At 40.7% G+C, this 71,941-nt stretch overlaps 2 protein-coding genes across 3 annotated transcripts in view; one reads left to right on the forward strand and one right to left on the reverse strand.

The window, feature by feature from the left end:
• The window catches only part of CABCOCO1 (ciliary associated calcium binding coiled-coil 1), a 227,785-nt gene extending 221,303 nt beyond the window's left edge, over positions 1-6,482 (reverse strand). The window contains exons 1-2 of the mRNA XM_018085428.1: positions 6,113-6,482; positions 4,522-4,599 (exon numbers count right to left, since the gene is read on the reverse strand). Of these exons, the coding sequence (XP_017940917.1) occupies positions 4,522-4,578 (57 nt within the window). The 5' untranslated portion in view covers positions 4,579-4,599; positions 6,113-6,482. The remainder of the gene's footprint in view (positions 1-4,521; positions 4,600-6,112) is intronic.
• Positions 6,483-11,747: 5,265 nt separating this feature from the next.
• RHOBTB1 (Rho related BTB domain containing 1) lies at positions 11,748-60,383 on the forward strand. Of its 2 annotated transcripts, none has more exons than XM_008933649.3 (10): positions 11,748-11,806; positions 36,450-36,651; positions 36,997-37,100; positions 50,356-50,541; positions 52,289-53,256; positions 53,672-53,790; positions 56,199-56,349; positions 57,848-57,936; positions 59,355-59,460; positions 59,983-60,383. In XM_008933649.3, exons 2-10 carry the CDS (start codon positions 36,460-36,462, stop codon positions 60,150-60,152), a joined length of 2,085 nt encoding a protein of 694 aa, XP_008931897.1. In that variant the 5' UTR covers positions 11,748-11,806; positions 36,450-36,459; the 3' UTR covers positions 60,153-60,383. The 2 variants fall into 2 exon arrangements, with proteins under 2 accessions (XP_008931897.1, XP_029820701.1); XM_029964841.1 differs by lacking the exon at positions 11,748-11,806 and adding an exon at positions 25,312-25,351.
• The last annotated feature ends 11,558 nt before the right edge of the window (positions 60,384-71,941 follow it).

The raw sequence follows: 71,941 nt of genomic DNA on the forward strand, positions 1-71,941 counted from the left end.
CATTCAAAAGTTCTTTGAACAATTTATATATAAATCATTATAAATCTAAGCATGGCATGGACAAAGAAGTATTATCAATAGTTATAACTGTAATGGCTGAACCAAATATCAAGTACTTATGAAGATGTCTATTAACTCTTATAAATCGAAGGGTTACTGTAGTGCAACTGCTTAAGAGCTGGTAGTCAAGTAACAAGTAACAACATTGCCTACACCATCCAGTCTGTTCCTTTCTCAGATTTCAAAACATCTGAACTTTCCTGAAATATTTCAAACTGTGATTCTTCAAACATCTTTCTTCCAGAAAGTTCTAGCAGAGGAGAAATCTGTATTTAGAGACACCAATGGAGCATTGGCAGTGACTGATTTTGTTAAAGACAGTGGAAAACTTTCAGGAGTTTAGTGCCACATGCACTCAGTCTGAAAAGAGTAGGCACTTTGTAACAAAGCACGGGACGTTGCCAAAATTTTCTCTCTGTACTAAAATTGTTTTCATGCTTTTTCTCTTTTTTCTTGATCTACAAATACAGTATGCAATGTTTACAGGAGTTAGTTATGTATTTAGAAAACAACTTTTCTACAGCTATCAAGACACAGAGACCTCGAGCCCAAATAAAGCTCTGCAGATTAAATACTAGTTTGGCAGTATTTACTTACCTATTTTCATTAAAATGTAGGTGTGAATATTTGAAAGTAATACTCACTTTCCTCTTTCTTTTTCTCCATATTTCCAAATTTCTTGTCTTTTTAATAGGTTCATTTAAATGTATCTGGCACCTTTTCAATGTCTCTGCTGGAAAATGCAGAGAAAGTTTTCTTATGAAATATACTACAATCTTCCAACGCAGAAGCAATATAAAAATTTTAATTCTCTTTCTTGATCCTCTTTTGCTCTCTGGCTCACAAACAATTAAAATCCAGACCATCCATCTGATCCAACATCTTGCTAGAACAAAGAGATCAGAATCTGAATGCAGACAAACAGATTATTTACTGAGGCTGTCACTGTAGCAGACCTCTCTCATTTACAGTGAGACAACTCTAGTCTCCACTGCTGATACTCTACAAAGTGATAATTCTTAACTTCTGTTGGGGTCTCATAAGCCAACAGCAAATTAGGGACTCCAATTGCACATGGAGCAAAGGAGAAGGTCTCCTCGACACTCAGGTCCTCTGTGTTCTCAGAGATGGTTTTGTGCTGTGTTGACTTTGGCTTCTGAGGAACCTCAGTGCTTACACCCCTCGGCAGAAGGTTTGGGTTTGGGCCCTCTTAACAGCAAAAACTTGTTGAAAAATCTTACATAAGCACCTACATTTCATTCTATCTGATAAAAGGGAGACAGAACAAAGATGTGAAAACAGACAGTAAGTAGATTAAACAGCATGAAGAAATACTACTTATAGTTAAATTTCCTTTTATGGATGGTAGACTATTACCAGGTCTGGAAAATAATGTTTACATGTGGTTCAAACACTCTACAACTAAACATACCTGGTAACACATTGTACCAGCTTGAGAACTACCCAAACTGCCAGTGTTGCCATGTCAGACACGTGTGCATCCTTTTTTGCAGGCACATCATAATTTGAGATATCAGAGAGCACTGTTTTTCCTGTAATTATAAAGACTGGCTTGTTTTGGCTAAAGTCCTTTGGTACTGTGAGTGGTATTTGTGAGGACAGAAACGAGGTCATAGTTCATCCCTTAACTGCTTGTTCTAACTTATGAACGGGACAGATGGGGGTGGGAGGGAGAACACATGACAGCTCCAGTATGTGCTCCAGAGTTCTGTTACAGCAACCAGCATTTGAACTGTTGTATACAGTCACTACAAAAAAATATGCTTATGTGAGAGTGATGCTTATGAGAGACTCCCACATACTACACAAGGGGAGTTTGAGCCTAGGTGATAAGGTTGGAGGTGTTGTGCTCATTCTCATCTTCCTCACTGGTTCCAGACTTTAAGATCAGAAGTGAAGGCACACAAAATAATTTGCCATTTGAATAGTGCTAAACCTAGGAAGAGAGATAAAAATTGCATCTTTTTCTTGGAAACTCACGGTCACCAGAAGAATTCGTGCCAGCAAACAAGGAATTGAATTAAATCCAGTGCACACTTTCAGCTAAGTGGCATTTAATTCACAATGGGACTGCTCTCCATGAGTTACCGCTGATCACATATGCTTTCCCAAGTAGGCTAAAGCTCTGCTGTTCTAGATTGGTAGCATTTCACATTCACTGCATGGTGAAAGGTTATGGTGAAAGGTTGCTGAGAACTAAGCCTAGATGGTATCACAGGTCTTGGCTTGTTATACAGAGAATTTGCTAGGAAAGGAGTGACATTGGTGCAAATCCTCTGTATTGGCGAAGCAAACAACCACACACACTGTGCATTGTTGCCATCCACCTTGGTTTAAATTCTGCAACTCAGGCTACATAGAGGGACACTATATAGCCACAACCCTTATGTTGCAGGAGCACACACAAACAGAAGGACTTAGTCCCTTCTACTTTCCCACATCAAATTCATCCCTGAGCTCTGTAGTTACAGTGTAGAAGAAGGATAGGAGAGGAATATTTTGGTCAGTTCTTTCTCTGCCTCAGTTTTACATCTGAAGACAAGGATGGATAAGCTTTAGACAGTTTAACACTCTACATTACTTCATGATCCCTTTTTCCTGGATCAATTTTGTTTAATTATGAAGTCATACAAGCTTTCCTTGCTGAATTTTGTGCTTTACAAAAGCTTAGTTCAATGTGGCTAAATGTATTCACTACCTTTAATAAAACTGTGGAAATAAATGAGGGAAAATATTTGTTTCCTCTATCCTCCTTCCAAGGCATTGTTGTTCTTTCCAGTGTTCTTTGGAGTGTATTTTTGGTAGGCTTGTCCAAGCTGGTTATAAGTCTTTTTATTTATAAAGAATGAGCTGTATGAGGACATGACTTTGAGTGATGCTGGATAAATAGGGACTGTCCATCAAAGCAGAGTTAACAAATGTTTATTTGTTAGAACCACTAGACGTCAGGAATTCTGCTGTCATTTCACTCCTGATATTTCTGAGCCCAAAGAAATGGGAGATTCAGATAGGTTTTCCAAAATCAGTAATGGGTTCTGTCTGCATAACTTTTGTCTATTATTTGACATTTCCACAACCTATTTCTCCTCAGGCTACAATATTTCACTGTTATAAACTGCCAGTGAAATCCTTCCTCTCCCAGTTTCCAAGTCAGTACCTTTACCCAGACAAACCTTCACCAGTCTTACGCAGGTTTGTGTAGCATAAACACAGTGGTGACTGCTGCAGTGTTTATAATACTATTTTTATAACAGTCTATAAAGCTGACATGCACCTTCAGCAAAATGTTGTAACACACCTCCTGACATTCTATGCAGCTGTTGTTCCACTCACAACTCCCACTGAACTATGTACAATGTTTTAGGTGTGGATGTGCCAAAACATCACAGGGAAGCACTAAAACCTCTCACTACTCTGATTTGTTGTATTACAGCTTAAAGCCGTAATAAGGCTCTGAAAGCCCTCAGTAGCCAAATGACTGTGACTCTGATGTCTCTTTGGGACAAAGAAGAAGTTTTCAAGGCCAGTATAGTCTTTGCCACAAACAGATGCGGGGAACAGGAATTCCACCTGCCCTAACACCAAATGATAGGGAACAGGAATGTAAGGCAGAGCTGGCCACAGCCTGCTGGAGGCCATGGGCAGAGCCAGAGAATACTCAGCAATAGAATTCCACTATCTGAAGCCTGTTCCAGGCCAATGTGGCAGTAAAGGGCTACAGTAACCACAGTCATAACCATAAGACAACAGAGAATAAAACATTAAAAACATCTCAATAAATTGTAGCATAATGAGCCATTGGCTTTCAGACCTGTCTGGAAAGGCCTGGCACTTGCTCATCTCCACCTTCCACGTGACCTCCCGTGTCACCACAGTTCATTTGGCAGAACTGAGGGCACAAACACTCCCTGTTCCACCACAGCACAAAGGTCTATGCTCTATTCACTGTCTGTGAATGCTTCAAGGCACTGCTTGAAAACAGGTGTGAGGACCTTCAGAAAGCTCACAATTTACCTCCATCCTATAAAATTTAGTGGGTGCTGAAGAGTACAAATGCACTTACTATCACAGAACAGATTTTTTATCATTTTTCTGCAGAAAAAAAATAACCTCTCCCAAATTCTTTATCCTTTAAGAACTCAGACATATAATGAAAGCCATGAGTCATCTGGAGCTACTACAGTCAGACTAACATAACTGCAGCTTGACAACAATGGTGCAGCAATGAAAACACACTCATAAATATTTTTGTCACCTTGGTACCTTCTGTGAATGGGGAGTAATGCAATCACAGTTTGACATCATGACTGGTATCAGTTTGTCTTCTGCCTAGGTTCAAGAGATATTGTCATAAAAGTTACACAACTGTCTGCCAATAATTATTCTTAACAGCAAATTTAATAGAGTTTTGGCATCCATACCTGGAAGCCTAGAACTTACATAGCTTCTCCTCATGTATTCCATGTGCACTTTGAAGGATAACATCACACTCTCCATCTCTCCTTATAGCTTCAACACCTGCAATTTTGCATAAAAATAAGCTGAATCTTAAAAGCATAAATGAATTTGCAAAAATCAATAAGGACAATAAATTAAAGTTGGCAAAAATAGAGCAGGGGTGCTGTGAAGACCATTAGCTTTCCAGAGTACTGCCTAACTAATCTAAGGCTGAAATGGAATAATCACACTTTAAAGAGCAGATTACTTACTAAACACTTGCCTTTTTGTTTGTTTTTTTTTTAATTAAACATACAGTCTTAGTATCCAAGGCATAGTTTTAAGGTAATAACAATATCCTACCCCCAGTAACTAAAGGGCAGTGAAGAAACAGGAAATCCTGCCTTTGCTGGCATAAGAAAGCAAGTGAATGGGACTATCCTCAGCCCAGCAAAGCTTCCTGCCTGGTAGCACTGAGAAGCTTCCTCGTGCTGGACCAGTCTGGGATTAAACATTGGAGTTCAACTACCAAAACTGTCAGTCAAGAACCTTTCAAGCAACCTAAATTCATATTGAAGTGCTAAAGGAAATGCATGAAATAGAAGCAAGTCATTCAGTGTTCACAAAACACAGCTGATTTAAAGCAAACTACATAACCTGTTGCATGGGTGGACTTTTATCTCATGTGGGTTTAGTTGACAGAGCAAAAAATTTTAGCCAATACAAGGTTAGAGGCCATCCTCTGAACAGATGCAAGTGATAACCCTGTGAGCTCAGCTGTCTGCTCCAATCGCCTTGCAAATGAGAGTGTGTTTCCAGCAAAAATTACAGGAATTTAGTCAGTTTGTTTGGACTAAGTGAAATTGCACAACTATACAATTCTGCACGCAAATGCTGTGGAAGCACTGTGGAGGCTTCCTCATAGGGGCTTTAAATAGAAGGTACCAGAACTCTATAAACTCTCCCCAAACAAAGTAATGCTTCCATTTCTAGGGAGTAAATGTGGCCCAGCAATCTTTCTTTGCCCTTGGTACCACATATGCAACAAAGGTAATTCTCCTTTAGTATTTATTCAGAATCTTAAAATTTAGCCAAGTTAAGAGTTTCTGACTCCTCAATGAGGGGCTCGCAGTACCAAGTGCCATTTATTTTAAAGGCCCAGCTCCTGGAATCCTGTGATCATCCTCCCACATTTCATTTACAAATGTAAAAAGCACAGGGGATGCTGGTGTTTGACAGTACTCTAAAGCTGATTTATATGCTGAAGGCAGTCTATCCATGGCAGCACGGAGCTGCACACAGACAAATTCACCCTGCTGCACTGTTCAGCATGCTGACACAGCAGGTATTGACACAGCTTGCACATATATCACAATATTGATACAGGATACAGCAGGTAAGTTTCAAGCCTTCGTGACTCCCCAGGGAAGCACATGAAATAAAAATCATCAAAAGAATAAAAAGGATTCAATGAACCCTGCTTCTCTTCTGGTTTTCCTGATCTGGGACGAGGTTCATTAGTTCTGAGCAGAATGCCTGATCTCTGCCAGTCCGATAGGAGACCATTTTGGCTGCAAGCCCAGCCTGCCTCTACCTGCAATACTGCCAGCTCCTGCTGTCTTTAGGCCCTTTATCACTTCTTCTTTAGCCTGGAAGGGCGGCATTGTCAGAAATTCTCCATAACCAACACTAAACGTCACTGCTGAGTGATGTGAAGCAGTGGCACAAAGGCTGAGCACCCACAGTCCTCTGAAATCCTCCTGAACAGATCAGAGAGATCCAGGGTGAAAAATTGAATCTAAGACACTGAGTAAGCAGAAAATTCCTTCAACACCAGGCTACTGGACCATTCCTCAAATTTACCAAAGCATTTCAGCAATATGCTCTACAACCTTTTTAAATGCCCTATGGTGCTGGATTACTTATGGCTTCCCACTATTGCTCCCATTAAAGACTTCTGTTAGTGCATTATGCATACAGAGGTCGGACACTCTAAGAACAGTGTAAATGGAAAGCATTCTGGATGAAAAACAGGCTTAATGCTGCTTTTTAGCTACAATTCAGCATCAAAGTCCTGTGTGGGGCAACTGAGGCGGGCAGCATGGTGTGATGTTCTCGTCCGACAGCAATGTCAAACACAGCAGTATCCGCCCCCGAGAGAGGCGCACAGCACGGTTCAGCATTTCATCAAGCCGGTGCTCACATGGAGCAAGGACCTACTCTGAGGAGGGGGCGGAGGGGGCGGAGGGCACCTCCCGCCCCCCCATGCTCCGCGCTGATGGGACGTCAGCGCGGCCGCTCCCCTTGCGGGGCCCCGCAGGATTTCCTGCCTCCGCAGCCCCTCAATTCCTGGAAGCGATGTCTCCCCAAGACAGGAAGGGCGGGCGCGGCGCCGCCGGCTGCACCGAAGCCCCCCGTGAGGGGATGCGGCGACCCCCGGGCCCCCTCAGAGCGGAGCGGCGCGCGGCACAACCCCACTCACCCCACCGCCCCCCATCCTCCGCGCGCTTTCCCGCCGCCGCCGCGCGCACGCAGGCGCCGCTGTAACGGCCGCGGCAGCGGCACCGCGTGCCGGGGCGCGCTCAACGTGACGGAGCTGATTGGCTGGGGCGCGCGCGCGCCGCTCCGCTCGCTCCGGGCCGGGCAGGGCAGGGCGGGACCCGCCGCACCCGGCACCGGCACCGGGCATTGGGCACCGCACCGGGCGTTGGGCACCGCGCACCCCGCCCACACACAGCACGGGCAATTGGGCCCGCGCACAACCGCGTCCACACACAGCACCGGCATTGGGCACCGCGCACACCGCTCCACACACAGCACCGGGCACACCGCTCCACACACAGCACCGGGCATGGGGCACCGGGCACCAGCACACAGCACCGGGCATCGCACACACCGCTACCACACACAGCATCGGGCATTGGGCACCGGGCACCGCACACACCCACACGCAAGCGCCGGGCACCGCACGGGCACCGCACCAGGCTAACCGCACCGCGCTGGGTCATTTCTGTCCCGCCCCCAGCGGGTCCCGCTCCGCGCTCAGGTGAGACGCTGCGGCCCCGGTCATGGGAAGAAGGGAGGGAAGAAGGGAGAGAGGGAGCGAGCGGGTGGTGCCCACTGTCTAGGCTTCCCGAGGCTCTCCCGGCGGGACGCGGTGACCCGGCGGGGCCGGGCGCGTGGGAGTTGCGCTGGAGCGGCGGGAAGGAAGGAGAGGTGGGTGGCGGAGAAGCCCAGCGGGCCGGGGCGCTCCCCGCTCCGGGGCACGTCCTGACCGGAGCCCCGGGCTCCTGCCCCAGCGGGGTCCTGGTACCCGCCCGGCTCGTGCTGGTGTCTCGTGCCCTTCGCCGGTAAGGCCGAAAATGCTGATGGCTCTCCCGGGAGTCAGGCGGTCCTACTGCATCGCTGCCGACCCATTGGATACCGTTAGGCGTGTTTGGTGTTTCTGTGGTTGAACGCGGTGCAAATAGTGCACCTGGGGTGTTTGTCGCTGCACCTGGCATGACTTTTACACGTTCATGCGGGAAATTTATCGTGGCTGCCCCCTCTTTGTGAAAACTAGATGGACAAATCTAAAATTTGTTTGTATTTCACTTTCCTGGTGTTGGTTTGGCACATTTTCCATAGAAAGGAAACTTTCTTCTCCTGTAGACTCTCCAGGCGCTTTCTGAAAGCACTTTATTTGAAAAGCAATTTGCTGAATTAACATAGCATGCACAAAGATAACCTGAGTTGACGTACTAGCAGAATAACATCTATCTCGTGAGCAGAAATGCAATATTCCTACCCTTAGGTTCCTTTTTAATCTTAAATTATTAATGGTTCTCTGCATTACAAGAATGAAATTTATAATTGGTACAGAGTGCAAATGCGTGTCGAGAACTGGATACAAGAAGATTATGAAGAAAGATGTACCTCCCAAAAAGACTAGCAGGAGAATGAAGTTAGAGAGCCTCTTCTCTTCTTTACAGTTGTTGAGAACCTCTGGGGAGAAGCACTGGGCTGTATCCAGCCCAACTCTTTTGCAGCTCTCCAAAAGGAAGAATGGAAAAGGGCAAAACTTTTCCCTACTTGGATAGCATAGGAAATTAGAGCTTTAGTACATGCACTTTTTAGCAGCTGTTTAACTGAGTCGTTATGGGTGCTTCTAAGGCAGGGTGAGTGGCAATCATAGTATCCCATCTTCTTTTAGAACCTGATTGTCAACTTCTCACCAAATGTTGTCATTTGTACTTAGCTAAATAGAAATATTTACATCACGTCATCAGTTTCTTTTGTCTGCGTAATCAATGCAGGAAAAAATTCCTTTTTCTCTAAGGGAGACCCTAGAAAAAGCACACTTGCCTAAACTGAAGTAGAAAGGGCAAAACACTTGCATTTACTATGGATTCTAGAACACTAAAGGTTTGAAATTATCTTGAGAGGAAATATTGGTTTAGGTATCAATGGGAGGTAAAATTTCTACTGTCTGTTCAACCATGTAATGTACAGCAAGTGAGGTGTATCATAGTAAAGATTACAACAGTGAATTAAGGTTCTGCTCTTTCTTTTACTTGAACTTTTTCTGGTATTTGAACTCTTAAAGGCAAAAGTTTGAAGTGAGAACATATTAAACAAGGAAGAAACACGAGGCTTAAAAGCAGTTTTCTTCTACAGAATCCTTCAAAGTTTGTTGAAGAGATTTGGGGTAGATGTACTGTGAATGTGTGGTGTTACAGAACTGAAAGCAATACACAGAGATGATGGGCTGGTAAAAGGAAACTAGAGTAGTATTAGAGGATAAAATTCTGCAATGTTTTTAGTTTTGTAATAATCTTCAAAAAAAAACAGGGGTGAGACAAAGACTGGATCAGCTTAGGCTTCTGAACAAGCCAAAGGTGAAGCTGAGGTGGATTTGAGGAGAAAATTGGGCTGAGCTTTCTTGAGTTTTCTGTAGTATCACTATGTTAGAGGAGTGTCTTGTCCATAACAGAAGAGGCTCCTAGACCAGATCACACATGATTGTTGGCCCCAACAAGTCATCCAGGGAGCCTAGTGTTCCACCCGGCCTTGCCTGCATTCCTTCTGGGCCTGGTTCACACTGCAAATGTTTCACCTGCCAACCTGCAGCAACAACCACCTGCTCCTCACCTTCCTGCCTATTTAAAGGAAATTCCCCCCTTTGGAGAATTAGACCATATAGGTACATCCCTCCCTGAATTACTCTGTGTTCCAGCTGGCTTTAGTTTCCCTCAGCTTACGCTGACCTTGTTGCATGTCCTGCAGACAGTACCACGGTGTGCTTGCTGTTGGGGGTGAGTGTGAGTTCAGGTAATGACTGCCTGGGTGTGGAGCAGATGGAAGAGAGAAGGAATTGCACTACCATGGAAGGAACTGTTGCTCTCTCATGCGGGCACTCAGGGTGAGAGTTGTATAAAGCCAGCTCTCTTCTCAGCTATGAGAGAGACTCAGATGAGGAAGGTCCATGTAAGGTTTAGCATCTCTATTCTTCTGAGTGCAGATCATCATCACAGAGATAGATGATCTGCTTGGTATGAAAGATGTTTATAATTTGAAGTTGTAATCAGTCAGCACAATGCTAATTAAGAATTGAGCCTTTCTTTTATGGTCCCAGCTATCTTCAAAACCAGAAACCCAAAGACTGAGGGTGGGGGAATGGAGGCCAGAAACATTTTTCTGTGAAGTGGAACTTTTAGGCTTATGCTTTAGTAATGATGAAAATCAGGTTTAGCTACATTTCTATCCACTTACATTCTTCAAACAACTGGTCTGACTTTACAGCACAACAATTTAAAAACGCCTCAGCAAGCAGAAGAGTCTCAGTGTGTCCTTTAATAGGGCAATAATGTAAATAATTAATGATTGCTGAGAAAGAATTATGAATGAACTGGTGCATGTCTGTTTGAGAGCGAGAAGGATCTTGATGTATCTTTGGAGGCCATGTCTGTGGATTTTAATGAGGACAAAGCAGAGAAAGGCTGTTAGAAGTGTATGAGATCTCAGTGAAATATAAACAGGGAGCTCTGGGTTTATGAGCAGGTAAATCAGATCCTTTTTTTTTTTTTTTTTTGAAAAGCTGCAAGTAACTTCTGATCTTCCTGCCATCAATACAGTTCTCAACAGTTGTAGCTGCATGAAACATGGCAGTTCAGGAAGACCGATATGATCTTTACCACTAAAATGCTTATTGTTAAGTGTCAAAGGGAAGGGAAGGACTTCTAGAGGGATATAAAGATCATGCCTCTAGCTCTTGTGTCAATCCCTTTGGCTTGCTTATTCCACAAAGGTGGAAGGAAGTGTTACTTCACTTCCTGTGTTTGCCCTCGCTGTTGTCTTATACTGGGTATCTACAGCAGGTGAGAATTTCTGTGAGTAGCTAACTTCAGTCCTAAATTCAACTCTGAAAAGTTGCTGATAAGAAGGGAGAAATGCCTGGAGAAGCTAAGTGGGCCACTAGTCTGTTCAGCTGAAGAATCTGCGTTTTACTTCAGCTACTCAAGCTAGAGCATGAACCTCTGAAACCTACTTGTGTCACTGAGCATTGCTTTGAGGGCACCATCTGAGGTGAAATCAGTTTTGCTCCCACCTTTGGTTCTTGGAAAACCTCAGCCTTGCTCTTGGATGGGAACCAAGCCACAATAACACAGACGTTTACCAAACCCAGCCAAGCACTTTCATAATTAATTTCATTTGGGACCAAAGGAGAAGCAACACAGAAGTCCCAGTTCATGTGTCATCAGGCTGCTAGCCCATATTTTAGACTTGATATCTTCTTGAAGGTGGGCAAAAAAACCTACTCAGGCTCTGTTACCTAACAGAGAGGAGCTGGTCAACTGTGATAGAGTAGTGCTCACTTATGACACCTAAGGTGATTTTTAAAATCTAAATCCAGAGGAAAATTACTAAAGAACAAGCTTCATTTGACAGAGCTGTGTCAATCTCCAGTTATGCTCAAGAGCTCATCTAGCTACCCATGATTTCTTCAGTTCATTGGAGCAAATAGTATTTTAATGAAGATTTTCAATCTACCTGTTTGAAACTTTGAAAGACTGTTTTGTTTACCAAGCAGGCCTGTTGTACAATATATAATGGATCATAAAAGATGTCTTTGCTATTGCATGTGTTGTAATTTTATGTTGAAAATAAGGTTTATTCTCTCTTCTTTTTTTTTTTTCCCCTCTCCTTTCCTCTTCAGGAATGCCACAGTAAGAGAAAGACATGAAGTATCTTTAAAGGAATTCTGCTAAAGCTGCTAAAAATGGATATGAACACTATTTTCTCCTTTGAGGTAAGTATTGACAGGGAGAAATAAAAGAAAACCTGACTTGTTTCACTTAGTGTTGCCTGTCACCACTGCTGTTCTGTCCAGCAGCTTTTGGTCAGGTATTTTATAAAGTTGTAGCATCTGTGTCTTGGTGAACTTTGTACTGGAAGTCTTAAATGGAAAAGTCCTAGAATTAATCCTTTCATTTACAGAATTAGTCAGCTTTGTTCTGCTATTCCAGTAGATAAAAACAAAGGCATAAAGGATGGGTGTTGTTGCAGGGTTAGCAATGGGTGGCTTCTGCACAGAGTAGCTTTTTGACCCAATGTCAGGCTTTTTTTTCAAAGCATCAAAGAAACGGAAGCTGCTAAAGTCTAATTTTCAAGAGCAAATACTTACACAGACTAACTGCAGATGCAGGAAATGAGTGAGATCTTGGGATGAAAAAAGAGATTGTACCACAAATATGCAGGTACTGTTTCATGCATCCAAGCAGGTTTCTGAGTTCCTGCTCTCTGCAGCCTAGGGAGAAGTGGGGCCATTGCCAGCCTGAATTACAGGTGCATATTTATATTGCTTTTGTCAAGTACCACAGCCAGATCTTCACAGTTCCTACGGTAAGCATATAAGTTAGTAAAACCAAATATGTGTCCTTAATTTAGGATCACAGGAAAATTCAGGTTTTAAGGAACCTCAGGAGATCATATAGTGAAGCCCTCTGCTCAGAATTTGGAGTAATCAATGAAATTAGGTCGTTTTCACCCACTGGCTTTCTCAGTCTATTTTATGTTCAGAAGCATTAACAAAAGATGGATTTATATCTTGCCATATGTATTGAATGCATATTATAATAATGCAGATAGGAACATAACATGCTACTGAAATTTATCAGAAGGGAAAATGTTTTAAATAAGACAGGATTGTACAGGAATGGTCTGTTTTTCTGAACAAAAAAGGAAACAATAAGTTTCTAATGTATTCATTTCTTGCAATTGCAAATGAAACCTCTGCAGGTCAGCTAACACAGTGACATGCTGCCAGTATTTTCAACACGGGTTCCCTGCAAGAATTACCCCTTCCCAGGCATCTCTAGGGAGTCTATTTATTTACTTCCTCATACAAGCAAAATTGCTTTCTCATAATAAGGGGAAGGGAAGTGAGCACATTGCTTATCCTGTCTGATACATGTTACTGAAACATTTCCTCTGAAGTATAAATATTTGTTCATGGGAAAACATAGTGACAATGTGAATAAAAATAAGCATCTTGTCAGGAAGCTTAGGGAGCAATGTCTCCCCTGGGCTCTAAAAGTAAACAAACCAAGGATCCCCCTCCCCCCATCATGTACTACCAGGCAGAACATTTTGTGAGCCGTAGGAATAACTACTTCAGCTGTTTTGGCCAGGGAGGGTCATACAATGAAGGGGTTAATCCTGTCAGGAGAAAGATATTTTAGCATTCAGAGCCTCATAGGAGGGTCATTGAAGTGAAGAGACACTTGGTTTACTTTGGATTTATGCTTATCTCAATGTGCTTTGAATTGATCCCTCAAAATTGGTAATTTAATAGCTTTAATAGTTACATTAGTAATTTAATGAGCCCCTTTCAGCACATCATCAAAGACAAACATATACTTTGTGAATAAAAATAGAAGTCATTTTATAGGTAATGCAGTTCCTGAAAGCCAGTCTATAATATTACATATATGCAGGTTGGGATTGCCTTGGTTTAACCCCAGCCAGGAACTAACTACCATGTAACATTCCCAGCGGGGAGGAGAATCAGAAAAAAGGTAAAACCCCTGGGTTGAGATAAGGACCATTTAATACTTGAAATAAAATATAATAATCATTGTAATGAGAAGGGAGACAACAAAAAGAGAGAGAAATAAAACCCCAGAAAGACAAGTGATGCACAGTACAGTTGCTGACCAAGGCCCAGCCCGTCCCTGAGCAGCAATTGGCAGCTCCTGGCCAAATCCCCCCAGTTTATATACTGGGCATAATGCTTTATGGTATGGAACATCCCTTTGGCCAGTTTGGGTCCCCTGTCCTGGCCATGCTCCCCCTCAGCTTCTTTGTGCACCTGCTCACTGGCAGAGCATGGGACACTGGGAAGTCCTCAGTTTGGAGTAAGCATTACTTAGCAACACCTACAACATCAGTGTGTCATCAGCATTCTGAATAAATCCAAAACACAGCACTGTACCAACAACTAGGAAGAAAATTAACTCTATCCCAGCTAAAACCAGGACGGCGATGCTATGAATTATTTAATATGCACTGAGACTGATCTCAGCATCAAAAAGTACTTATTAAGGGAAATGGCATACCTTAGAACCCTAATATCTCTCTTCACCTCTGCTCCCAGTTTCAAGTCTCATTTCCCAACCTGATTTTCAGTCTCTAAATGAATTTCTAAATGACATGCATAAGTCATGTAGTTAAATTACAGAATAATGTTCTCAAGGATGAAGGACCACCGCCTCCCTAAGATCCTGCTCTATGATGAACTTGCCACTGGCTGCCGCAAGAGAGGAGCCCCGAAGAAAAGATACAAGGACTCCCTGAAACAACATCTCAGCCTTGGCCATATTGATCACCATAACTGGTCTACTCTGGCCTCCAATCGGGAGGCCTGGAGACACACCATCTATAACGCTGCTGTATCCTTTGAGAACACACACAGGATCACTCTTGAGGAGAAAAGGCAACGCAGAAAGAACCGTGTATTGCAGAATACACCATCTAAGGAGTCTTTCTGCTGTGCCTTTTGCAATCGGATATGCCTGTCTCGTATTGGCCTCATAAGCCACCAGCGAACCTGTAACAAATGTGGATAGAGCCTTCCCAAATCTTTGTTTGCGAAGCCCAGCCATGATTAATGTTCTCAGAAACACCAGTTCCTGTTGCTTCTGTGATTTGGTCTCACTTGTTAGAGAACACATCTGCAGATCTGAACAAAAGTTAACTTGTGTACTATCATGTACTTGAGTCAGAAAATGCTACACCTGTGGAAGGCATGTCTTTGTAGAGGTGTTATTTGCTCCTTAATATCCTGGTCACAGCTTATTTGCTTATGGGCTTTTGTGTCACTTGAGGCATTAGCAGACGAGTAGTAGTAAATTTAGCTCTCTGGGTAAAGAAGCTACTGCTTTCTCAGAGATTACTTTCTTCATGCTCAGTGGAATAAAATAGCTACATGTGTGATAGCCTCTACAGTGCAATTGGGTAATTTAATTTAGCTGACAATTCAGATTGGTAAAAGCAAAGTTCTGGACTGTGCAAACCCAGCAGAGGTGTGTGTGTAACGGTAACCTTCAGTAAAATCAAATGTGGCAGAGGAAATTTTAAATTTTAAAACTGCTTGAGTTAGTTCCTTGCAAGGTGATCATTGTTTGTGGCTAGAGATTAGAAATTTGGGGAACTGCCACACACACTGTGTGTGGTTGGGGTGTGAGGGGAAGGGCAGTGTTGCTGTTCGTTGCTTTTGATCTTCGTAATTAAATTTGTGTTCTCTAGCACTGTTTATCAGACTGTTGAAATCCATGTTTCTAACTTCATCATGGGATCTCCTATGCTTTACAGAAAGGAGAGTGAATGATTTTCACACCACCAATGCAGAATCAGGAACAATTTGTTATTAATAGGTGTGAAATGAAGAAAGAAACGGTGCAGTTCTGAAATGTCCATTAATTCAGAGAGCTTAAGCATCGAGGTACCCAACTTGTGATAAAAAAGCAATGCTGTTGCTCCAGAGCATTCTCTTTCCAACTGGAATTACCTGTCTCTCACACTTTTGGAAGCAAGGGCCTAGAACTCCAGATGAGGATTTGCAGCAATAAAAACATAGTCTGGTAACAGTACCTGAGCTTTAGCTACTTGCTTGTTTTCACCACTTTGTTGGTGATGAAACCTACATGGGCTTCTACATGGGCTTCTACATGGGCTTCTACATGTGCTCAGCATGGGCAGGTGTTCCAGTACTTGTCCTGAGCAACAGGTACTGTTTACATTTGAGGTGAATGTTATGGCCCTTGTGGCTGTCAGTGTTTCAGTTCTTGATTTATGGCCATTGCTCAACACTTGAACCCCTTAAATTTGGCTCTTGTATTTTAGAGACATGTTTTTGACTGTCATATGTGCTTATGACAGTAATGTGGATTATTAGTCACTAAATACAGGAGAAGGTTTCAAAAAACAGTTCCCAGTATTCTAAGGAAAATACCTGTGGGTCAGGCTTTTCTTGAGGCAATGCATCTTTCTCCTCTGAATTTCTCCAGGGGTGAATTGTTCTTTTAATCCTCCTTTCCTCATGTGTTTGCAACAGTGCTTCCCACTGGCAGCACTGTAATTAGGGAACTCTCAGCATTTCTCTTACAATAATGGTGCAGTAGTATTTTAGCTGTAGGTCTGAATTTCAGCTACTGTAAAAAAATTGGAATGGTGGAGAAATGTTTACCTTCTGTAACAGATACAGTTTGATGAAATTTTATTGGCAATTGCTTTTGTAAATAATTCATATTTTTCCCTGCAAAAATATTTCGGTGATGAGGTGTGGGAGGAATTCAATTCTCTTGAGGATTTTATAATGCTACAAAATGCACCCTGCTCTAGCAATTTTGCCAATATGTATGGGAGTAAATAAGATTAATACCTTTGTCGTTCTTCTCTTCTGCCATTACCAAGGAAAAGGACTCTTGCCTGACTTGGAAAAGACTGTAAAAGGGTTCTTTAAAAATAAAGCTCTACGTGCCTTGCTACTTTATTGAAAGAGGAAAAAACCCCTGTTAGTAGGATTCATGATGCTTTGGCAATGTGACTTCCAAGCAATGAGTGCATGAGAAATTTCAAGGCCTCGGAATATTTTTGATTTTGTTAAAACTCCCTGATGCCTGGCTTTCGAAACCACTGCTAGTGGTTCTAGTTTGGTTTTAATTTTACAAAGGTAAATTCTGCTCCTGACATATTTAAATGCAGAAGTTATCAATGTATGTGTAATTGGAAAGGGATGTCTTTCTCTCCGTACTTTGCAAATTACACAGTATACACATACTCCTTTAAGCCCTCTGATTTTTGCCTGATCTACATGTAACAATGATACTTTGGCAGCTACTGGAGTAGTATGTTCTACACCCTCTGTAAAAACTGCAAATATGTGCAAGAAGTATGTGATTTCATGGTCCATGGCTTTTGAATGGTAGCATTAAAAAGAACGGAATCCTTCTTGGTAACTATTCCAAATAAACATAATTAAGGAAAGTCTCATCAAACAGCCTGGGGTGAAACGTGAAAATTGTCTTCATTCCCTGCTTCTTAGACTGGGAATCGCTTGTGTGCATTCCTCTGCTGTTTCTGCAATTAGCATTATCCTTCAGCTAAACCATTTTGCTAGAATTTATAGAAAGTGTTTCAGGGGGAGAAGGATATCCATCAGAACCAACCCTGGTTATATTCTTTCTGCATATGATTTAAGGCCTTAACTCATTGGGGAAACAAAAAAAGTGGTACCTAGATTTGCTTAGAGATGTTGAAGTAAACCGCTAAAATATATGAACTGTGGACAGTAGAAACCTTGTGTTGATATAATCCAGTCTAACCCACTGAATTTGTTGTGTTGCAAAAGTGCAGTCTTTGCAAGGCAATCTTTGCTGGTGTAACTAAATCATGTAATTAAACTGGTGTAAGTGGTTGTAAAAGGCACAAGGTCTTACTTTCTTGGAAAAGATGAATGGTTCCAAGATATAAAATGTGCAGAATGTAACAGGAGCTTCAGACTTTGAATTTTGATCTTGAGTAAAACCACAGTGTTGCTACTGTGCAGGATCATACTGTTCAAAATAAAGGAAGAATTGAACTGTAATCTTGAGGAGGATTATAATCCAAATCAGTACATTCTTTGAACAACCTAGTGAAAAAAATATTTAAGTTAGAGGTGCTTCATTCATTTTGGTTTTGCTTCAGCTACTTTAAGTTATACATCTTCATCTTTCTAAGACAGGCATGTTGCAACTAATTCTGTGGATTTTTTTTCTTCTTGAATTACCACTGGAATTGAAGCCCAGAGGAGTCACTGAAAGAATGCTTTTCCCCAACAGTTTCAGTAGGATTTATATCAGGCTCTTAAATGGTAATTGGGTTCTTTTACTTTCATGTCTAGCTTGCTATGGGACAGAGGTGCAGAAGAGCAAGGCTGTTTCTCTAAGATTAATGATGATGAGATTAAGCTGCCCTTGATTCTTCTATTTAATCCTGCTCTGTTGGTTTGACACCCTATAAAGATCAAGATATGGCTGTTGGCTGCTGTTCTTGTATATAAGCAGTGATTCAGAGACCAAAAACACTTGGCTTTGGCAACTGTGAAAAAGGCAAGAAAATCTGCTTTGCTTCTCTTTCCCCTCCCCACTCCTATCCTGTATCTTCCAGTTCCTGTAACTAGAGATCTGTGTTCTAGACTTGTCCTCGTGATCTCTGTATTACATCAGTATAAGTAACTCAGCAGGGATGGCATATTGTTGCAGAAATCTCTATTTGTGTGTTGTTCCTGTCAAATTTATGCAATCTTTGACCAGCTTCTAAAATTTGGTCTACATTTTGTATCCTTCTGCATGTAAAGCTACTAGTCTTTTAATGGGTGATTTATGCAAGCCTCAAAAGGCAGGCAGAGCATTTTTAATGCTTGAAGAATAAGGGCTGATCCATTTATATATGGTTTTTGAAGCTCAATAGCTCAGATCAAGAGTGAGAAGCAAAGACTGCATTTGCCGCTGAAAACCTCCTGTAGTTGTAGTATAAAGATGTTCCAAGTCTCTTTGAAAATCAGTACTTAGAGACAAGTGAATTTTGACTGATCTACGTAGAGGAGAGATGGAGACTGACAGCTAGCCAGAAGGTCAGATAGACAGACAGAAAATCTTCCCCAGCTGACTGTTTGCTCTGACTCTCATTTCATTCCACAAGGAAGTTCTTTCCATTCCATTAACATCTGATGAGATGGCAGAAACACTTTAAGAAACTCTGAACAGTTATGCAGGTGCCAGCACTATTACTTCCAGATTCAGTCCCTTGCCAAACAGCAAAATGACACACAATCAAGAAAAAATCCTACTAGTCAGTTTGTCCTCTTTAGCTCTTGTTTGGAACTGTTTTTATAAGCTGATTGAATCTTTCTTAAACATGTAGTTCTGAGGATCTAGAAGCATGGAATGTAGCAAATACAAGCTGTTGCAAAATTATTACCATTAGAGAAGATTACACGTAATACAAAACTCTGCCATAGAACAAATTCTTAATACAGCCTTGTCCTCTCTGGATTGTGAATGCAGTGAGCCATAACTCTGCCACTTCTTCCCTTGGGAGACTCTTATGTAACTGCTCAGCTGTTTCTCTTGCTGTTCTTCTTATTAAGCCAAAATTTTGTTTTGCTTAGTCGTATTCTGGTACACCTAACTTTGCAAACTGGGACTGTTCAAGTGAATCCACTCCCTTTTAAGACCAGACTATGCAGCCTGTAGAAAGACAAGTGCAGCAGTAAAGACAGTATCAGAGTTTTGTAAGGCTTCATGAGAGGCTCTGACTGCACAAGTGAACATACCTGGCTCAGCTGAGCGCCCTTCCAGCAACACAGGTCAGCCCTATCCTGGGCTGTGTTAGGAGTGTAGCCAGGAGGTAGATGGCAGGGATTATTCCCCTCCACTCAGCACTTGGGAGGCAGCTCCTGAAGAACTGTGCTCAGGCTTCACTTGCTTGGATTGACCAACTGAGGAGAGTGCAATGAAAGGCCACTGATATGGTTGGGGACTGAAACACGAGATGCACACAGACACTGAGGGAGCTGCTTATCTGGCCTGGAGAGGAGAAGGCTAAAAGGGCTTCTAATTACTATCTCAGATACCTGACAAGGGACTATAGGGGAAACTAGATCTTCTCACAGTTGCACAGCAAAAAGACAAGAGGCAGCAGTCACAAGTAGCAGCAAGGCAGGTGTAAAGAAAAACATTTTCTCAGTGGTTGTAAAAAAGCCCATTATCTTAGTGTGGGACTAAGCAATGGAACAGGTGGGTTGGAGACTGTGGAATGAGCATCCTTGACGTGATCAAGGTTTGAAATTAGCTGTGCATTGAGGAGGAGATTGGACTAAATGAACTCCAGAGGACCCTTCCCACCTAAACTGTGATTCTGTTGTGGGGTGAGGTGGAGAGAAGCAGGGTCTTGTAATCAATGGGTTAACTATGGAAGTGAGGAAATGCAAAAGCCCACATCCTACACATGATTAGACTGAAAACTAAAGCATTGCTGAAATATAGCCCTCTGAAAAATTGTAGATATCTAATTTTTATTCCAAGTTATAAGTATTGGCATTTTCCTTCTCTAGATAGTCCCTTTCCTGTTTACTCAGCCGTTTAAAATGTATGCCTATAATAAGCCTTCTATATCCCCCTTCTAGTGAAAAAGAATGTAGAAATATAATTCATAAGGCAAACAACTGGTGCTATGTATCATTCACAGAATGCTTTAATAAAATCTGGTGCACTGCGGGCTTCTTAAACGATGATGGTCTTGCACTATATTTAACATTCAATGAATAACTGAAAAAAAACCCCTAACAAATAAGTGCACAGTGGTCTATGTCAGTGTCCAATGCACACAGTGAAGGTATCATTGTATATGTTGCATGTCTTCATCTCTGAGAATTAAGGCAATTGTGTGGGATCGTAGGAAAAGGGATGCAACTGGCCTACTCAATTTGCATAGCTGGCTGAGAGTACATGTTGACATCACTAAGTAGACCCACCTTACGTCAAACACTACATTCTGTCCATGTTACACCAAAGAGTAAAAAGGACTGGGTACAATCCACAATAGTTTTGAAGAGAAGGCTAATTGTGAATGCATAAGTATTTGGCATGGGTGCATTGCAGGCCTGAATGCAAACCTATTAATGAAAAACAATGTATTGACAGGAAACAGATTGAATTTTATTGCAGTGTGTATAGAATATGTATTTACGTAGTTTTTTTCAAGGCATTTATTCTCTTTATTAATTTTTATGGGTAAAATCTAATGAAATGTATCCTAATCCATTACAGAAGTAGTTAGAAATTATTTTGATCTACCCGCATCATTAAAGCCTTTAAGCCTAATTGTGGGGGAAAAGTAGACTTCAATGACAGGAGCTGGGTAATTCTGATATTTTAATTCACATGCTGCCAGTTGGCTGAGACTATGTATATCACAGACAATGGGTGGATGGTGAAGAATATAACTGAAGTACCACATGTCTCCTTATTTTGGTTGTACATCATTCACTCGTGTTCTTTTTGTATTGTTGAAAGCAGATTTCATGGGCTGTAGAGAGCACCTTCTGTCCCTGTGAGATTGCAGTGTGGAGCCCATATGGGACAATTTAACTTACTTTGTTTTACTTAATTCCTTGTGCATTTAAATTATTTCCACCAACAATCTTTTCATCTAAACATGCTCCTAAAGTCTTCTAATGTGAAAGGCATTCAAGAATAAGGAAGAGAGAGGAACTCTAGTTTGCCCTGTACTGTTGAGTTTTGGTTTTGGACTGTCCCAGGCATCTTCTGCAATGTCAGACTTTCAGTGCACACTCAAACTCAGTCCTGTAACTGTCCCTGCTGACTGTTGGTGGTGTAACTTGTCTTGGGAAACAGCATTTGTTGCTTGGGTGTTAGTACCTAAAACAGAGGAGAAATAATATCAGTTGTCCTGAATTAAAAGCTTGCTCCTTCCCTCAGATGGAGCAAGGAGCCACATCACCAGTTTGTTTGTTTGGGTTTTGTTTGTTTTTTTTTAAGCAGACCATACCTAGACCTCTAGTGCAGGGAAGAACCCCTTCCTTCTGTATGGCCCATGGGTCTGGGATGTAGACTTTCTCAGAAGGCTGCTAAACAGAAATATAAAAACTAAACCCCAGAGTTACCATGCTTAGGCTGTCATTCTGCAGATAGAGCAGACTTAGATTATGGTGGGGTGGTAAGAAGCATGGGCTGGTCCATTTCCTCCCCTTCCAGAAAGTTTTGTCAAAGAAGCTGAAGTAAGTGCTTGTAGTCCCTTCTTCCTGCACCTCCTGTTATCCTTGACTGGTATTTTTTCAACCTGTCTGAGCCTTTCCCTGTTGTCTCGGGAGTGCAGAGGATGGAAGGGCCTGAGGGCACTGAGCTTCAGCATTTCTGAGCTGGTAGAAACCTCCCTGAGGAGTTCTACTAACACTGCATGTCAGAGCAGCCTCTGAAGTTAAGCTAACTCTCCAGATCCCAGAGTAGAAAGGTTATTTGTAAATTCAGTTACAGTTTATGCACAACTGATGCTCTCTCCTGATGTTTTTTAATCATGTGAGAAATATAGTCTCAAAAACAAAAGGTTAATTTAGCCCCAGAGTAACAAATAATATGTTGGAGCATATGGGAATGTACATTTTACATTTACTTCCAAATGCGTTCTGTAATTTAGCAAAACCAAAATAGTTCTAAGTAAGTAGAATTCTCCGTGGGTGTGAACGCATTTTTTAATTATTATTTCATTCTTTTTTTAATCCAGTTCTTCTCTCAGCTGTGTGATAGTGTTAAAAGCGCATAGCGGAGCTGCAGTGATGGAGCACGCTTGGCAGCCCATAAACATGTTTTGGAAAGCTGTATCGACTTGGCAAACAGGGACTCTAGTTAAATGGTCCAATGCCATGTCCTCTAGGATTGCTTGCAAAGACAGAACTTACTCCCTTCTCCCTTCCCCTCTAGCTGTTATTCCCCCCTGAAAACAAACAAATTAAAGTGAAAAATCCAAGCCGGCTACCTGGGATACTTAAACATCTAATTGAGTAAAATTTTACCAGTCATGTATTTTTAATGCTTATGCAAAGTCAGTGGGAATACTTGTGGTTTATTACTGTGCTTTCTTGTACCACAGTCTAGAAACTGTCAGTTGCTCTGCACCCTGTTAGAGATTCATTCTAACCACTTCTCGAGATGTCACTCAGGTTTATGGTCAAAACTCAACTGTTTGTTTGAAAAGTTTGGAAAAATGTAAATATGATTTTGTGTCAGAGACCGAAGAGCTTCTGGCTGTCCTGAGGTTTTATTTTATACTTTGCTAGAAAAGCTGACACCTGAATTATATAAGAACTTTTACATTTGTGGTGGGAAAGCACTGAATGGTAAAAGTTGCTGTAGATGGCCATTAAAATGGAAACAACATCGTAGCATGGAGCTTTTTCCACAGCTGCAGAAGCCTTCAGGCTCTGGGTACCCTTTGATGAAACAGAAAAAGAGAAAAACTTGAGACCTTTTCTTTATCCCCATCAAAAGCAAAGCTCTCTTTCTCTTTTTTCACATTTCAGCCACCTGACTAATCTGTGTCATTGCTGTATTTTGCTAAATTTACTGTTGTGCACTAAAAATAACATCTTTTTTTCTGCCCTCCTCCTTTATTTCTGTAGTAAAGCTCTGTAAAGAACTTGCCAGCAGATTTAAAGGTTTGTGGGGCTTTTGTTGTTTTTATTTTTTATTGCAGTCCAATACTTCTTGAGTCAGTACCGTGGCAAGTCTGGTTCCTTTGTGTTGTTTTTCTCTCTCACAATGCTCACTTAACCTGTTCTGACATTAATACTCAGTGCTTGCAGCAGTGATAGTCTAGGTGTTTTTAATAGAGGCATGGGTTCTAGCTGTGTGATTTGTCTTCAGAAACTGATCATTTAGACTGTAGAACAAAGGTACCAATAAGGAATTAAAAATTGCCATGCTATAAAAGGAATAACATTTGTATCACCCTGCTTTTTTCAGTCTCCTGAATTCAGCAGGATGAACCTGAGTGTTTTTGTTTTCCTAAAAGTTGTGTGTTGGAGAAACAAGTGAATACCTGGGCTTGTTGTTCTTGCATAGTATGAAAATTTTTAGCCCTCATTTGTGGAGGAAAAAAGTTCCTGTAGATCTCAAAACTTAAAAAATGGAAGGTAATTATACTATACATTTTAAATCTGTTGTCATTCTTTTACTTTTTGTTGCCTGCGTTATCAAGTTGATATTTTTTTGATTGCAAGTAGTTTGTCTGAGTGAGAGCTGTTTTCATTTCTGATGCATTTGTCTTGTCCATCCAAACTCTGTGCAAAGCTAGGAGAGTAACACTTAATATTTGCCATGATGCACATTGTTCTCTTGCCCCTAATAGCTGCCAGTGATATGAAGTTGCAAACTGTAATTTGTCCTGACATAGATGTACTCAACTGAAAATTGTTGCAGTCTGACCTGGTTAATGTAAGTTTAGCTTCTGGGTATTTGAAAAATGTAAGTAATTGACTAGAACCAAATGCAGTTGGATGCTGTTAACCTGTTAATGGTACTGTTAAATATTATTATAAGTGGTATTTTTAAAAGAACTTTATAATGTTTACCAGCAAAATACCGTGTTAATGCTACGAGACTATGCAATTTGGGAGTCCTGCTTGCTGTTAAGAGAATATTTTTTGAATAGTGATTATTTTTTTAATAGTCACAGCTGTGTCAAAAAGTTCCCTTAGCTGCAGCAGTTGTACCCATGCCCCTTACTGGTCAGTAACATTTTTGTTGATGTCAAATGGTAAAGGGAAGAGCCAGAGACTGCTGCAGGGAGTGTGGTCAGGGAGCCTGGTCTGGATTGCTAGTGCTTTCTGCAGTAGCACTCAGGGCCTTGAGCTGTTTTCACTGGTTTGAAAACACCAAGTCTACATTGTTGATATAAGGCAAGGGGAGATTGTGGTTTAATTGTTACATGTTTATTTTATATGAAGGGTTCAAACATTAGTGAAAATAGAAGCGATTTCAAAACATAACAGCAGCACCTGCACTAAGAAATCACACACCCAGCTTAGGGCATTATCCAGGGAGGCCTTCGGAACCTTTGTGTTGTGTATGTATACACGGTGTTTACAGTGTCCATGTACAGAGAAGGGGGGGGGGGGTAGTATCGGTTTGCGTTTTGGCTGGTTTCGTGCCCGAGCTTTCCTGTGCGAGGCCGTGGAAGAAAGCCCCCGCCTGCCGGTGTCGTGGACAGAGGAATCGGGATGTGCCCCGGGGCGCCCCGCTGGGCGCGTGGGGCACGATCGGGATGTGCTGCTGCCCGCTGGGCGGTGGGCACGATCGGGAATGTGCCTCGGGCTGACCCCCGCTGGGGCGGTGGGGGGACGCCTGCCGCGCTCCTGCGGGCGCTGGGCGGCGGGGCGGCTCCATCCGCCGCCCCTTTACGCGCGGCCGCGGTTCATGAAATGAAATCCCCAATCGCCGCGCTAAAAATAGACCGCGGGGCCGGACGTCACGGCTCCCGCCGGCCCCGAGCCAGCGCCGCGGGGCGGGACGAGCCGGGCCGGGCGGGGATCCCGCGCTCGCCGCGGGGCCGGGCGAGCGGAGCAGCGCCCGCGCGATGCCGCCTCCCTGCCGAGCGCGCGCCGGCTCCGGGCGCTGCCCCGCCGCCGTGAGGAGGCAGCGGGAACCGGCGGCGGCGGCGGCTGCCGCCCCGTCCCGACCTCGCGCCAGCCCCGCCGCCTGCACCCCCGCTGCCGGGCATCCCGCCCTCCCGGGTAGGTCCCGCGTCGCCCGGGCGCGATCGTGCTCCGACCCGCCGGTGTCGGGGCCGGGTTGGCCCCCAGTGGCCCCGCGGGGGCGGGTGCCGGCGCCCTGCGCGTCCCGTGTGGTCGCAGGTGCGCTCCCACCTTGTCGGGAGGGACAGGAGGAGGAGGAGGAGTTGGCGTCCTCCCCTCCCCCGAGGACAGAGGGCTGAGTCCTTGATGAAGCGGATCTGTCTGGCTTCCTCTTCAGTGAGGCCACGAGGTGTAAGGCAAAAATAGAGGGGTGCGATGTGTACGGGAAGTAGAAACCTCCTGGCGCTTGGTATTTCTGAGTGTCATTTACTAAAAACTCGAAGGATTTCTTTTCCTCCCTCTTTTTCCCCCTGTCTTTCCCCCTGCCGCGTCTGTGGAGTCTGTTGTGAGTTGCTGTGACAACAGCAGGAGGCTGCTGGGGGGTCTTGCAGCACAGATTATCAGGTGTCTGTGTCGGGACCTGTTTGGGGCCAATAGAAAGGGGTAGAGCCAAACAGTAGTAGACTTTTAATTTGTTTAATCAACCTTTAGTGGCATCCAACATCTAGAGCAAAGAGAAATCGGTCACTAGACATATGGAGGCAGACTAGTCAGAGAGCTCCGAGTTGCCTTGTATTGGTCAAGGCACCACTCAGGCTTCTGAAGGAAGCAATATACTTGTTTAAAAAACGATAATAATAAAAGAAGGCCCTTGAGGCTCTGCATATGGTCACAGCAAGAGCAAGGAAGTGATGCCAGAATAGTCTCAATGACTTTGTTCATCCTCAGTTTGTGTACTATTTCAGGACACACAGCTGACTTGAAGCCAAATGTTCAGCTTGAGCTGTAATAGAAGCTGAGGTGGAAATAAGCTTGCTCAGTGTGCTTAAGGGCAGTTCTTTAGCTACTGGTCTTTCTAGGTAAAAGTAATGCATGTGGGGAGAAACCCACCACTCTTAGGACTACACTGAAGACTTGTCACATGACTGCTCAGTGTAAGTAGCAGTTGAATGGCACAAATCTCAGTACAGGCTGTATTTCAGGACTGGTAATCACACTACATGGAAACAGAATGGCTTAATTTCTTTTCAGTATTTTTCTGATTTCCTCTCCCATTAGGTTATGCTTTTCTTGTCTATGCATGTTGGATTTTTTTTTTCCACGGTATTCTGTGTCTCAGATATACAGAGTATCTGTATGCTATTAACAGAAGAAAAAGGAATTGTGAGTTCCATATTTGTACTAGGGTTCTTTATCTGAGTGACATAATACTTAAGGAGCATAAGATCTGGGACAGACTGAGATACACAGAAGTATTTTTATCCATGAAGAAATAAACATCAATTTTAGCTCTGGGGAGTTTTCTAAAACTCCTGCCCTTTTAAAACTCCAAGCTTCACAAATACTGTAGAGCATTAGGCTGAGAGGAAGAGCTGATCACTTGACCAGTAAATCCCAATGTTTGATTATTTGCTAATACATTTTATTTGCTGGAAAAATGCTTAAGTCCTGCATCCAGATGTTGCCCTGTGCTGAAGGAGATGAATGGACAGAGAAGCCTTGAAGGAGGAGAAGCAAAGGAGCAACAGGTGTTTGATATTCTCCTCCCTTGCTCCCATCTATCCTGCCAGAAGAGTTCACAAACACTGTAAGACAAAGTATGTGCTGGGGGGGGGGGGAAGGAAGGGCTGAGCCGTCCTTGCTGCACACAGCAGACATGTGGAATAGTTTGGAGCAAGACTAGTCAGACTGGTGTGAATGTACCCTTGAATCATTGATGGGGTTTCCATAAAAGAGTTCAAAAGCTTGTGCTGAAGGAGTGGATGGTGCCTGAGCTAGAACTGGTGCAACCTGCAGTGCATGTGGTCACATCCCTTTGGTACCAGGGATAGGTTCATGAAATAAAAGTATGCATTCCCTTTGGTTCCCATCCAACACCATTCTACTTTCTGTTTTCCTCTCCTTTCTGTCTGACATGAGACATAAAATAGCATTTTCTTTCTTCGTTTTAAAGTATATTTTATTTTGCAAATGAGTCTCTGTGTGGCACTAGACAATACAAGTAAACCCCACATCTTCATGTATCTTGCACTATTCAGTTAATGTTGCTGAATTTGCATTTGAGACGTAAATGCAGGACTTGACCTATGATCTGAAAGTAGCATTTATCTGAAGTCTGACATCCTGAAGTGTTTGCTATTCTAGTCAGTGTTTAGGTCTTTGGGGGGCTTTACCTGCTGTCATTGTGAGGTCTCACTCTCCTTGGGTAATTTCCTTGTGATAAGAACTTCTGGGGATGAATAAAATCACATATAATGTCTTTCTAACATCACTGATGAACGAAGAGGAAAATGCATGAGAAATGTCACATTAAGTTCAAGAAATAAGAGCCTGATTCTCTATTTTGTAGAGTAAACAAGTACAGAAAGTGAATTCAACAGCTCTCTGTGCTAGAAGGTCACCAGTGTCTCTGGAATATTTTTCTTTGTTTGTAGCTCTAGCAAAACTTGATAAATATTTTCCTCATAGAAATGCACAAAAGTTGGGAGAATGCCTTATTTGGTGGTGGTTGTTTTTCTTTCTGTACTGTTGGGAACGCTGCTCAGAATAATGTTGTTACCAATCAGCATACAATGTTAACACCTGTCTTTATAAATGGGCGAAATCACCAACAATCTATTCTACAGTATCAAGAGTTTAATACTGTACAAATGTCTTAATTACAAAAGAGTAAAACCAGAGGTTTCATCGACTTTATTACAATGAAGCCTAGTAGTGTTGAATCAGGCTTTTCCAGTGACCCTTCTTCTGTAAAGCTCAAGTTTTTTATATTATCCCAGATACTCTTGGGCATTGCAGTCAGTAAGGATTCAACTGCAGCCTGGCCCCAGTTATGTTGATCTGAATACTAAAGCAGGAGCCAGAGCATCTGATGTTTTATCTACATTAGTGGATCATGTGATGCAGTTGCAGGGGACCTGGGCATAAAAAAATTGGTGCTGAGGACCCAGTGTCCACACTGCACACAGTTCAGGGACAAAGGGTGTTACTTCAGATGGCCTTTAGTGTGGTCCTGTGGACTGGACATTTACACATTAGTGGTGGGTGGCACACCTTTCACTTCAGATTCACCTGAAAGGAATTCAGTTTGTGCAGTCTGTGGCTGCACCTGATTTGAACCAAAGCATGGAGCATTTGTTTCAAAAATGTATTCTTGAGCTGAATTAAAATGCTATTAGCAGTGCACCCTTATTCTGCTCCTGCAGTATCATCTTTTCTTGCAGAGGGAGGACTAATCTAAGGACTCTGCACAATGGCATTGTATGGGTGGCTGCTTTATAAAGTGCCAGCTGTTTGGTGATGGTTATCACCATCAGTGGGTATTGTTTGTTCTTCAGGTACGTGGTTCTCTAATGTCAGCCTTTTAAACAAGGCCAAATCTTGGTCACTCAGTCCCTTGTGTCTGCTGGGATTATCACTGTTAAATGGAAAGAGTAGTCAGTTGTAGCTGGGTGTATCTGAAATCCTCACAAAATGCATCTGCAAAGCCAAAGTGTGAGCCTTAAATCAGTTATGTACCAGCTGTGGGATATTTCCCTCTTTCCAGGAGTGGGCCCAGTATGGTCACCCTTTTCCACATCTGTGCACATTGAGAGAAGAAGCAAAAGGAGGTACAAGGGACTGTCTCGAGTCGTGGCTTGTTCTTGAGGTAGACTCTGAAAAATTGGTGAAAGGAAGAGTGACAGCACTGCAGGCTCTCCCACCACGTAGAAAACACTCATCCCAGATTCTCACACACAAGGTTCTTAAATATCCTTCACCTGCTATATGGATTAATTTCTTGGGAGATGATCTCATGACGAAGGATATCCCAAGATATGTCACAGGTCAAAATAATATGTAAGCTGCTCCATGTAATCACCTTGCTGATTTCTGCCCTTCAGATCTTCAGAACTTGTCAGAAAATTGACATAGTTCAAGTCTAATGCTGAACTCTGTATTTGGATCTCTGTTTGGTCTGATAATCTAGGTGTGTGTAACACAAAAACAGGTCCTTGTGGGCTGCATGTTTTTCAAGAAGGCTCAAGAGAATCTGGTATTGTACCTAAAGCTGAATGTTTTCATGCTTGGCTATTGAGCTTCAGGGCAGTCTGTTTTATACATTGTAATGGGGGAAGAATTTGTGTTCTGCTAGTATCTCTGATTTTTGTTCATCTAAGGAAGTGCTTATTCCTGCTGATCAGAAGTTGTTCTTTTGATCACAGAGGTAGATCAGGCTTGATGAAGGGTCCTAATAACTAACCATTAGAGACAAACAGATCTGGACTCACCCATGCAAAGAGCAGAATGACAGGCTTCTGATACTACAAACCAGGAATTCCCTGTCTCTACAGTTTCTACAAAAGTTGTGGTGATGATTTGACTGAGAAGTTTTCCAGGTAAACTTAGAGACATCTATTCTGTCTTCAACTTTACATCTTCATCAGGGGCTGTTCTGTTCATTTCTATGTGAGACCATGGTCAGTTTTTTTTCTCCCTTTAAAACTTGAGGGATAGAGTGGGGACTGTGGCAGCTGAATGAAGGCTTCTGAGAACTTACTCTACCAGCACGTGATACAAAGTAAGAAGTCGCAGCCAGGAATAAATCTGGTGCTCGTTGACCAAAAATTGACACAAAAGAAGCTGGTTCAGGTAAGCCAAGTGGGGTCTCTCTTGATGGCAAGCTCAGTACTTACCTTCTCCGGCTGTATCAAATTTTAGCAGCATTCTGTGGGATTTATATCTTTGTTGATACTGGCCCTAAGCTATTCTATAACAGGTGAAAAAGGGTAGAACCAGGTTCTGCCCTTTTGTAAGATATTGACCTGCATTCTCCTTTTGTGAGCAGCAACAGCCAGGGTTATCTCATTTATCACCTCATGCAGTGAAAAAAAAAAATCCTGTCAGCTACCCCTCTCCTTCTACCCATGGTAGATCCAAGGATCTTGCATTGTGGATCAGGTCAACTTTGGAATATAAGGGCTTTTCTCCATTCCCAGTCATTGGCTGTATCTGTTTTGTTTGGTCAATGGACCAGGTGTAGAGCAAGTAGGTGATAAATTCCAGATTTAGTCTTGAATTTCTTTCTCCTGTCAGTCTCTTCCTTTTCAGTCTTTCCATGGGCTTTAACTAATGGCTGTAGGGTGGTGCTGCTTCATCCTGGACAAGAATCCAGCCTGATGTGCATCATGCCCACCTTTGTCCCCTGGTGACCTCGTGATCTGATCCCACCTTGAATCTTATTATGCTTTGTCACCTGCTGGTTCTTTGATGCTGACCAGGAATAGTTTTTCTTTTTAAACCAGTCTCCCCATCTGCCCTCCTCTGATTTAATAAAACACTAATACTAATGTATACCCTTGTAAAAAATGTTTTGTGATGGTCTTTCAGCAGCTGGTGTAGCTTATCTGTTACTTGATACCGTGCTGTGATTTATTTCACAAATATACTTGGTGGAGCCCTAAATTCAGTGATTAAATTGAACCAAACCACAAAACAGCCTTTTGGCCCTTAACCTTTCCCCAGATCAGAGCTGTGTGTGAATTCTGTACTCTTGCACAAGTGACCACTAAGTCCCCCTGCTTTGTCCCCTGGTATAGATGTGTTAATCCATTAAGATTCTGAAACAACACATGGCAGGTTATATATTGAGAACAAACATTTCACACACTCTTTCTGGCTCTTGTGGTTTTTGGTCCTTGCCAAGGTGCTGGTGCCTTGGGACTCTGCAGTGTAAGGTAGTGATTTCAGTGCCTGAAGACCTTGGCATTTTGCATCTCCTTTTCCAGTCTCCATGGTTGCAAGCAGTAATTTTGCAACTTGGGGATGGAGGTAAGGGTGTTGCATAGACTCATAAATTTTTTTTGTATTCTTTTTGACGTGTTATTTCCTAATGGCTCTCTGAAGGAGTCACTCCAAAACTATACTAAAAAATACATCTCTGGAATAGATTGAAATATGGAGTAGCTACAAATGCTCTTTCATATAGTTTCAGGGAGTGTGGGTTTTGGGGGTAAATGTTGATGATCTTGTTAGCTTCCTGGTGGCCTGAGTTTTTCAAATAGTTCCCACTCCCAGCATTCATATTAAGTCACGTTGGATTTTGGTGTCTCTTTCCATTAGATTTCTCTAATAAACTTGTGACATTGTAATTGTAGTTGGCAACCCATGTGTTTAAAGGAGTTCCTGGTTTGCATGTTTAGTCAGATTACTTGAGACAGGTTGATTTTTTTTTTCCCATGGAATAACTTACAGGAAAACTCTACTGAGCAGGAAGGGTTCTTACATGCTGTCATTCTGAACTGTCATCTGAAGAGTTTGCTCTTAACTCAAGAACTAGGTAAAATGCATTCTTGTTTTCATGCTAAGGGGTGCTATCTCAGTCTTATGGGGCATATTTAAGTACATAGCTAAGAAGTAAATGGCTGCAGGATCACCCCATAATTACTGATTAATCACTCTTAGTGTTTTGTTTGTGGTGTTTTGCTGAAGGGAAAAAGGACGATAATTAGCTACTGCTCTTTGAAAAAAAAAAATCTTGATTATGTTTTGTATATGCTAAGTGATGATTTAAAATATCTGGACATTTCAAAATGGATCCATAGGGGTGGATTCATGATCCTGCACAGGCAACTCGCTATTGGTTTTGGATCTTCATCATCTTTCTTTCTAGCAGAGAAAAATGCAATTATAGCTTTAAATATAATAAACTGCATTTGTAAAACAAGACAAGTTCATGGGTAGGATCTGGTTATCTGCTGTGTACTAGTACACCTACTTTAATACAAAGAGTGAGACAGTGTGTGTCTGTGTTTAATTTTGTGTACCAGGGGACTAGACAATGAAGTGATGTGCTTCATCTACAGATCTTTTGGAAAATTTCTGTGGAAAGGCAGTGTTTCATTATTGAGGCTGACTAGCCTGCATGCTATGGCAACCACAACTGTTTTTTAGTGATAATAATAACAACTCATTTAGCACTGAGGAAAAACTAAACAAAAAACCAAGCACCCTACAGCAATTTGAAGTGAAGCAAAATAGAAAGAAACCAGCAACTGTAACCATCTGCAAGCCATGGTTCAAAACACTAACCTTCTACTTCTTTGGAAATAAATCAGCTTTGTTTGGAATATTTCTTAGGTGCTAATCAAGTGAAATTAATAGAATGACTTTATGTTAGATCTTGAGTCTACTCACATCTCCTTATTTTTGGCTGTCTTTGTCTTCCCTTCATCTGCAAACAGTCACAGGTGAGAATGTAAAAATGGAAACATCCTAAGAGATTTTGAGATCCTGTGTTATTCTTACGGGTATCTTTTTTCATTTCCATCCATCTGCTCATTTTTCTTTAGAACTGGATTAAGGAGCTGAATCTTGCCCTGCTTTCTTTTGGGAACAGCCATTTCTGATCAGACCTTTACCTCAGTACATTTCCTGCTGCCCCTCATTTGATGGCACTTCTGTCTTTCTCTGGGCTTTTTGGTAGTGCCCTCTCTGAGACTGGTCATGCTTTCGGTAACTTTCCTCTGAGCTTTACCCTACTTTGTTTTGTTGGTAAACTAAACTATTGCAGGTTGTGTGTTGGTTTTAGCAAGTTTTGTAGTGGTGTTGGAATGTTATGCCCTTTTTTTTTTAATCTTTATATATGCTGGTTTGTTCTTGTCTAACCAGTTCAGTTTCTGTTCCAGTTTGCCTTCCCAGATTTTACCAGACTTTCAGAGCTCAAATCCAGTTGTTTCATTGTTGTTGATTTTTTATTTAAGTTTTGTAAATACATGTTTAGCATTTTAAATCAGTGTGATTATATAACAGGTTTTAGCACAAGCTTAACCCAGGGGCTACCTTAAAAAAACTGTGGCTGTATTTTTTAGATCTTGCACATATTCCTGGCTTTGATCATTCCAGTAGCCAGAAGGTTTCTGGCTACATTTGTAAGCATTTAATCAACTTGTTTTGCTAATTGTTTATACTGTAATTTGTTGTTAGCATCTGGTTTTATTTGAGTTGTCTAGATATTTGTCCAGGCTTCTGTCTGTCAGTCTCTTCAGGAGCTATTTCTGCTTTAATCTCTTCCTGAAAACTAGTAAACAACATTAAAATGATCCGCATTTTTAATACATAGTTACACTATATATACTGGAGTGGATTTAAGAACTTTCCTTACCATACCCACAAAGCCCTAGTTTTGTTTTTATTCCCAGTTTATTTTAATCTCTGTCCTGTGCAGTATGGTCATGCTAAAAATATCTTCATTAAATTGCCATTGATCTACAGCAGTGCATTTGGGCATGCTGTGTCTGAGCCCTGTAATAACTTTGCTTTAATTAAGTTAATAAGTATATCGGAAAATTTAAAAAATCAATAATTTCTAAATTTTTTCATGTGTTCCTTTTCTAGGACTCTCAGATAGCTGCATTGATTTAACTAGTTACTTTTATTTAGCTTTGCTTGTTAATTTTAAACTGGCCTCGTTATCCTCTTGGAAATTTTTTTAAAGATTCCAGACTTTGTACTTAATACATATTTTGTGACTGACTGAAGCACATATTTGCAGAACTACCATTGAAGAACTTTTAAAGAATTTTTGAATAAAATTGTTATATTAAAAAACCTCAACTAATTTGTGTAACAGCATTTTAATGGAATATTGGGTTGGAAGAAAAATTGATTTGGCATCTCTGCTTGTTAGTTTAAAACCAACAGACACACTGGCTAGCCACGCTCCTTCATTTTGTTTTCTAGCCTTGTAAACATTTCCACATTCCATCTGTGATGTCTAGTCCATGCATGAATAAAATATGAAGTAATTTAATACCACATAATATGTCAAGAGGTTGCTGTTTATTCTCAGACTTGAAATGAAACTTTTTAAGATCCCATGCTGAGAGCTCTTGGGTTTTTGCTACTCATTCAGGGCCCTGCCTAAGAGGCAGAATGTCTCATTCTCTGTAACGTGGAAGAAACCATCTTGGTTTTGTCCTGTTATTTATATAATGACTGTATTCTTCATGAGGGTGCTGAGGAGGCAAGAAGAGTTAGCTCTCAGTTCTCTTCTCCTGTTTGGAATCACAGAGATGGTGCAGAGCGCACAGACCATCCCAGCTATCATCCTCATGGGAGCCTGCATCCCAGAAGCAGCTGTGGTTGGATCACAGACAGGCAACTGGAAGTCTCTGTCGTGCTTTATCCCAAGACTGGTAACCTTTCAGGATGCAGGTTACTACTCAGATGAAGGGATAAAGGCAGTATCTCAGCAGCTTTGTGTCCCTATCAGTTCAAACCCCTGTGCCGACCCAGCAGGTTGGGATCACAAGGCCATTGGGGTTTACATACTCTGTATGTGTGTTTGAAACCCTGTTATTTGCTCTACATTTGGCAGATTGCAAAGTTCTAGTTGTGCAACCATGTACTTGTGCCAGGATGAAAAGTTTCTGGGCTTGTGTTTCAGTCTAGTGAAGGATAACTCTAAAATGATTCTTATGTGCCAGTCTGTGCTGTAGCATGTCCAGGAGCATTCAGTATCTGTGACAACATGTCAGTGGCATAAACTCACCCTAGCACCTTGCTGTCTGTGTCATCCCTAGCTCCTCCATCCACATGTAAATAAAGATTACAACTGTACCTTAGCCATTATAGCTGTTAACATGTGGCCCATACTCAACATTTTATCTAAATAGGTAACATCTGATTCTAACTCTGACTTTTGTTTTCTTGGTTAAATAATGAAAGAATACAGTTAAAATTACTGTTTGACTAGCTGTTACTAAACTTGCTTTTTCTTAAATCAGAACTTAGCGCTTCTGACAGTGAAAAATGGATACCGAAACAGCTTGTATCTGTTATTTTAAACAGCCTGACAGTTAATATATATTCTATATTAATGTGTGAATGAGATGTGAATATTAAAAAAGATATTAAAACAAATAATTTGTTTTCTTTATCTGTAGTGCTTTCTTCTCAGGAAAAGGGACACCATCATTCCAGATAATGACCTGTGTTTTGTCAATTAAATTGCTGTATGTTTTCTTGCTGAAATAATTATTAGGCAAGCCTTCATGAACATGTTTGTGACTTGCATTTTCCCTTTTCTCCTTCCTTGATTACAATTCCCTGGGAGAGACCAGATTGCTCAGCAGACTACCAGACATTAGAAAACCAAATTCAGATATATCAAACTATGATCCCACATATGAAAATGACAGACTGTAGTAAACATGTGTGAGTTGGTTTTAGTTTTTGAAATACCCATTTTTTCCAGCTTGCATTTATATCCAGGCATATGTTCAATATGTTGCCATAGAATATTTAAGTAAATAGTTTCAATAATAACTTTCCATGAGGATAGTATCTTCAAAAAACTTCTTCTCTTCACTTTCCATTGTCATGTCAAAAAGAATTTTTAGGTATGTGTGTATATTTGCAAGCTCCTGCTTGGCTCTTTGGTTTCATTTTAGTCCATGAACTGTGCGAACTTCTGCTTGGAAAATTAGGAGTGTGGGATGCATACAGGATATAATGGGAATTGTGGTTTGTAGAGAACAGTCTCTGGAGTCACCTTACAAGTCAGTTTTATTGTGTGCTAAAGCCATCTGTGTGACCTGCTGTTACCAATATTGTTTGGACAGCCCTAAATCAAGTCCTGAATGGGTAGGATTGCGGAAGACAGGTTTTTACTGGTATCCTTCACATTAAACCAACTAATGTCCAGCCTTTTTTTTTTCTTCTTGGCATAAAAAGTATTAGCAAGAGGTAAGTTTGTGCTAGCTGTCCTTGTTTCACCAAGATCTATCTTCTGCAAACAGGCTCGTGTTTACAGAAACCAAAGTGAAAATAGCATGTGAACAGCAAAAACCAACCGCGGTCAAAATAGTTGTGCATTTGCATAACTGGGCGGCATTTAAAGGGCTGGCCAGCTCACTTGGGTACAGTTTACTACAAGCTTTTCCTTAAGAGGTTGTCCTCTTCAGACACCTCTCAAAAGTGGAAGTAAAAGGCTCTGATTCTGAATAGCGTTGTTTTCACACAGTAGTAGAAAACAAGTTTAACCATCTTGTTACAGTTTTTGATAAATGGACATTGACATGGACTACGAAAGACCCAACGTTGAAACTATCAAGTGTGTGGTGGTTGGAGATAATGCAGTGGGAAAGACTCGTCTGATCTGTGCAAGAGCCTGCAACACAACCTTGACTCAGTATCAGCTGCTGGCAACTCACGTCCCAACTGTCTGGGCCATCGATCAGTACCGTGTCTGCCAAGAGGTAAGGACTGCAGGTGTACACAGTGTGGAGCACGTGCTGTGAGCTGGGACTATTATTTATTGGCAAACCTTGCTCTGTCAGGATGCAGCAACGAGCTCACAAGTATTTTATGAGTGATCTCTGCTGCAGCCGTGGTCTGATACACCTCTAATTCTAAAGGAAATTTTTTATCAAACCTATTTTTAGGAAGGTGCATATTCTGCCTGTTTTGTGAAACACTACGTTTGGTGAAAACTATGTGGGATAGACTCTTGACCGAATATGCTTTGGGCCTTCTTGTGGGGCTAATTAGAAATGTGCTTGTTTGATGGAGGGAAAGAGAACGTTATGTGTGCTCTGTTCTAGGTCCTCGAACGCTCAAGAGATGTTGTGGATGAAGTGAGTGTTTCTCTCAGGCTGTGGGATACATTTGGGGACCACCACAAAGACAGGCGCTTTGCTTACGGAAGGTAAATTGATCTGAGCAAAATTTTAAGTAGTACTTGCCGTAAAATTTTAGGGCAGAAATAAATTGCAAATCTGACTTTTGAAAAGGAAGGACTTAAAAACAATCATGGGTATTCATGTTCCTGCCCACTGCAAAGAGGATTATCCTCTGCAAGGATTAAAAAGATATAAATATTTGAAAAGCAGCATAGTTTTACTACGCTACGTTTCCTTGAACAACCTGCTAAGCTCTGTCAACAACTGTTGTCCTATTTTGAATTTTAAAGAACATTCCCTAAAATAAGGTAGTAGTTTTACAAAACTGAACATCAGCGTTCCCTACCTGTATAAGCAGTGCATGATATAATTGCATAACAAACAACTAACAAGGAGCGATGTTGGGAAATATCACTCTTACACAATGAGATATTCATTTTATTAAAATCTGTGATGTTGAATGAGCAGATAACCTCTTGAGAGTAGAGCCAATTTCAGGAAAGGTGAGGCTCTTCCATATTTTCTTAATTAAAGCTGAGGAAAAGAAAGATATTTATAGAAGAAAAATCAAGTGTCTGTTGGTGAATGGATTAACCCTGGAAATTCTAAAAAAAAAAAATAAAATAGAAAACTAATGAAATCTAGATTTTCCCAGCATAATTTATATATCTATAATTTTCATATATATAAATTATATAGTTTATATATAATTTTTGTGTGTGTGTGTGTGTGTGTATATATATATATATAATGTGTATAAGTTCAGCATAGTTTCAACAAGGAACATAGCCAGTGATAGTCTTTCTGGTTTGTTTAATTAGATCTGGCCTTGTGGCAGTGCAGGCAGCAGAACAGCCATATTAGGCAAACACTGAGCCAAAGATGGGTTTTGGACATTTATTTTCATAACTGACATTTGGGTGAGGTCTCAGTCCTCACACATTCTTTCACCTTGTTGAGCTTTTTCATAACCTTTTCATATCTGCTTCAGTCACTGCAGATGATCAGACTTTCGCAGACAGATACTTACTTTTTTTTCCAGCTGGGAATGCCCTTTGTGGAGTGTCAGTCCCAGCTTTGTGTTCCATGTTGCCAAAATGTACTGTCTTGCTGTTTTTCTTCTCTCTCTGCTACCTGATGGCACAAGTGACTTTGAAGGAGGATGCTCTTTTCTATTCTTTATGCTCCAGAGGGTTCTGTAGGTTGAATTCACCCATTAAATTTTCACACTGTAGAACTCTGTATGATGGTTTGTGCAAACCCTCCTTTGTGTACAAGCACTGTGGTAGTTGATTTTTCACCTGGAATTTTCTGTGAGGAGCTAAAGTAGCAACACATGTGCGCTACACACCCTGTAGTATTTGTAAATCAGCTTTGTGAGAGAAGTTACTTTACTGACTTTAAGGTAATATTGACCTTATATTTAGTGCTACTTGAGAATGTGAATAGATACTGTTTTACCTTTTGGCAGCGGTATGGAGCCTGCATTGATAAATTTGGGTGTAACTTATTGTTTCCACTAACTGTTCCACTTTGATGTGGCCTCCCCATATTCTGCAACAGATACTGTGTCACTGAGAAGATTATTAGAGATTAGGAGAGCAGAATCAGGCATGTTCTGAACTCAGATCCCACGTTTACTGACCGGAAGGGAGAGGGAGGAAACAACATGCTTAGAGTCTAATCCTGCAAACGCCAAGGAGGACGTGAATAACTTGAGATCTCGTGGATTAAGCATATAAACACAGAGATTCATTTGTGATGTTAGCAGAACTGAACTTGTGAAGAATGAGGTTTTCTATACCCTAATTAATTTATAAGGCTGTTCTGGAAACCTGCTATCCCATTAGTGGTTTTTCTGCAAGTCTGTTAATGCAGAAAGGGATTGGAAACTCTAAAGAAACTACTTTACAGATAGAATTTCAGTTGTAAAATTTTGTGATCGTAAGCACTGATAGGTACTTTGTTTTGAAATGTATTAATGCTGCATTTTAAACAAACTGTTTAGTATTTTATCTGGTTTAGCATTTTAAAAAGAGTTTATCAATGTTGAATGTTCACATTTATAGGAATTTATTTTAAATCATCTCTGGACATTGAACTACAGTCTAGTCAGCTGTGTCAAATCTTGCACTACAGTGAAAGGTGCATTTTATGCCAAACTGCTCAAAATTACACCTACAAGGGCCCCATGTTTTGTTGTCTGAAGGATCATACAATAATATTATCCTTTGGTTCCATTCAAAAAATTTTATGCCTATGCCTCTTATGCATGGGAAGGTTTATTTCAGCAAACATTTAAGCAAGACCTCTAATTGCCCTAAATGTGGTGTAACAAGAACCAGCAGGTCATTAATTCACCTGCTACTCACTGGAAAAGTTTGCTTCATACAGCTTTAGAAAGTGTTACATAAATAGATTATGCTATAGATGACAGGTGAACAGTTAATAGGACTTGGAGCAAAGATAAATCCTTCTTAACTCTTTATTTTTCACAGATAGAAACATGAAAGGAGAATGACAAAAGGAATCTGTTTTCCACTATTTTTCTGTGACAGAGAGAAACATTTACATTCCACTGAGGATGGAATAGTTAATGTTTCTACTGCCATCCTTTAAAATGGCAGTGTGGAGAGTGAGATCAGCTTGCATTCTGCTGTGTGGTGTTTAGTTTAATAATGACAGTCCTCCGGGAGCTTTGGGAAACAGTTCCTGACAGCTTAAGGGAGTGAGGGGGATGTGGCTGGAGAGACTTGGGGAAATATTTGCTGCAGTTTTACAGCATGACATTTCCCCCCCCCCTTAAACTAAAGTGTGTGCTTTAGTTTTGGAAGTATCCTGTTCACTTCAGCTTAGGCAATATGTGAAGCCAAACAGTCATTTATTGACATTCTCCCATAAGGTTTTATTTGGTGCAAAATCACTCCAAAACCTTGTAAAATGACAATGTCTTTGTTATGATTAATGTATTGATTTCCAGCTCCCAGTCACCTCTTTGTTTATTAACAATCTCATCTCAGTGCTATGTAATTGTATTCTCTAAGCCTGCAGATAAGGTGTGAACTTCATTTGAGGCCCAAGTTGTTATTCTGTAGCAGTTTCTCTGGGAGGCATGTGTAAAGACAAGAAAACATCTTAATTTACATTTCAACTTGTCAGGATTCACTGTCCTTCATCCTCCTGTCCAATCTGGTTTTGAATGAAAGTGTCAACATATCACGTTCAAAATAATTCTAAAAGCTGGCTCACACCCTTTTTTTATTTTTTTTTCCATCCTTTTGTTTTGTTTTTTTTTCAGGTAAACATATTTGGCTAATTTGATAAATAGCCTCTGTATCCTGGGGGTTTTTTCCATGCAGCTCTAGTATGTGTAAACACGAGCACAAATCTACAAAGAGTTAATTCAGTCTCAATCAAATATTTATTCTCAATACCACGGATGGGATTCATCAGCTAATTCAGCCAGGATGTTTTATTTACTTGCAACTTAAATATGAGCTGTAGACCAAACAAAATCTGTTCATACAGCATGGACAGAAAACAGCTTTTTCCTCATGACTTACAAATATGAATGAGTCTTGCTGTAAGACTGCTGACAGAGCCTCTTAAAATATGTTTAGAGTATTTCCTCTGTTGTGAATGGATTTCATAAGCCTTGTGGATGTTGTATGTACACAGAGGAACTCAGGCATCCGACTTCTTCTGTGTGATTACAATTCCCTTAACCGGTTACTTCAATGTAATTGAATCCCTAAAAATACACCTTCAAATTCTGCTGAAAATAGTCCATCAGAACAGGGGTTTTATCACTGATGTTTGAAGATTTCCACCAGTCTCTTTAGGGTTGTTTTTGTTTTCTGTTTCTTTTTCTTAAAGGACAATGATGATGATATTTCTATTTAAAAAAAACCCAAAGCCAACAAAACAAAATAAAAAAGAAACAGGTAGCTTTGATGTAAAGTGGTATTTGTATTCAGCAAGTTCAGTGAGATTAGGGCAAGGTGGGGGACTTCACAGAGTTACTGGGTTTGCCTTTAATTAGATCAATGACCTCTGTCACACAGCACCTGTCCCTAAGCTGAGACTGGGCCAGCAGCTCCGTTTCTTGGACCAGGGAAGGTCTGAGGTTTCGAAAGTACTTTGTGAATGAAAGGCCACACTTTCCCCTGCAGTCTTGCTGTCCTTGTTTTTGTGTTATAATTCTCCACCTCACACATGCCCCACAAGCTATGTCATGGATTGGAAGGGAGATGTGTCTCTACAGCAGCAGGACTTAACAGACACAGAACAGTCTTTTTGCTTTGTTAGCAAAGGGTCAGCTGATGGGAATCCAGGTTATTTTCAGATGTCTTTCACTTTAGCTGCTTCCTTTTGCTATTTTGCTGCCACAAAAAAACTGATATGCAGTATCTTCAAATCATTTTGAACTACCAAAATTTGTGAGCCTCCCCATCTATTTTTACGGTGGTTTATAAGCTACTCAGATTCTTCATCAAGTCATCCTGAAGATCTGCTGGAAAAAAGCATTTTTTGTTATGATTTTTTTTCGAGTATGACTTAAGCCCAAGAAAGACTAGAATAAGCAGAGAGGCTCACAGAAACAGCTTTCTCAAGTAACTTTATTCTGATATGGTGTGTGTGTATGCACTAGTATTTTCTTCTTTTGTTATCTACATTAACATCTGAGGCTTTTTCACTCAATTAATGGGATAGTATATGCTTTATATAGTTAAACCAGTGAAATTAATGCAGATCTACCTTTCTTCACTGCATCCCACCACGGTTCCATACTGTGAGTAGAAAGAGATTGTTATGGAATTTCTGTTACGAACCCTTTGTTCTTTAAAAAGGTATGTGCCAAATGACTGTTGGTGGGGCCTGAGGCTCCACTTGATGTATTTGTAGTCTCTCTGGAGGAGGACACCTCTAATGCTTTAAGCCTTCCTTGACTGGAGTGAAAAAGTGTCAATTTTTATTTGCAGTATTGCATCACTTCCCATTTTGCCTTGCTTTCCTAACTCAGGGGCTGGGTGAAAAGAAGGCGTTTGGGCTCTATCCTAAAAGGTTACAAGGCAACATTAAAATCTTTTGGAAATGATAAACCCGAGAAGTGACTTTCTGCCAAAATCTTGATCTTAGTGAATTATTTCTTTGTGAATAGGTGCTAGGTGGATTTCTTGTGCTGTTTTCTACTCCAGGGGTCTCGGGATCTCAGTCTGGGTTTCCTCATACATATGTCAGACTATGGAAAATGCTCTGCACAACCAGTCATGACTGTTTTAAACTGAGTTCTTCTCAATAACTTTGTGCCATCAACTTGCCAGATGGAATTTCTTGATAGTTTAATTTAAATTAAAAAAGAGAAGGAAGCTGGTTTTGGTGATAGCCCAAAAAAAGCAAAATATATGAAAGTCCATCTTTTCTCCACAGAGAAAATAGGCATCTAGCATCTCTTAATGTTCAGTTTCCATGTCTTGTGTGACCTCAGAAGTCACTCTTATACTGGATGCAAACCAAACCTTATCATTATTTCTTCCTATCTGCATTTTTACCTCCCTTTCTCCCTATACACATTCTTCAGCAGGACTTACAAGAAATTGTGCTTTTAATGAAATTTGAGACCTGGCTTTGGATCTTCCTCCTCCTTCTTTATTTTTTTTTTCTATTTCATCCTTACATCACTCTGCTACCTTGAAATAATGTTTTTCTTCTAAATATGCTGCTTCAAATGATGTTTTCACTAAATCTCTTCTTACTGCTTTTGAATTCAGTGTGTTTTTCTCGTTGATCATTTTTTCCCAGATTTTTTTAGGGGATAAGACCAGGAGTAAAGAAATGGTTCTTTTCTTCTTTTGTTTATACTTTTGCAGTATCTTTGGTGAAAATTAGGTGGTTCTCTGTGGAAAGATAACATGTAGTTCTCATCTGTAAGTGGCCTCCTTACAATAACCAAAAAAAGGTCAGAATGCCCACCTTCCCTTGTGTGTCTGGTTTCTTCATTGTTTTATGAATTTATTTCTCATTATTTTGTTTTCTGACTGTTGTCTGGAGACAGCAGCTGATATATCTTAGAAAAACATTTTTAGCTATATTCTTCTCAGTCCCTTTGTATAATATTGTGAGCTTTGGTGTTTGCCCTGAGTTGATCAGACATGTTCCAGCCAGCCCTGTGTCCTCTCTTGCTCCAACCTTTTCTTTCATCCTTCTCCATTGATCTCAAGCTTTATGTCTTACTTTTAAAAACCCCAGTTTTGCACAGGATACACAGAATATTTCAGTATTTCAGCCTCTGTTAACTATGTCTAGATTTGTATTTATCGTAGAATTTTGATTCCTCTATCAGAAATGCAGTAATCGAGATCTCTGCTCCAGGAAAGGGAAAAAGGGATGTATTGGTATGTTATGGTGAACATATATATACCTGATTCCAAAGACAGTTTTCCTGAGTCTACTGGAAAAATTTGGCCTGGAATCATGCTGGGGTATCTTGCAGGCAGACAGTTTCAACTGCAAAGTTCTATATGGCACCAAGATGGAATTTTTCATATGTAAATACTGAACCAGAATTATGTGTGAATTTACTTCTTATAGTCAACACTAAAAGAAACCAAATTCCAAGGCTGTGCAAGCAGACCTTAAATTACTTTTTTTTTTCCTTTTGTTGCATAGTTCCACACAACTTTGCTATTCTTTTTATCATTATTGCTGATCAGGCATTTGTACCATAGGAGTAGCTCTTACGAGCTTCTGCAGTGGAAAATGAGGTATTTTAATCATCCTTTGTGATATCAAAACATTTTTTGTTATTTTCTGTAAATGCACCAGTGTTTTCCCATGAGTACTTTAAAGAACACAGAAGAGATTTTAAAATGCTTAACATTTAAGAATGTTATGTTGTTTGTAAGGAATGTATGGGAAAACTGCTTCCACTTTTGAAGCACGGTCTTGAAATATGCAATTTTCTTGAAGGTAGCTTTTTCTTCTTTTAATTGTTGTTGTTTCCTACTGAAAATGACATTACAAAAATTGTAGCAATAGACCTGCATGCGACTCACCACAACGTCTGGATGTATTTCAGGGCATTTTGACACATTACACCAGTGCTTAAGAAGCTTCACTGCTGTCGGTAAAGTATAGAACTAATTGATTCTCCTGCTCACATCCAGGGCACTGCATGGTCTTGCCCTGCCTTACCTGGATATCTTCAGTTCTTCATCTGCCAGGCACCCCCTGCATTTTAGTTTTTGTAGCCTCTCATATGAGTGTGTGCACATAAGTCCTGTGTCCTCGGGTCATTTTGTTATGCTCACCAGTCACTTAATGAGTTTCTTCTCATTTCATGTGATGGCTGCAACTGCATTTACTAAAAACTGAGTCCACTTAAAACATTATCAGCCTTGCTTATCTGCACAGTTTTGTTTTCAGGTCAGTGAGATGCCTGCATGAAAAGTGTTATGTAACTGAGTTAATCTCTGTCTTCAAAATGTATCTGGACTGACATGGAGATGTAGCAGGGTTTTGTTCAGCCACAAATGAGATTCTCAAATTAATTCTTAGATGGCCTTCTGCTGCCTGAACCTGCTGAGTTTGAGAACTTGGGAGCTGGTACTTGCACTCAAGCTGCTGCCCTACCCAGTCTTTCAGGTGGTTGAAGGACTATGCAGCTAGAGAGCAGAGATGGCTCTTGTCAAATTCTGGTCTCAAGTTGAATAAGTTCAGCTGACCTCTGAGAAATCCTGGGAAAATTATGAGAAGTGTGTAGGGGAAAAAAATAAGGGCAGAAGGAGTAAAATCAAAACTACTTTTTATTGATAAAGAAATGTCTAAGGGTTAGCTGTTCTGGTAAAGTCAAGAGAGTCTAACAATTTGGATGAACCTCTACCAAACTGTTTACTCTATAAAATTCTAATAGACTTCCTTACTTCAACCTTGCTTCTCAGAGAAAACTCATATCTAAAAATAGGGAAAAATAAAGCCTATAATAGGAAAAAACCTCTGGGTTGTTTTTTTCCTGCCCCCCCCCCCAAGTCTTTTCTTAATGTTTGATTTGATTAAATATGTGCAACAGACTTCTTGTCAACCAAACTATAATTTGTCTATCCTTAAACTGATTCTGTCAGATTTGACTCTTATTAAGCTCTCTAAAACAAGATATTTACTTTTGACTTGTCCTGTAGAAAGATGAAAATGTAGCATAGCAATACATTTCAGTCTTCCTCCTTTTCCTCCTTCTCACTCCCTGCCTTGGTTTTCAGATCACACACATCTCTTCTTCACATTCTGCATTCCTCACAGCTTTATTTCTTCCCCTTTCCAAACCCAACAGTATTATTCCATGGCTGTATGGCAAATGATATCCCTTACACATGACCAGCAATTCTTGCATGCAGCAGTTTTCCCCAGTAACTCATAAACTACAAACTAAAGGGAGCAACTTCTACCCAGGTAGTGCAGAGTGTACATTTCAGAAGGCAGCCTTTCCCTTTAATGAGATATAAACCCATGTTAGTGTATCTCAGCCAGTTCATAACTCCAGATCCAGACTATAAAACGTTAAACTTTTAAATACACTTGCCATGGAATATATCTTATTTGACATGGATGTTTCCTTGAAGTTCTGTCTAAGATTAGTGAAGATGGAATATATGTAGTGGGTTTTGTTGAGAGTTAGATCTGCAGTGTGATGTGTAGGTACATCTGCAGTGCATCTTGCACCAGCTCTGGAGCACACATACCCTGCAAGCAGATGACTCTTTCAAAATCTCAGTCCCAAACCACTGCTATGTTACACAAAACAGCTCTAATTAGAAAACATTAAACATTTACTTTCCCGCTGCTTCTAGTAGCATCATCAGAAAGGCTCGTTACATAGCTCATACACTGCTTTTTCTCCCCCCACCTCATGCGTTTCTTATTGTACTGATTGCACAGAAACTTCCAGACATTTAAAGTGGCTACCTGTGCTTGACTGCTGCTGAAGGCTGAGGCTGATAAAGTTGTTTTTGTCAGTGCTATACTGCTGCTTTTCAGCAGTGACTTGGATGCTCACTGTACATCGGATACAGTTCATAACTCACACACCAGGAGCTCACAGGGTGGCAGCACACCATGGGCTCATTCCTGCCAGAGATTTGGTTGTCTAGAGGGTTTCTTTTCATTCCCTGAAGTCTAAAAAGGGGTAGTTGCTTCCATCAGAAGTTCTTCTTACCCAAGTTTGGGAAAATATCACCAAATGCATCGATGTAATATTTGCCTTAGATAGATGGGTTGCTTCTCCAGCCAGTGGTAAGATTCTTTCTTTGCCCACAGAAATCTCCTATGGGAAGGCCGTAGATATGTTTAGACCAAGCTTGGTTGACTTCAGATGTGTATATTTTGCATTAAGAATTTTGCATTTCTATGACTCCAAGGGGAGCATTTCAGAGACACTTACACTACTCTTACATTTTAATGTGAGACTCCAGTGCAGGAGGTGACAAACATGTGAGTGGTGGTTGATTTGCCCGCAGCTGAGAGAATCTGCTACCTTTGTGTAGATAACCTGCCAAGTCCCACACATCTACATTGTGTTCTTCCCTGTTTGGAGCCCCAGTGAGTAGAAAGAAACCCATTTTCTTCCATTGGTGATGCAGTGTGTCACTGGTGGTTGATCACACACTAGAGCAAGTCACACAGAAACTCGGAGTTTTGGTGATACTTATGTTCAGAAGTTCAAATAATGAGAATAGATGATATGCAATTTTTTTCTGATAAGCCTATGAAAATGTAGAATATGAGAATTAAGCAGTTATGGATTTTCAACAGGTACCATGGAATCTACAAGACAGCGTGTTGGATATCCAACCTACTCTTTCTGTTTTCTGAGTTATTTGTAGTACTTATTTTTGTTTCTCATGATGCTTCAGTATCAAATAACAGTATATTCAATATATATATATATTTATATATTTGTTTTATTTAACAAAGGTTAAATGCACACAGTGCATCCATTGCCCATCTCCATTGGATGGTACTCTTGGATGAATGTGATGCAGAAGTTGTAAAGCATTTGCCAGAGAAGGACTTTTTACAAGAGCACTTAGTGACAGGACAAGGGGGAATGGCTTTAAACTGAAAGAGGTTTAGATTAGGTATTAGAATGAAAATCTTCCCCGTGAGGGTTGTGAGGCCCTGGCACAGGTTGCCCAGAGAAGTTGTGGCTTCCCCATCCCTGGAATTGTTCAAGGCTGGGTTGGATGGGGCTCTGAGCAACCTGGGATTGTGGAAGGTGTCCCTACCCATGGCAGGGGCTCAAAATGAGGTGGTATTTAAAATCTTTCCCAACCAAACTGTTCTATAATTCTATAAAGCGCTTTTTGGTATTCAAATTTATGGAAATGTTTCTTGAACTGTTCCTGAATTTTACTGGGAAATGGCTATGAAGTTTTGTTTTTAGAATCAGTGCAGCTTGTAGTTGTGAATATATTGCTGTAGAGAGAAAGAAGAAAACAGAAGTAAACCTGATTCATCCTTTCTCGTTCTCCAGGTAACCAACACAAAGAGTAACTGCACAAAAATGGCAATAAATTAGGCAATTTTTTAAAATTATATCCTTTTACATTCCCTAAGAATATTAAAATAACATTGGTAAATTTTTAATGTTTGGGAAATATTAATGCTTTATTTTAACCTGACAGGTTCTGACTTTTATGAACAAATGTCAAACCAAGCTTTATACTGCGATGTTTGCAAGTTGTAAATGTGCCTTTGACATTAAAAGGAATTGTAGGTATTTCAATTAAAGTTTCCAAATGACATTTTTCCCCAGGTGTTCACGGTTCTGTGTAGACAGTTAATCTTCCTCATATATTTCTGTCTCTAGTTTGTACTAAGAGTGCAAATCACGTGTATGACTTGAATGAAAACTTAATTTATTATATTAGAGTGTCTGTATTTTGTGAGCTACCAGACCCAGCTGTGGTGCTGGTTCAGGGTGTGAACCCTGCCATTGCCCAGTGATTTCCCATCTGTCCTGTTTATGGCACAGAACCATTAATCTCTCTCTGTTCAGTACAGAACTGTCAAGAATCTTCATTTTATGGGGAAGTCCAGGTTTTAATGCAGGATAAATAATGTGCAAGTCACATTTTTTACCTCTTTTTTTTCTGTTTTTCTCTTCATTTGGAAGACAGATGAGAATGTTCTGTTAGTGCAGTGCTAGTGTGTTGTGAGTTTTGGGTAAAGAACTGAGCTTTCCCCAGCCCTGTTTTACGGTCTCCCAAGGAAGGTCAGAGGCAATGAGTTGCTCAGGAATCACATGGAGCTCGGAGAGAAAAACATGAGACTTCCTTGGCAAGGGCTGTAACACATGCAGGGGCCAGTCTGCTGGATAGTCTGGGCCAGCCCTGTCCAGGGAGCAGATCCTCCCTGGCTCTCTCAGGAGCCCAGATCCATGCCCAGCCCAGCACTGGCCTGCCTGTGAACGCCTGCTGGAGCTCTGCTTCCTTTTGGTTTTCTGAGGGATGTGATGTGTGTCCTGTGGCTTGTAAAGTCAGGAGGCTTGGATACTTGTGACTGCAATTACTCAGCTTAGGTATTAATTTCTGAAGGACACAAGATAGGCTGTCCCTCTAAGATGCTTAGTTACAGTGAGGAGCAGCCAGGCAGCCAACGCTTGCTGCTCCAGCAGTCGTGATGGTCTTGAATTAAACAACAATTGACCAGATTAGAATACATGTAACACGGATTATTTTTTTTTTTTTTTTTGTATTTTAGCTGTACACTGATTTCTCTTTCTGGGAGCTGAGCTAATGTCTACTGTAAGATTTTACTCTTACCTGACCTCGAATAGAACAGGTTTGAATTTACAGGGTGTTTGCCTCAGCTATGTAGCAAACCAGTGTATGAGCTGTGTTTTACTATTTGCTAGATAACTTTCCAGTTTGAAAAGCCTTGTTCCTAGATTAACAGATGTGTTGCAGCTTATATAAGAGAGAAATTCAGAGCAGGAGCATTTCTCTTGCATTAGATTTATGCTCAGAGCAGTACCCGTATTGTATATGCAGCTATCTTTGGAAATGGTCTTGCTGGATATATCTGTGCCCTCAGTGAAATGTAGAAAGCAGCAGTACTGAGGAGGTATTTCATTATTTAAAAGGTGAATGCTAAGATTCACTGCTGCTGCTCTGTACATCACACAAACTGCAGACACAACACATTGGTGCTAAATTAAAGAATAATCAAAGTGAGATAGACGTGGTATTGGTGAGCTTATCCTGCTGACAATTCTGTATCAATAGGTTACCTCCTCAAAACGTCCCTTCTCAATTGTTCTCAAGAGTTTCAATTCAGCTTTTTTTCTTCTTTTTTTTTTTCCTCATGAGACACCCCAGAGTTCGAGGACTGCTTTGTAACATCCCATTCCAGTTGATAAATAATGAAATTGCTCCAAGTTAGGAATGCCCTGAGACAAGTATTCAGGCATTTCTCTGCCTTTGGGTGCTAGCTCTGACAAAAGTCAGGCAATGGTTGGGTGGATGAACTGTCAGCCTTGATCCTCATATTTATAATTTATAAAGTAAGTTTATTTAGTGAAGTACTTATTTTTTCTAAGGAAAAAAAGCTTGCAAATATTGTCATGCTTACTCTAAGCCACTGTCCTATTGTACACTTTAACGACCTTATTTTCACCATAATGTTTATTTTTGCTGATATTGTAGAAGTGGTCATTCTGCAGTACTTTGACCTTCTAGCAGGTTATTTATTAAAGATATTAGAGAATTTCCATTCAAAGCACATTGCAGAGGAGACCACCTCAGTCCCTAGAACAGTGCAGTAAAGGTATTTCTCCATGACAAGCTTGGAAGTGATCTGTGTTTGCCTGTGTGGCCACTCTGAAGTTTTGCATAACTCCTCTCTAATTCCTAAGCACCAGTGATCTTTGAACTGCAATTTAGGTGTCCAGTCAACAGAATTGTTTCTTGGGCAATGACAGCCTCTGAGTAACTGTGCTGTGAAAGTAGAGAATGGAAAGCCCTCCCTCTTGCCTTAGTGCTCACACGTGCAGGGATCATCTCTCAGAATAGAGAGGCAGTGCTCCTGGGTATGTGGCTTTGTGCTCCCATGCTTTTATGGTGAAATGTGTAGCTTCTGTCAACCCTCTGCACGAACAACATGTGTTCTGACATGTGAGTGTCAGTGTTTTTGTCAAAGAGTAGAGTGGAGTGGTGATGAAAACAGGTGAAACTGCAGCAAAAATCCTCCATGGGGTTTTAATCAGATCTTTTCTCGTTTCCTTTCTAGGTCCGATGTGGTTGTTCTGTGCTTTTCCATTGCTAATCCTAATTCCCTGAATCATGTGAAAACGATGTGGTATCAAGAAATCAAGCACTTCTGTCCCCGCACACCTGTCATTCTGGTGGGCTGCCAGCTCGATCTCCGCTATGCAGACCTGGAGGCTGTGAACAGAGCCAGACGGCCTCTGGCAAGGTAAAATTTAAACAAAAATAAGAATTAAAAAAGAAATCACCTTGGTAATCAAGTTAGAGCACTTCCAAAAGAGAAATTAGAGAGCCTAGATTCCTTTTTTCTATACAATAGGAATAGATGTGCTTTCTTCTGGTTTTGTTGTCTGAGTTGGTTGGTTCTTTTAACACGTGCAGTTATTATGTTTCCCACAATATTTTTACACATTGGACATCCAACTCATTTGGGTGCCTGAATACTATAGTAAGATAGAGGTAATAATGTTTATTGAAGGTTTTAATATATGTCTTTCTCCTTCTGAACATGTTCTCCTTCATGAACATATGTATCGTACCCTGTCACTACTGTCAGGTACTGTTTTAAACTGGCAGATTCTACTCAAGTTTTCTTAGTTCTCGATTATTTTTTTTATTTTTTTTTTTGGTAATTGTAATCCTTGATCATGGATGGCAGACGATAAAATGGTTGCAAATTAAACTTCGAAAAGTTCTGGCGTTAAAAGAGAGTTTGGAGTCATTCTGGAGAAGCTTTTTTTTTTTGTTGCCCAGATTCAAAAGACAAGCACTCACACGTTTGGACAAAACCATCTCACAATTACCTGCTTGCTTCTAATTTCTTCCTTCCATGGGAATTTGAATGAGACCAGATTCGTGGAAATAATATCCATGATCATGTAATTAAAGACTGTATTGTAAGAAATTTCTGTAAGGAGATTGAATTAATGTTTTGTGGGCCCTTAGAAGACTTTGCATTGTATTGCATTCAAATTCTTGATTTGGCAATATGATTTTCATATGTTTGTTTGTTTATTAAACATTTCTTCATAATGTGGGTGGGGTGGGCTTTATGTTTGACTCTTTAAAAGGAAATGTTTGATTTTTTTTTTTCCATAACTCTTCTTCTGCCCTAATTCCTGATTTCACCATTAATAAAACTGAATTGGTACTCTGCATGTCTAGCACAGACTTCTGCCACCTGAACTGGTTATTTATTAGCTGATGACTACAGCAAGCTGTTGTCTGGGGTGTGTCAAGTCTGTGCCAGCTTGTGTCTGCCCAATATGGAATGCTCAGAGAACACACTGTTGGGTCGTGTCTTCTGGTGAGATGATTTTTTTGCTGGGAAAATGGATCCTAGCCCAGACTTTTTACTGGTTTTGTTTACCCTACCTCATGTACTAGAGCTGTTCTGGAAATTCATGAGTTCTCACATAATGCTTCTACAGCCAAAAAAGCCTCTCTTGTGAAGAGTGTGTTCAATTACACTTTTGTGTAACAGGCTCCTATGATTTTCTTTAAAAAGCATAAGCTTAAGAAATATTTCTCATTTCATATTTAGCTATATTTTTGGCATTTTTATGTCATGAGGATTTCCATTTGAGTTTAAATGATGAATATGAAGAAAGATTCTGACAAAATATCTGAGTTGTAAGGGATGTCAGGAGATTTTTTTAAATAATGAAAGTTCTCAAGTATCCTATCAACTGTTTTTGCTCTAAATTTCCCTTTAATAGAGAGGCAGCTTACTCTTTTTTGTGCAATTGATTTCTACATATATTTAGTAACAACTGCAAAGACACCACCACACTTAAATGAAATTTAAGTATGTGCTATTCTAAAACTCTGTGGAGTCATGATTGTAGATTTCCAAAGGTAATTAGTGCTGAATGTTTTGTAAAATTCCATGCTTTCTGGAATAACTTTCTGGTGACTGTTGTGTGTGACGAGGCTTATTTTTTGTTTAACCCTAGGCCGATAAAAAGGGGAGACATTTTGCCCCCAGAAAGAGGCAGAGAGGTTGCCAAGGAACTCGGGATACCATACTATGAAACCAGTGTATTTGATCAGTTTGGGATTAAAGATGTCTTTGACAATGCAATTAGAGCTGCCCTGATCTCCAGAAGACACTTGCAGTTCTGGAAATCTCATTTGAAGAAGGTCCAAAAACCTTTGCTTCAGGCTCCATTCCTACCTCCAAAAGCCCCTCCTCCGGTTATCAGAATTCCTGAGTGTCCCGTGCCGAGCATGAATGAAGCTGGATATTTATTGGACAGCCCACTGTGTGCAGATGTCATGTTTGTTCTCCAGGAGCAGGACTGCATTTTTGCTCACAAGATTTACCTAGCTACCTCCTCTTCAAAGTTTTATGACCTTTTCTTAATGGAATGTGAGGAAAGTCCGGACATGGATGAAACGCAGTGTAATAAAGAAAATACAAGTAAGGATGTTCAGACAAGTCACCCTGAGACAAATAGTGACAGTGATGAGAATTCTTTGAAAACTGCTGATGTTAAAATTCCCCCACCAGAAAGCAGTGACTCTTTAAACATGCTAGAACCCAAATCTGGTGAAACAAACCCTGCAGCGAGATCTCTGTCGTCCTGGGGTAAGGGATTTGTTAGTGTGCACAAGGAAATGCAGGTGAATCCTGTCTCCAATCGGACATGTCCTGTAACTGTGGTAAAAATGGATTCATCTGTGCAGGCTGGACCTTTTAAAACTGTTTTGCAGTTTTTATACACAGGCCAACTGGATGAAAATGAGAAAGACCTCACAAGACTCGCTCAGATTGCTGAAATCTTGGAAGTATTTGATTTGCGGATGATGGTGGAGAATATTATGAATAAAGAAGCCTTCATGAATCAAGAGATTACTAAAGCGTTTCATGTCAGAAAAGCTAATCGGATAAAAGAGTGCCTTTGCAAAGGGACATTTTCTGGTGAGTAAATACGTGCTTAAGCAGGAAGAGCACTAATTCTTTTCTCATTCATGTTACTCTCACTTGCCAGGCTTCAAAAACTCTGACAGCTTACATTGTTCAGGGAGGATGACCCCAAAACTACAGTGTTACTCAGGCCAACTGTTCCAACCTGGGATTCTGTAGTTTAATTTCTCAAAATTTACCCACAGCTTTTAAAGAAGGGACTCAATTCTCCAAAGTGTTGAGCATCCAATATCCCCCTTTTAAATGAGGCTTTTCATTTAACTATATAAAACTGAATTATTTTTGGGGTGGGGGCCATGGGAAATGAAAGAGGTCCTTGGTTAACAACATGCCAGTGACACATTCTGGAGGCACAATTTCACTTGAAGCACAGCTTTGCAGCACGTCTGTTCCTTTGTTCCCATGGCAGATGTGACATTTAAATTGGACGATGGAAGCATAAAGGCCCACAAGCCACTGCTCATCTGTAGCTGTGAATGGATGTCTGCTATGTTTGGAGGATCATTTATTGAAAGCTCCAACAGTGAGGTATTTGTCTGTTTTTGTCCATTTTGCTTATAATGTTTAATGGATTTAGGGTGATGGGAGCATCATTCTGTATCTATTTGAAAGGTTGCAGTAATCCCTGGAGTCAGTCTTTGTTCTTCCCTTGCAAACTTGGGACAATTTTCTTCTTAAGGCATTAAATAAGGTTGCCTAGGAAGATAGCATCCTTTCTGTACAAAACTTCCTTCCAGCATTGGAGCATGTGTTTAAACCCAAAGTCCTTTAAAATATTAAATATAGGGATGGGGGGGAAATTAAGTATGAATTAGTGAATTTCTTTAAAATAGTTTTTTAAGCAGTGTGAATATACATTTGTACAATCAGAAGCATTACAAAGAGTACTTGAGATGGGGCATTGATGAAGGAACTGAAGAAAAAAAGGTATTAAAGAACATAGTGTTAAACTAGAAAAGGGAGCTGGTTTCACAGAAATTAAGTGAACTTTGGTAGAAGTTCTACTAACTTTAGTAAAAACTCAGCTCAGATTCTGTATCAGTTTGTCCTCTGGAATAAAGCAGGTATGCAATACAGTTTAAAAGATCTCAGTGCTTTGAATTAAGATTTTGCAGCAGAAGCTTTGTATTTTCAGTTGCCTTCATGGTCTGTTTTTCAAATTCCAAACACTTGGCTAATATTTCTTTCTTGTGCTTTATCCATACCCAGAGTTTTATTTTTGTTTTGATTTTCTTGTTCCTTTCCATACTCATGGGTCTCGCTCATATGAAGAGTTCAGTTCTTTCATGTTTAATATTCAGGAAGATTTTGTTCTACTTAGATTTTTCTGGCTTCTTCTAATACAGCTGTAAACATAATTCCTTTCCCAGAGGCATACTCAACAAGTGGTTCATTAAAAATACATAGTTTCATTCTAGTAAGCTACATTTGGCAATGAAGAATATGCATTTATTTTCTACCAGCCTATTTTTAATGATTAGCTTAACAGTCTTAGCTTATCTTTCCAATTTAAAATATTTAGCTTCCATTTTGTAGAGTTTAAGGCATTCAGTAATGCTTTTGGAAGTTTTAAAATATAGGTAGATATGAATCAAATGGTTTCCTTTGACTGGTTTACGAAAAATAAACCCATCTATTTTTACATATTACCTTTTCTGTATTTGGGGTAAATTTAATAAACTCATTCATTGAATTTACAGTTCTCTGCACTAACAAAAATATATTAATAATGAATGAGTTTCACAGCTAGCTGCTCTCACTTGGAGAACTGAGTGGCTGATATGCCTGAGAGCTTCATGCTTTAGCACTAACAGGTCTGGGTTTGGATCCCACCCATCCAGGCAGAGCTGAAAAAAAATTCACAAATCCCTGAAGGTTAACAACCAGCTACCTGGCAACACTTAACCCCATCTAGCAGGAAGTATGTGCTGACTGCTTCCAAACAGTCAGATTGAGTTGCATGTACATTTAATTAATTCCTCATCATATTTTTTTTATTATTTTTCTGCTGTGCCATTCTTTTTCTGCAATTTCTTCAGAATACCACAGTGCATTCTTCAGTGACAGCATCTCTTTCTTGAGTTATGAAGATGTACATTACAAATTGCTGATTGATGGGATCCACTAGCTCAGGGTTTGGAGGCAGACCTACCAGCTGCAACCTTCAGCCCTGCAAGTTTTACCCTGTTCTTGGAGGGTTGATCATGTGTGCAAACTGTGGTTGAGATGCTACAGTGATAAGTTACAGTGGGGCTTTTGAACTGTCCTTCCTCTTCTTCTAGGCCTCCCTGCAGTGAAATGGAGTTAGGGTTGTGCTGGGGAAAAAATAGACAACTTTTGTCCTGGTCTTGGTAGCTTCATCCCATGCTGGTTACACTAATTACATGTGTGGCAAAACCAGCTTACATTTTCTTCATTTCTTCAGTTCTCAGTTCCTTCGCAAACTTCTTTGCTTGGATCATTTGATTATTTACAAACAGACTGAGAGTCTGTTTTATTGTTATCCTTTGGTTTTTGTTAGTCTCAGAATATTCCTTACCAGGAGCAGATAGATTACATTCCTCAGGACATCTACCAAGGGAGGTTTGGCATGAGGAGTGCTCAGTGGCTTTTATGTATCTCACTGAGCTGTCCATCTGCAGGCTAGAAAAGCACTGAACAGATTCACTGCTTGATGTGGATCGAATTCCAGCAACTTGGTACCGAGTTGCTTGTATGTAAACTGGCAAAGGATCTGACTCTGGAGGTATGCTTACCTGCTGGCAGCTTCTTGAACTTTAATGGGAAATTTCTGTTTTGAAAAATGTTTTCCCTGCATTCCTAAAATAACATGAAGAGAAAAAGGGAAAGTCCAGCAAAGTCAGAGAGGTGAAATATGGCCTCTATATTAAAATCCCTTAATTATTAGAGACTTTTTTCTTAAATATCTTTTCCAGGTAGTTCTTCCCAACATAAACAAGGCTTCCATGCAAGCGGTTTTAGATTACTTGTATACCAAGCAACTGTCCTCCAGTCAGGAACTGGACACACTTGAGTTAATTGCATTGGCAAATAGGTTTTGCCTTCCTCACCTGATTGCTCTTGCAGGTAAGAATTTGTGGCCTTGTCCAATGCAGTGTCTTCTGCAATAGCTAAAACGTGGTTTAATGGTTTTTCAAACATACAAAGATTTTCCCAAGTGTCAGAAAAAAAAATTTTTTTTCTGAGAGGGACATTGTAACACAAATTGATATTTTCATATAGAGAAGTGTATTTGCCTTTCTCTTGCACTTTTCAGTTTCTTGCTGAATCAGCTCAGAACATTGAAGTTTTCTGTGCTTTAAAAATAGAGGGAGTAAACCTTCTCTTCAGAATTGATTCTGATGTCTGTGGATTTTAATAGCCATTCTGTTGTTGTTAATTTACCTGAAAACAAGAACTCCTCCAGGTTTTCCTTCAAGTCATGAATGAAGTGCTCCATTTTACATTTCTGTTCAAAGAAAGTAACTGAGCCAGGACTAATCTGGATGATCATATTTCTCTCTATGTATGTAACTTGGCACTGTTATGAAGACATGACCAAGGCCAAAACTCAGAGGCAGATTAAGCAAAGCTACACATATCTACAAGACAACATTTAGGCAAAACTTAATCACATACCAAACCCTAGCTCTCCTTCAGTTGTGCATCAGGACTGTCTCATGTCTTCACTGGTTCTGACAGACCAAATCTTTATTGCCTGATTTCGTATATACATTTTATCTGAAGTTTTGGTTATTTTTTTTTAAGTAATTGCAGCATAAACATATGTACAGTATTAAGAATATTTCATTCAGTTTAATTCTTGATGAAATAATTTTGAGTCCAAAGGCTACTGCCAACAACTGAACCCAGCAGAATCAAGTCACCTGACAGCCTTTCCCAAAAAGCATTCAAACTTCCAAGATTCTAGGAAATAGTTCTAGGAAAGGGTTAGGGAGAATCTTGAACTGAAGTGACTGTTGGAGGGGAGCTGATCAGCCTTCATCTGGATCCCTAGATCTGAAAGTCTGAAGAGGTCCTGAAGTGACCTTTTCTCTCTCAGTGCTGTGTACACTCATTAATAAATCCACAATTCAGTGGGAAGTGCGCTGTTGCCGAAAAACTTCTTATTACCCACAAGAGACAGCTGATCTGTATTTCTAATTTATATTGAATATTGTACCCATCCATTCTTCCAGAAAGATACTAGTGGCTGCTGAACTTTGTCCTTCTGTGAGTGGTTATTAACTGCAGGCTTACTTTCTGTCAGAAAGAGATAAGAATTGCATGAAACCAAAATAAATTGTTTGGGTTGAAGCAAAGGGGCAAATGCTCATGGGGGCTGTGCTCCAGTGGAGCAAGACAGTTTATACCTGTGATACAGAATCTTCAGCCACAGCTCTAAAGGTGAGAATTTGGCTTTACCCAAATCTGATGGTATCTGGGTGAATGTGACCTGTGCATAATGCCAGCTAACACCAGGAGGAGGGAGAACATCCCACCTTGATTCTTCATTACCTGTAGATGATCTGACCTTGAAATGTGACCATTTGCCATGTGAGTGATGAGTTTTCTCCTCTAACAGAACAGCATGCAGTACAAGAGCTGACAAAAGCCTCCATGAGCGGCGTTGCAATAGATGGAGAAGTGCTCTCCTATTTGGAATTGGCACAGGTCAGTGTACACAGCTTTTTAAAGATATTCTGGTCTGCAACTCTGCAGGACTTGCTTTTAGCACCTTACTGGTTCTGAGCATTGCTTCTGAGTGGCTCAAAGTCTGCAGTTCTGAGACTGACGGACAATAAAACTTAGTTTTATCTTCTATTTTAAGGAAGGTTTTTCCATTAGTTCAGAGATGAAACATCCCTTTAAGTAATCTCAGAGAAGTTGTCTTTCAAATATATGTTTTAGTTTTTCTTGACTGTGAAATTTCCAAGCTCCATGTTCTCATGACCATGGTTCAGTAGCGTGAAAAGCAATGTAATGAAGGTGTTCAGCTTTGTAGTGGTGACTGATTCTTGCCTTCCTTTCAATTCAGCTTTGGTAGATTTATTTAGACCCGTATTGCAAAGGCAACATTTTTTGAATACTTAGACTGGCTACTCAAAGTCAATCATCTGATAATTCTTATGTTCAAATACATTTCAATGTTTCTTGAGTTCCAGAAATCATTAAAATGAGAGTCCCTAGCTCACAGTTAAACACTGCTGTTTTCCAAAAGGAATCATACAGCAGACTCCCAGATACAGTTGAAAAAGATAAAATATTTTTAACATTTTATTATTCTTGATTTCACATTAATGAGTCAGCTGCAGATTGGCTTGAAGTCTGGGGTTTAAGTAGCACTAAAATACTGCAAAGCTGGCCACCATGCAACATTTCCTGCAGCTTTTTTCAAGTGCCTCTCTTGCAATACCTATAATCCTGTTGGAAAACCAGAACTGAACCCCTCCCAAGAGAGAGCAGCTCTCTTCACTTCATTTTGATTTTACAAAGAGTAATTTTTCTTTTAGTTTTTTTCTCCTGGTTGAAGACAGAAGCAATATCCTTAACTACTGTTAGAATATCCTCTGTGCCCAGTACCTAGCTCAGTATGATGTATTCATAACCTGAGATCACAGCAGGCAGTCGGAATGCTGAAATCCATACACAGGCTGTACAACTTGACTTGCATTTTAGCTGTGCTTCCTTGTGACTGTAGGAAGCTTGTACAAGATTCTGCCTTGAGCTTCTGTCAACGAGCAGTTCTGCAGGGAGTTACTTCAGAGCAGGGTTTGCAGTAAATATAGGGACACACGACTGGTACAATCACACCAGGAAATTCAGTTCCAGTGTGCATGAGTCTGAACACTCTTTGCCAGATGCTGGGCCATGTTAAACACCTGTTCTGGGGCCAGTGGTTGCTCCAGCAGAATTGTGCAACAAGGTCTAGGACATCTAAAGGCCACTTCAGCCTCAAAAGCTCTGTGTGCTTGGGAGAATTCTGCCAGGTACAATCTGCTGGAGACCATTCTAGTTTCAGCTGTTAATGGGGGCTGCAAAATGAATGATAACCTCAGGAAGTGCAATAAGCTCTTTGTTTTTCTTCCCAGTTTCACAATGCTAACCAGCTGGCAGCTTGGTGCTTGCACTACATCTGCACCAACTACAACAGCGTTTGCTCCAAATTCCGCAAGGAAATCAAAGCTAAATCTGCAGGTATGGGCAACTTCCTTCCTCAGTTTTCATGAGGTTTCCCCTTCTTTCTCCCCACCCAGTTGATTAAACCTGAAGACAAATATGAGCTCAGACAGCTCAGCCATGAGACTGAACCTCTGCGCTATTTGAATAGCATTCATAAATTCTTATCTGCAAAGAAAGGTCATAATCATTAGCCTGATTGCTGGGCAAGCATTATGTTCTTTACCTAATTCAGTGATGCTAAAAGGAACAGAGCTATTTTCAGGCTCTGCAATGAAAAATACACTCTGTAAAGGCCTTGCTTTTTTATAGCTTTTGGTGGACTGTGGCCTCTTTAGTGCAACCACTTTCGAAGTCTTGTCTCACTGTAAGTAAGGCATTGGAGGAAACTGGGTGAATCCTTGATAAACCAGACAACATAGAGACTGGATGAGGGATTAGCTGCACAGCTTTTTGCAGACACTCAAGACATTCCAGGGGTTTGTATATCTTATTGGCTTGTTTGTTTTGGTTTTTTTTTCATTGTTTCTTTTTAATCAGATAATCAAGAATACTTTGAGAGGCATCGGTGGCCGCCTGTGTGGTATTTAAAGGAAGAAGATCACTACCAAAGGGTGAAAAAGGAAAGAGAAAAGGAAGATGTTGCACTGAACAAACATCATTCGAAGCGGAAGTGGTGCTTCTGGAATTCCTCTGCTGTAGTTGCCTGAACAAAGCAAATAAGTGGAAATCCATAGCCAGAAATTATTCTTATTTGTTAGAAATAAGATGTAGTTCAGGTTTTCAGGAAACTGTGTTCCAAGTGTGCATTTATTACTGCTAGGGTCAAAAGCACAAGCTCACTGAAAGTGAGCCTGGAACAGCTCGAAGTCATATGTACATTTTTGACTGATAAGCAGATAAATGTCAACCACTATTACATTTCTTTTTATACAAAAAAACCCAAATCCAGCATTAATGTTTCAGTCTCCAGTTGGGAAATATTTTTATACTTCTGGTGTATTTTGTTCAGATAAAATTCTGGATACTGTTTTATTTTACAGACCACAAAATAACCATGTAGCAGCTTTGTAATTAGATTTTAACTATTTTTACTATGCGAGCACAGTGAAATAGACAATCTTCAGTCATAAGAGACTGCTTTTAGAGTATCTCATAAAAAGTCATCTTAGGAAAAAAAATCTAGTTGCCTACTATAGGTTGTCTTTTTTAAACTAAGTACTGTGCACTGGTAATATAATTAGATGGTTATTTCCCCTTTCTAAAGTAAAGGGTTAGAATAAGATCCAATAACTGCAAGATATAGAGTGCTTGATCTTTGCTCAGCTGAATAATAGGCATTATAATTACCTGTTCAACTGCAGGCAAATGTATTTCTAATATTTGCCATGTAAGTGCAAATAATTATGACTATGTGGGCCATGTGAAATCTAGTGATTCTAAGTATTCAGAGGTTTTACATGTCTAGATCAAAGAGGATATTTCTAAAATCATTTAGAAGGGCTTATTAATTTATATCCTTATACAAGTATGGATCTGAATGCAAAAAGCAGTCACACTGCTTGCATTTGAATTACTGCATGACAGTTACCTTGTTCTGCAGGATCTTAAAACCATGCAGCCATTTCTCATCCTGAATTCCTTTTTGATTCAGTGCAAGCAAATAAAGGGCTGCAAAACCAAGTAGATGTCACCTAGTGTTACAGCATTTTGTAAGTGAAGAAGGGTCTTCACTTACAAGATTACTTCAGTTTGATCCAAACTATTTTATAGCTTTTCCCAGTTAGAACTCAAAATTTTAGGTTATTTTTAAGTAGATGATGTATTTCCCCTGGAAGCAGATTCCCAGAACTCTGGGGGGAAAACTGATGGCAGAAGGGCAGGAATTCTGCACAACTGGTGCAAAAAATGAAAAAGCTTCCAGTGTTTTCAAATAGCCTGTGTGTTTATGACTTTTTATCAACCATTACTCTAAAGCTGCAGTGTTACACTAGATTATGTAAGGATGAGAGCATTTCTTTAAAAGACCAAAACTGTAGAACATACACATGCAATCCTGTGCAGTGTCTCAGGCACAACTCTGTAACCAAGGTAGTATTGTGTGTTAGGTTCAGTAATACTGTTTTGTGCTGGCAGCTCAGCACACCAATGTGAAAAGCTGTTTGTTTGTTTGTTTATTTGTGGTTTTTTTCTGTATCCAAAGGCAAGGCAGTACAGTCACACCCCAGCACTGTAGGTCAGGAAAGGCTTTGGCCTGAAAGCCATATACACCTCGACGTATTTGCATTCTGAACGGACTGATTCTTGGCAGATGCTACTACAGGATGGTAGAAGCCACCCAGCACGGAAAGAGATGCTGCTCTACAAACTTCTGTAAGGAAAGCCAAGTGAGAGATTCCTACCCCTTTAGGATTCATCACTGTATGGTGATAAAGAAGGGCTAAAAATGATGGTTGCAAATATGTCTCCTTAATTCTCAGTCAGTGACAATGTGTAGTGTGGAGGAGAACGTGGAATGAGAGAAGACATGTCAAGACTAAGATGAGATAAATAGCTGTTGTCATAAAATGTTAACCAGTCACATTTTAAGTAAGTATTGCTACTAGGTTTTACACAACCAAAGCTACTGTATGATTGTAATCTTGCCAAACTGTAATGGATATATAAATGAACCTGAGGTATATGCAATAATATCCAGTTATTCTAGTTATCAGCTACTATAACCAAGTGGCTGGTTCATTTGGTTAATGCTGTCTATGGCCTTTAATCTTGGTGGTTATTTTGTGTTTTTTATTTTGGAAAAAAAAAGTCAATAAAACTGTTTAGTTACAAATTGTCTCCTAGCTCTTTGAAGAAACTTTCTAAACTTTGTGTTATGTGCTTCCCTTTTTAGTGCTGCTTGTAAGCATTCAGTTGTGGTATCATTCATTGAGTTTTACTGAACTGATACTTGCACAGCACATTTATGGTTGGAAATGTTACAAGGAAATCCTGCAGTGGTTGTATATGATGGTGGAAGGGCTGGTGCTTGTCACTTACTGTTAAACTGCATAGCAAAAAAAACCCCAAACAACCTCTTGCCACTTTGCCCGATGGTTTCTGATATTTAATTAGTGTGATATTACCCAAGGGACATGAAACTAATTGGTCATGACAGACTCTGGGGGGGAAAATGCAGGTAAACAGTAGGAAGTCTGAGGTTTTCAGTACACTCTAAACTTTGTACAGACACTGTTTTCCCTGCTTTCTCACTGCCTTGGTTGCCAACCATTAGACAGAATTCCTCATTAACTGCTTATAGACCCTCAGTAACTACCTCCCTGAATATAGCTTGTTTAATTGACAGATGTAGAAAGTTGGTACTTTTCCAGAGAATTTTTGCAAGATGTCATGCAAAGAATGCCATGTTAAGAGCTTTGAAAAAAATCACAAAGCAATGCCAAGGACACTGAAAGTAAGCACATTCAGTACACAGTGTTCTTTTTTTTTTCCTGAGTGCTAATTTATGATAATGTTACATATCCAATTTATTTTTGGAAGCAAAAGTTTATTTCTTTGAACTTACCATTAGAAAAGATAATGGGCTTAAAAGAAAAAGTGGTGACATTAGATGTAAAACTGTTTCCCTTGATTATGAGGAAAGCAGTAGCATGGAAGAAAGGAGCAAATCAGAAGCATTACTCTTCAAGGCATTCTTTTTTAAATATTAAGACCAATATTAAGATGTTGCATGTCCTTTTTTTCTGGGGAGTTTCATTTCTTAGAAACACTGTTTTTCTATTTGTTCTTCAAGACAGAATTTCTGTGAGCAAGTTTCTCTGCAGCACAACACAAACCAGCTTCTGTGGCTTCCTCCCCACAAATAGCACACCAGAGCCAGGAATAGAATTGTTTTGCGAGTAAGATGGGATTGGCCAGACTGCAGCCACAACTCACTAATTTCATTCCCTGAAGACCTACTCATCCCAGTCTTTTAGTCAGAGCAGGCTCCCAGTGTGCAGAGGTAAGCCAGACAGGACGAAATGTGTGGGTACATTAAGAAGGGTTGCCCAGTAGAAGAGACTAATCTGGAAATCCCTTTTGAGCACTTGAAAGCATGATTCTGCCAAAAGGAGTAAGGAAAAGCAGCACAGTGATTTAGTGCCTTAATTCTTCAGCAACTTACTTACAGATAGCCCTTGAATACATTATGCCTAGAAGTGTTTGATTTGTAAAATCAGGGGATTTCTTTTTTTCCATTTGTGAGTAAAAAGCACTGATAGATCAGCTGAAGGCATCTTGGAAATCCTTCTCTCAGGGTCAAGTCTTTCATCCTCTGTACAAAGAGGTTTAGATAAAGATCTAATGTGCTAAATAGGATTAATTTTGGTACGTAAACACCAGGATGGTGACATATTACAATTCTTCCAGACTTTAAGATTACAGTCTGGTGAAGAGATTTGCTTTGTCAGATGACATTACAGGTTTGTCCTTATTCTGTCCCTTCTTTATCCTGTTGTCACTGGATAGACCAGCATTTATTTATTCTGGATTGGAATCCAAAGTATGTACTATGCAGTGAGATGTCTTTAAGGTGTCTGCTTGCCACTCCTGAAACCCCTTAGATTTCTGGTCTATTAAAATGATCTAACAGCATTTGCATGAGCTTACTTCTCCTGCAGGCAAAATTCCTATTGAAATGGATGAGATACTACACACACACAGACGTTGGGCTTTGAGGTGCCACCTAATGAATTTACACGTTATCGCTTGCCTGTGTTTCAAATCTTCCAAAGAAGTTTGCTCTGTTTACTGCATGCAGGATAGGACAGTGTGTTAGGAGTGATAATCCCCATCCTGCAGGCTCTACAATAGGGTAATTTATTGTCAGTTAACTTATGCCTTTGCCTTTAGCTAAGAGAATGTAACCCGTGTCACGGATTCACTTTGCACCAGCAGCTGGAGTAGTGAGACTGTTGTACATTTATACATGCAAATGAAATCCCTCACTGCTGCTTACATAAAAATCTTGATTTCTGGTATAAATATGAAAAGCTTTTGGATCAAGGCTGCAGGAGACTAAGATGAAAATTTAAACATTAGAAGATGCAAGAATGGTTATGGTAATGTATCCCAGCTCTAGAGAAAATCAAACAGAGAAGGTGAAGGTGTGATTCAGAGTGAGCAGTTGGCATGGGACAAGAGAGTTGTGATGGCTCCTTTGTAATTGCTCGGCCTTACCTTACCTTTTGGTTTGTAAACAGGGCACATAGATACAACATCCCACTGGGATGTTCTGCAGCAACAGATGTTCCCAAGATGCAGGTCTTGCATCCCACCCCACAGGTTACGGTGAAAACATATTACGTTGCTAATTCATAGTGGAGATTTTCCTAAGAAATTTTCTTGCCTTTGACATTTAAAAAAAAATAAGGATTCTATATTCCCCATTGGGATTCATATTTTTGTAAGTTATGGCTGCATAATAAGGATTACGTGGCATTCCAAGTATTAATGCTGCATATTCAAATTATTCTCACAGGTTTTAAAAAAATCCCCTACAAGCAGCAGTTTCTGGGTATATGATTAAACTTGTATCTTAGTCATTAAATATAAGCTGGTCCTTCAAACTAGATGATCAGATGTACTTGCCCCCACCTCCAAACTATTTTAAATATTAGTTGCGCACTACATATTACAAAGAAATTTGTTTACATTTCTACCCTGGGTGCTGACTTAGACTTACAGCCTTGTAAAATTTTGTGGATCCCTGTGCTCTTTCTATTACATGTACATTTTTCAATTATAGTGTATCTGGGGTTAGTTTTTAAATAATTGGCAGATCTCACCAAGTCATGAAAGTCTGCTAGATGATGATGCCTTTTCCCACAAGCAGTATAAAGGAAGGGGGTTGCTCAGAAGCCCCTGGGGAGCCAGGGGAACTCTGTGAATCCTCACCAGTCCCATACCGCAGAGTCTGCAGGAAGAGCTGTGTCGGCTTGCAGGGGATGTGATCAAGTGTCACCAGTGCTGCAGTGTGTAAGGCATCCAACAGCAGTCTAAAACAGCCTCAACCAAGTGTAAGTACCCACAGACTTGCTGCTCATCTTTGGGTGACTCCCTCAGGCTGGTCTGCTGAGGCAGATCCTCCCCAGCTTCGCTCCCCCTTCCTTTTGGCTGGCTAAGGGCTCTGAAGTCGGGAGTGTGCAGGAATGATTTCCACCCTGCTGAGCAGAGTGCATCTCTGGCAGGTGCTGCAGCTCCCACAGCTGCACAGCCTTGCCTTTCTCAGGTTTCCAGGGCTTGGAAAGGTAACGAGCTGTAGACTGATGTCTGCCCTTAATGTTTTTTTTTAATCTGCTCAGGGGGTCTGTTTGTTTGTTTGCTGTAGTCACAGCAAGGTTTGTTTTGTAGAAGCTATTTGTTAAGAAGATAGGAGGAATAAGAAATAAAAAATGACTGCATCAAAAGATAATTGGGTGATTATCTGAAGATAATTGGGTAATTAAGTTAAGGACTTGCTTTCCTTTCTGCTTAAGGCCTCCAGTGTGTCTGAAGGTGAGGAGGGGACTGAAGGTCAGTGCAGGGATTGCTGGGCAGAATTTTCTAGACTGTTAGTAGAACAGATTGCTCCTCTGTAGCTGAACAGAGGGGCAAGGAGGCTGGTGCCTCAGGGTTTGTTAGAAGCCATGAAGCACCTTCAGTTTGTTCTGCTGCCTCTTGGCAAGGCACTCCAGTAGGTGCTGTTGGTCTGAGTTTGTTGTAGGGCCCCAGTAAGTGTTCTGTGCCCTGCACTGAGTGGGGGTACATAGAGCACATGTGCCATGTACCTGTAAAATGCAGGCATTTGCTGCATGGGGTGCAACTATAGGGGCAGCATTTGATGACCTCTCTGCTTTCTTCTAGGCTTTTGTTTTGACATCGCTCACCCTCCCAGCCCATTAACACAGGGAAACTTCTTAGTTAGAACTGCATTCTCCCTTTTGGCTTCAAAAGCTTGTTTCCTTAAACCTGGTACCCAGACACTGAACAGAAATCCAGTTCTCCCCACTGCACTTCCCATTGTACTTATGAGCTGTTTTTTCAGTTCCTGTCAGCCAGCCTGCCCACACAGAGCAGTCAAGCTGCAGAACTTGCCACACAACACTGGGGATGTGAAGAGCTTGCATGAGTTCCCAGGTAACCTGGAAAGGATCATGGATGAGAAGTCACTGGGAGTTAATAAATACATAGAGAATATGCCTGACTGAGCAGTTTCCAAAGTCAAACAAATAGTTGGGGGTTTCCAGAAGAGGTATTGCTAACTGGTCATGCTGTTCTTTGTTCCTCTAGGCATTGGGGTTTGGCTTCTGTCAGAGGCAGTGTAAGGGACAGATGAATCCTTGGTTTGACTCAGTACTGCTGATCTCTATGCTCCAAAAGTGCCAGGATGAAGCAGAGGGAGCTTTTGCCACTTTTCTGTGGGCTCCTTTGCAGTGAGCCTGCCTAAGAACCTTATCTAATAGGGTTCTTTCCATGCCCTTTTGCTAATACCTTCCTTTATTGAACATTCTTGTGATCCTCTAACGCCGTTGTTATAAATGCTAATAATAAATCCGTGTGACATTGATGGTGGCAGGTTAACATACAGTACTGAATGGAATTATTGCCTATTCACTAAGCCACACCTTGGCAGGCTGTCCACCATCCACCATGGTGGCTCCGGATTGTTATGGGTTTTTTGCAGCAGAGTTGAAACAGAAATGGTTTCATCAGGGTCATGCAAGTGATCAAGACCTGCCCCTGGTCTCTCTCCTTTAGGTGTACGACTAATCATAACCAAATCTTGAATGGACTGTCAGGCGTAAGCTACAGCCTCAAGTAATCTGCTCTCTCTCACTGCTTCATCTACTGCTATTTTCTTTCAGGGACACATAGTCAGATCTTCTCTTTGAATTCCCTTTTGGCCTTAATTGCAATACCTAGGGAGTAAAATTTTCCCCTTGGCCCTTCAGCAGTCAGCCACACTGTCATCTTCTGATTTGGCAGCATCTGAGTGAAGCACTAATCAAATCAAAACCAATTGACATGGGCACTTGACATTTCAGGAGCGCCCTGGTTCTTTGACACAGGCTATAATTAGGCACAGGGAGGGCAGACTGGCACAACCTCTGTATTTGTGGTGAGTTGTCTATGCATTTGTAGGAAGTGACATACACTAGGAAAACAGAAGACTCCTCAGGAAGAGTTAGCCCTTCTAGCCTGCCAGGAGAGCAGGTGTCTGTAGCACATGAAGGGCTGTTCAGCCTGGGGTGGAAATTGGAGAAGTCCAAACTCATGGAAGGTGAAAAGGCTATCAGGGAGTAATTGAGCACTCCCATAGTATTAGAGTTGAATGGCATCAAATGAAACTAGTACATGGCAGGTTCACCACCAAGAGCATCTCTCCACACCAGTATTAACTGAGCTGCAAAATTTCTTGCCAGAGAACACTGGCTGGAAAGTCACACAGCTCCCAGATAAAAACTTTGGGGAGGAAACCTGTCAAATACAGATCATGACCTCTGCTTCAGGCACTTAAATCCAAGGCACTGCAAGTTGGGAGCATACCACCAAATATAATTTTGTTATTACCTTTGCTTTATGTTTCCTGAAGATTGTAGTATTCCGTTGTTATATTAGTCTTTTAGAAGAGGCCAGATCCATGAAGTGACTGAGTATATAGACAGAAAGACTGCAAAACAGACACCCTTTGAACACAGGAGCCAGGCTCAGGCATCAGCTCCTGGGACTGAGACAGATTAGTCCTGCCCTATATTCTTAATGATGAAATCTGGCCTCACAGTCTCCAGTGAATGCTGGTTGTTGTTCTGGATGATGCTAAATCATATGAGAATACACAGCATGAATACAGTGTCTGCCAGGGATTTTAGGTTATCTTGGATCATTTTGCCCTAACCAAGCACCCAAATAACACATTAGATTCAGCTCTTTGTGTTGTGATCCCCAGGGTCACCTACGCTGCCCTGCTCTTTAGGATTCCCTTTTACCTGTTGGGAATTAATCACTTTCCAGTTCTGGAGCTGCACAGTAGTATATTAAAAAAAGAAACCACTGCTATGAGCAGTGATAGTAGGGAAATCTGGAGGTATGTCTTGCCTTGAGTGTGGCCATCAGCCTGTTGCTGACTGTAGAGAGCCAAGGTAAATACTGTGTCCAGCCATCACTTCTGCCTGCCCTCTGTCTTGCTTCTTACTCACTTGGCTTATTTTCACAGACAAAGCTGACAAAGCACCATCACTTAGTGTGATACACGTTTCTTTGATTGCACTGGGAATAATCTTTCATTACTATAAGCTTTTTCAATTTTCTTAAGGCCTTTTACCACTTTGCCAGCGTAGCATAATTTATTTTGTTGAGCGGTTTACACATTAAAGTGTGTGAAGTTTTATTTATATGTCTCTGATGAGTTCCTTCCTGGCTAGTGGATCGGTGCTGTGGTTTGTTTTTTTTTTAATGTAGTTTTCTGCTTTCACAATGCAATTTTTCACCTAAAAATGAGACTTCAAACCTGCTGACTTCTGCCACCTCACACCAGTTCAATTCTCAGCTCCAGCAGATTGAGTAGAGCCTGGCATCCTCCCTGCAGCAGGAACAGAGCTGAGGACCCTTCAGAGAGCAAACTGCAACTTTTCCCTCTGAGGTGCTGTCCTTTGGTTTTCTGGCTTCATGCCTGTAGTTTAAGTTGCGTATTTTTTACATATATTTTTATATGTAGTTTTAAATGTTTGGTCTCTCTTAACTCTTGCCTTTAAGACTGAAATGGTTCCTTCTTCCCCATATATCCTCCTCCCTCTTGAAACTTAAGCTTTTTGTAAACTATGTAGCAAAGTGTGGGCATTAAGTGTGGTTATAGATGACTGTGGGTGTATTCATATCAGAATACAGGGAAAATGACAGTGACTGAGAGCTTGTGCAGCACCTCAGGTAGGACAGACCAAGGCACAGCCAGAGCCATCAGGCACTGCCCAGTTCCCACTATTAATTGTGAAAGAAAGAAGGGGATACACTCCTCCCAGATTGCAGTCACAGCACATCACTTAATCTACCATAAATGCCTTTTGGGAAGTGCCCAGGTTCAACTGAGAGCCATTTTTATGTGAGGCTTAGGGACTGGGTTTCTTAATAGAAACCCAAACCATGACAGAACACCTATGTTTGTCAAAAGAGTAAGCATTGAGTCTATTGGTACTAAACTAAGCTGGCTAACAAAAATTACAGCTAAGTTCAGAGCATTTAAAGTTCTGGCAGAAGAGCACCTTCTGTCTTTGCCCTGCCTCAGTGGCATCCTGTTTGGTAGATTAGACCCTTGGAAGTACTGTGCATACTTCACCACCTTTTGGACTGGTAAGAAGAAAAAGGAAAATAGTATTTGGAGGAGGCTAAAGAGTGTATGGTAGGCAACACCAGGAGAAAGGAGAGCTTGTTGTTAGATGCACAATCATCACCGTGAGTGGATTCACCTGCATTCACCTGAACTGACTTTGCAAGCCTCATGCACTCACTCAGCTCCAGGTCCTCCCTCGTGTACCATCACCCTCTGACCTCCAGCTGCAGGAAAGCACTGGAGCAGCTCATTAGGCAGGACCACAGGTGAGTCGTTAGGACAACCTTCCCACCCTTCCCCTTGGATGAGTGCCACCTGCACAGATGGCTTCCTTTTGGCTCTGCTTTCTGCTGAGCTGGACCTATTAGAGCAGGCCTCAGATCAAATCTGCCTTTGCAGAGCTAGCTAAAACAGGGCTGTGTGACTAGTTGTGAAAGAGCATCATGTTCCCTCGTAAGTATGAGGCTCCTTTCCTCTGGTTTGGGGTATTTTACCTGCTTGCTGAGGGTTTTGAAGGTTGCCAGGAGAATAGGAAAATATGTCAAACAAAAAAATGCATTACAACATCTAAAGAGGGTAAATTAAAAGCTGAATGGGCTGTTGAAATACTAATTCAGGCAATAGGAGTGGCTGATCATTAACTTTTCTGTAGTAGACCAGGCAGTGCTATAAAAGCATATTACTAAGATTAATTAACTTAGCACCATAACACCTCTTTTAAGTAGGTGGATTACCTCACTGAATAGGGAAAAAGTAATAGAAAGGAGTACTCTGTGGAAGTTAATTGTAAGTACATCAGCTGCACAGAGCCCCACACCTATTTGTCCTCAATCACTGTATAAAGCTACAACAACAATACCCTCCATAGCTTTGAGCAAAGCATTTTCCCTGCTATTAGTGACCAGGTGGGATTTGTGATCATGATATCCCACGTGGCAGCTCATCCCTACAGTTATTAGATGTTTTACTACTCATTTCTTAATTAAACACCTCTTTCTTTAGCACAACAGTGTAGTATAGCAGCAGGGAGCAGAGACTGAAGTCCAAAGATGATGGGAATTTACAACTATTTTCTTAACAGAGGCATCTAGCAATGTTATGAACTAGTACAAACCAACCCCAGTTAAACCAGAAGAAGGCTTATAGCCAGCCAAAGTCTTAGATGCCAAAACTGGACAGAGGAAGCTGCAAGGAACACTTAGGTCAGTCTAGGAGCAAACATACAGGTTAAACAAGCATGGACCTAAACTGCTAACAGCGGGTAACCACTGAAGTGCCATGGGATGGAAGATTTCATGCAAAGAAAAAAAGGTTCCTATAGGTCTTGGAAGATAAAAATCTCCTTTTCCAGTTTCAACTTTTTACATAAAAGAAAAAAAACATGAGTTTAAGCCACGTAAGCATGAAGCACTTTACCTTTTGCTTCCTTTAGCTCTGAGCACAACTGTTGCCCTCCGTCAACAAGCTTCCTTGGGGAAGCAATTCCTTTGATGCTCCCTCTGTCCGTGTCACACACTGCATTTGTTCACAGTTTTGCAGGGAATACATGTGACTAAATATATGAGAGAATTACCAGGGCTGTTCCCGTGCTTTGCATGTGTTCATCTGAGACTCTCTGGAGCTGTATGCTTTCTTCAGCATGATGAAAGCTCTTGGGGGTGCTCTGTCAATCTGGTTTGTGGTCCAGGCTAACATTCTTTGTGCTGTAATTTTACCTGCTGTAGGGAAATTCCTCCTGCCAGGAGGGTGATTGGTAGTTCATGAAACAGGTCTGTATGGGTTTGGCTGGGTCTGTTCACTTCACTGCTCCTGCCAGCCCTTCTTTTTGAGAGTGGGGTTTGCTGATGGGGCTGGGACCTCTCAGGTAGTCATAGGACATTAAGCCTCCAGTACTGATGTCTCAGCTGGACTATTTTATCTGGTCAGAAAGTCCTATGGGGCCAGTTGAGATCACATAGCTTGTAATTTTATAGCCAGAAATTATTAAAATAATTAAAGTAATAATAATAAACCTTCACTTACTTTAATGTCAGATCTTTCTGACAGTGATGATTCCTCCAGCTTGCACATAACTCCCATAGCCTGAAACTCTTCTGAATGAGTCCCATGCCCTCAGTTCCACAATCTCAGGGGTAAAACCTGAAAAGCTGACTT

Source organism: Manacus vitellinus, unplaced genomic scaffold (genome assembly GCF_001715985.3).
Source record: "Manacus vitellinus isolate BGI_N305 unplaced genomic scaffold, ASM171598v3 scaffold_80_pilon, whole genome shotgun sequence".
Taxonomy (NCBI): domain Eukaryota; kingdom Metazoa; phylum Chordata; class Aves; order Passeriformes; family Pipridae; genus Manacus; species Manacus vitellinus.

What these genes read in the sequence shown, in the direction of transcription:
- RHOBTB1 (XM_008933649.3), top strand. Translation starts at nt 36,460, where the DNA reads ATGGACATTGACATGGACTACGAAAGACCCAACGTTGAAACTATCAAG. An exon ending in TTGAAAGCTCCAACAGTGAG is followed by an intron (nt 53,791 to 56,198) that starts GTATTTGTCTGT and finishes TATCTTTTCCAG; the next exon opens with GTAGTTCTTCCCAACATAAA. An exon ending in TCACCTGATTGCTCTTGCAG is followed by an intron (nt 56,350 to 57,847) that starts GTAAGAATTTGT and finishes CTCCTCTAACAG; the next exon opens with AACAGCATGCAGTACAAGAG.